Below are 72,089 nucleotides of genomic sequence, written 5' to 3' on the forward strand. Positions count from 1 at the left end.
TTGTGATGCGCCCCTTCATGCAATGAGTTGGTCTCTAATGTTTCAGGTCCAGTTGTGAGCACCACTTCATACTAGTTGGTTTGAGATGTTTCAGATCCAGTTGTGATCACCACTTGATATTAGTTGGTCTCAAATGTTTCAGGTCCAGCTGTGAGCACCACTTGATATTAGTTGGTCTCTAATGTTTCAGGTCCAGTTGTGAGCACCACTTCATATAATGAGTTGGTCTCTCATGTTTCAGGTCCAGTTGTGAGCACCACTTCATATTAGTTGGTCTCTAATGTTTCAGCTCCAGTTGTCAGTGCCACTTCATATTATTTGGTCTCTAATGTTTCAGGCCAAATTGTCAGCATCACTTCATAATAGTTGGCCTCTAATGTTTCAGATCCAGTTGTGAGCACCACTTCATATAAAGAGTTGGTCTCTAGTGTTTGAGGTCCAGTTGTGAGCACCACTTCATATAATGAGTTGGTCTCTAATGTTTCAGGTCCAGCTGTGAGCACCACTTGATATTAGTTGGCCTCTAATGTTTCAGGTCCAGTTGTGAGCACCACTTCATATAATGAGTTGGTCTCTCATGTTTCAGGTCCAGTTGTGAGCACCACTTCATATTAGTTGGTCTCTAATGTTTCAGCTCCAGTTGTCAGCGCCACTTCATATTATTTGGTCTCTAATGTTTCAGGCCAAATTGTCAGCATCACTTAATAATAGTTGGCCTCTAATGTTTCAGATCCAGTTGTGAGCACCACTTCATATAAAGAGTTGGTCTCTAGTGTTTCAGCTCCAGTTGTGATGCTCCACTTCTTATAATGAGTTGGTCTCTTATGTTTCAGCTCCAGTTGTGATGGGCCACTTCATATAATGAGTTAGTCCATTATGTTTCAGGTTCAGTTGTGGGCACCACTTCATATAGTTGGTCTCTATTGTTTAGGTTGCAGTTGTGACGCGTCACTTTATATAATGAGTTGTTCTCACATGTTTCAGCTCCAGTTGTGAGCACCACTTGATATTAGTTGGTCTCTAATGTTTCAGGTCCAGTTGTGAGCACCAGTTCATATCAGTTGGTCTCCAATGTTTCAGCTGCCGTTGTGATTCGCCACTTCCTTCTAGTATGAGCTGATTTTTTACGATTCATATCCAGTTGAGACGCATCACATATACGAAGCGGATTAGTTTTCTAGCCATTAGGATAATTTTTTCAATATTATGATGTAAACACGGTGCTACTTTAACTCCAAATAGCACCGTGTTTACATCATAATATTGAAAATATGATCTGGATGGCTAGAAAACTAATCTGCTTCGTATACTTTAACTCCAAGTCCCGTGAAGATTCCGGGGTAGAATAGGTCTTCAGCAACCCATGCCTGCCGTAAAAGGTGACTATGCTTGTCGTAAAAGGCGACTAACGGGATTGGGTGGTCAGGCTCGCTGACTTGGTTGATACATGTCATCGATCCAAATTGCGTGGATCGATGCTGGATTGTCTGGTCCAGACTCGATTATTTACAGACCCCCGTAATATATAGCTGGAATATTGCTGAATGTGGCATTAAACGACAAAGAAACCAACCAACCAACTTTAACTCCAAATAGTTTCTATAGTCACAGTGACTTTTACTGAATGTAAATATGTCCTTCTACAATATTGTAGGTTAAACCTAGACGACCAAGGTGCCTGGACATGGGTTACACATTGCAACTGTCCGTGGTCATGTGGGCTCCATTCTGAGAAAGCCATGCTATGCTGGACTTTCCCTGTGAAGAATGTGGTCAGTAGATATAGGGGTGTATTTTGCTGGTCCGAATGTTCCGAGTAGTAGGGAAAGTATAACCTTCCGCATTCATGGTGAAGTGTAAGAATGAGTTGCGGGTGCTGTCCACGCCCAATGATACCCCAGTTACCGTAGAAAGGCAGTTGTAGTGTCAGCTGAGGTCGTCTGGAAGTCTTATCTCTAGAGCACATATACTGATAGATATTTAAAAGCTCTCAGCTTCAGGTTCAAATGAACAGATACATTGACTCTGTTTGGCCATTATTTAGCACAATAGTCAATGCAAAGATTTCGTGTTATGGACCTCTGTGGTGCTTACCCATTCTGGCAAGTTACTTTTGTAGAGTTTTATAACGATTTACCTATCACTACCAAAGGATCATTTCGAAAACAAAATCAAGACTATAGTCTATACTGAAATGTACCACCACCAGTTAAGATGATTTAGTCTTTCAATGTTTCAGAACCGTTTGAGAAGCGCCCACTTCCTGGTATAATGAGCTGGTCTCTAGTGTTGTAACTCCAGTTGTGATGCGCCCCTTCATGCAATGAGTTGGTCTCTAATGTTTCAGGTCCAGTTGTGAGCACCACTTCATACTAGTTGGTTTGTGATGTTTCAGATCCAGTTGTGATCACCACTTGATATTAGTTGGTCTCAAATGTTTCAGGTCCAGCTGTGAGCACCACTTGATATTAGTTGGTCTCTAATGTTTCAGGTCCAGTTGTGAGCACCACTTCATATAATGAGTTGGTCTCTCATGTTTCAGGTCCAGTTGTGAGCACCACTTCATATTAGTTGGTCTCTAATGTTTCAGCTCCAGTTGTCAGCGCCACTTCATATTATTTGGTCTCTAATGTTTCAGGCCAAATTGTCAGCATCACTTCATAATAGTTGGCCTCTAATGTTTCAGATCCAGTTGTGAGCACCACTTCATATAAAGAGTTGGTCTCTAGTGTTTGAGGTCCAGTTGTGAGCACCACTTCATATAATGAGTTGGTCTCTAATGTTTCAGCTCCAGTTGTGATGCTCCACTTCTTATAATGAGTTGGTCTCTTATGTTTCAGCTCCAGTTGTGATGGGCCACTTCATATAATGAGTTAGTCCCTTATGTTTCAGGTTCAGTTGTGGGCACCACTTCATATAGTTGGTCTTTATTGTTTAGGTTGTAGTTGTGACGCGTCACTTTATATAATGAGTTGTTCTCACATGTTTCAGCTCCAGTTGTGAGCACCACTTGATATTAGTTGGTCTCTAATGTTTCAGGTCCAGTTGTGAGCACCAGTTCATATCAGTTGGTCTCCAATGTTTCAGCTGCCATTGTGATTCGCCACTTCCTTCTAGTATGAGCTGATTTTTTACGATTCATATCCAGTTGAGACGCATCACATATACGAAGCGGATTAGTTTTCTAGCCATTAGGATAATTTTTTCAATATTATGATGTAAACACGGTGCTACTTTAACTCCAAATAGCACCGTGTTTACATCATAATATTGAAAATATGATCTGGATGGCTAGAAAACTAATCTGCTTCGTATACTTTAACTCCAAGTCCCGTGAAGATTCCGGGGTAGAATAGGTCTTCAGCAACCCATGCCTGCCGTAAAAGGTGACTATGCTTGCCATAAAAGGCGAATAGCGGGATCGGGTGGTCAGGCTCACTGACTTGGTTGATACATGTCATCGATCCAAATTGCGTGGATCGATGCTCATGATATCAATCACTGGATTGTCTGGTCCAGACTCGATTATTTACAGACCGCCGTCATATAGCTGGAATATTGCTGAATGTGGCGTTAAACAACAAACCAACCAACCAACCAACTTTAACTCCAAATAGTTTCTATAGTCACAGTGACTTTTACTGAATGTAAATATGTCCTTCTACAATATTGTAGGTTATACCTAGACGACCAAGGTGCTTGGACATGGGTTACACATTGCAACTGTCCGTGGTCATGTGGGCTCCATTCTGAGAAAGCCATGCTATGCTGGACTTTCTCTGTGAAGAATGTGGTCAGTAGATATAGGGGTGTATTTTGCTGGTCCGAATGTTCCGAGTAGTAGGGAAAGTATAACCTTCCGCATTCATGGTGAAGTGTTAGAATGAGTTGCGGGTGCTGTCCACGCCCAATGATACCCCAGTTACCGTAGAAAGGCAGTTGTAGTGTCAGCTGAGGTCGTCTGGAAGTCTTATCTCTAGAGCACATATACTGATAGATATTTAAAAGCTCTCAGCTTCAGGTTCAAATGAACAGATACATTGACTCTGTTTGGCCATTATTTAGCACAATAGTCAATGCAAAGATTTCGTGTTATAGACCTCTGTGGTGCTTACCCATTCCGGCAAGTAACTTTTGTAGAGTTTTATAACGATTTACCTATCACTACCAAAGGATCATTTCGAAAAGAAAATCAAGACTATAGTCTATACTGAAATGTACCACCACCAGTTAAGATGATTTAGTCTTTCAATGTTTCAGAACCGTTTGAGAAGCGCCCACTTCCTGGTATAATGAGCTGGTCTCTAGTGTTGTAGCTCCAGTTGTGATGCGCCCCTTCATGCAATGAGTTGGTCTCTAATGTTTCAGGTCCAGTTGTGAGCACCACTTCATACTAGTTGGTTTGTGATGTTTCAGATCTAGTTGTGATCACCACTTCATATTAGTTGGTCTCAAATGTTTCAGGTCCAGCTGTGAGCACCACTTGATATTAGTTGGTCTCTAATGTTTCAGGTCCAGTTGTGAGCACCACTTCATATTAGTTGGTCTCTAATGTTTCAGCTCCAGTTGTCAGCGCCACTTCATATTATTTGGTCTCTAATGTTTCAGGCCAAATTGTCAGCATCACTTCATAATAGTTGGCCTCTAATGTTTCAGGTCCAGTTGTGAGCACCACTTCATATAATGAGTTGGTCTCTAATGTTTCAGGTCCAGTTGTGAGCACCACTTCATATAATGAGTTGGTCTCTAATGTTTCAGCTCCAGTTGTGATGCTCCACTTCTTATAATGAGTTGGTCTCTTATGTTTCAGCTCCAGTTGTCAGCGCCACTTCATATTATTTGGTCTCTAATGTTTCAGGCCAAATTGTCAGCATCACTTCATAATAGTTTGCCTCTAATGTTTCAGATCCAGTTGTGAGCACCACTTCATATAATGAGTTAGTCCCTTATGTTTCAGGTTCAGTTGTGGGCACCACTTCATATAGTTGGTCTCTATTGTTTAGGTTGCAGTTGTGACGCTTCACTTCATATAATGAGTTTTTCTCACATGTTTCAGCTCCAGTTGTGAGCACCACTTGATATTAGTTGGTCTCTAATGTTTCAGGTCCAGTTGTGAGCACCAGTTCATATCAGTTGGTCTCCAATGTTTCAGCTGCAGTTGTGACTCGCCACTTCCTTCTAGTATGAGCTGATTTTTTATGATTCATATCCAGTTGAGACGCATCACATATATGAAGCCGATTAGTTTTCTAGCCATTAGGATAATTTTTTCAATATTATGATGTAAACACGTTGCTACTTTAACTCCAAATAGCACCGTGTTTACATCATAATATTGAAAATATGATCTGGATGGCTAGAAAACTAATCTGCTTCGTATACTTTAACTCCAAGTCCCGTGAAGATTCCGGGGTAGAATAGGTCTTCAGCAACCCATGCCTGCCGTAAAAGGTGACTATGCTTGTCGTAAAAGGCGACTAACGGGATCGGGTGGTCAGGCTCGCTGACTTGGTTGATACATGTCATCAATCCAAATTGCGTGGATCGATGCTCATGATATCAATCACTGGATTGTCTGGTCCAGACTCGATTATTTACAGACCGCCGTCATATAGCTGGAATATTGCTGAATGTGGCGTTAAAGGGCAAGTTCACACGGAAATGAACCTATTTTTCTTGTACTTTTTCCACATTAAAAGTGTTAACATAGAAGTGTCATAGAGAAAAATATAAAAATATCACAATTAATTAACATATTTTTCGCATTAAAACGATTTATATTTTTCACATTTACCAAGTGTTCTATTTCCACAACAAAAACACCATGGCTTATGCCCCTTGCAATATGACGTCATTGGTGCCAATTGATAACCATTATGACGTCATCATGCTTTGTTAGAGCCGCTTCACGTGGTGTAGGTCCAGGTGTGTGATTCTAGCGTCTCAGATGCCAGCCAGCATAGTGTTATCCTGAGTCACCACTGCGCCGGAGTGTGTCGTAGGCCATGTTGTTTTACCGCAAACTGGTACTTGATATCTTTTGCGTTGAGAATAGACAGGGACCCAGTTGAATTGGCACCAATTACGTCATAATCTAAGGGGGATAACTCAGGCCTGTTTAGCTCGAAAAACGAAGGCCTCATAACGGCATATCATTTTCACACTATTGTGAGCTTCCTACGTTCACTGTGAAAAAAATGAGTGTATATTTTCAAACACAGATACTAATTAATTCTAAAATTTCGTTTTGTTTAGAAAAAGAAAGAAAGTGATTTTTGCGTGTACACTTCCCCTTTAAACAACAAAGAAACCAACCAACCAACTTTAACTCCAAATAGTTTCTATAGTCACAGTGACTTTTACTGAATGTAAATATGTCCTACAATATTGTAGGTTATACCTAGACGACCAAGGTGCCTGGACATGGGTTACACATTGCAACTGTCCGTGGTCATGTGGGCTCCATTCTGAGAAAGCCATGCTATGCTGGACTTTCCCTGTGAAGAATGTGGTCAGTAGATATAGGGGTGTATTTTGCTGGTCCGAATGTTCCGAGTAGTAGGGAAAGTATAACCTTCCGCATTCATGGTGAAGTGTAAAAATGAGTTGCGGGTGCTGTCCACGCCCAATGATACCCCAGTTACCGTAGAAAGGCAGTTGTAGTGTCAGCTGAGGTCGTCTGGAAGTCTTATCTCTAGAGCACATATACTGATAGATATTTAAAAGCTCTCAGCTTCAGGTTCAAATGAACAGATACATTGACTCTGTTTGGCCATTATTAAGCACGATAGTCAATGCAAATATTTCGTGTTATGGACCTCTGTGGTGCTTACCCATTCCGGCAAGTAACTTTTGTAGAGTTTTATAACGATTTACCTATCACTACCAAAGGATCATTTCGAAAAGGAAATCAAGACTATGGTCTGTACTGAAATGTACCACCACCAGTTAAGATGATTTAGTCTTTCAATGTTTCAGAACCGTTTGAGAAGCGCCCACTTCCTGGTATAATGAGCTGGTCTCTAGTGTTGTAGCTCCAGTTGTGATGCGCCCCTTCATGCAATGAGTTGGTCTCTAATGTTTCAGGTCCAGTTGTGAGCACCACTTCATACTAGTTGGTCTGTGATGTTTCAGATCCAGTTGTGATCACCACTTCATATTAGTTGGTCTGAAATGTTTCAGGTCCAGCTGTGAGCACCACTTGATATTAGTTGGTCTCTAATGTTTCAGGTCCAGTTGTAAGCACCACTTCATATAATGAGTTGGTCTCTAATATTTCAGCTCCAGTTGTCAGCGCCACTTCATATTATTTGGTCTCTAATGTTTCAGGCCAAATTGTCAGCATCACTTCATAATAGTTGGCCTCTAATGTTTCAGATCCAGTTGTGAGCACCACTTCATATAATGAGTTGGTCTCTAATGTTTCAGGTCCAGTTGTGAGCACCACTTCATATAATGAGTTGGTCTCTAATGTTTCAGCTCCAGTTGTGATGCTCCACTTCTTATAATGAGTTGGTCTCTTATGTTTCAGCTCCAGTTGTCAGCGCCACTTCATACTATTTGGTCTCTAATGTTTCAGGCCAAATTGTCAGCATCACTTCATAATAGTTGGCCTCTAATGTTTCAGATCCAGTTGTGAGCACCACTTCATATAATGAGTTAGTCCCTTATGTTTCAGGTTCAGTTGTGGGCACCACTTCATATAGTTGGTCTCTATTGTTTAGGTTGCAGTTGTGACGCGTCACTTCATATAATGAGTTGTTGTCACATGTTTCAGCTCCAGTTGTGAGCACCAGTTCATATCAGTTGGTCTCCAATGTTTCAGCTGCAGTTGTGACTCGCCACTTCCTTCAAGTATGAGCTGATTTTTTACGATTCATATCCAGTTGAGACGCATCACATAAACGAAGCCGATTAGTTTTCTAGCCATCCAGATCATTTTTACAATATTATGATGTAAACACAGTGCTACTTTAACTCCAAATAGCACCGTGTTTACATCATAATATTGAAAATATGATCTGGATGGCTAGAAAACTAATCTGCTTCGTATACTTTAACTCCAAGTCCCGTGAAGATTCCGGGGTAGAATAGGTCTTCAGCAACCCATGCTTGCCTTAAAAGGTGACTATGCTTGTCGTAAAAGGCGACTAACGGGATCGGGTGGTCAGGCTCGTTGACTTGGTTGATACATGTCACCGATCCAAACTGCGTGGATCGATGCTCATGATATCAATCACCGGATTGTCTGGTCCAGACTCGATTATTTACAGACCGCCGTCATATAGCTGGAATATTGCTGAATGTGGCGTTAAACAACAAAGAAACCAACCAACCAACTTCAACTCCAAATAGTTTCTATAGTCACAGTGACTTTGACTGAATGTAAATATGTCCTTCTACAATATTGTAGGTTATACCTAGACGACCAAGGTGCCTGGATATGGGTTACACATTGCAACTGCCCGTGGTCATGTGGGCTCCATTCTGAGAAAGCCATGCTATGCTGGACTTTCCCTGTGAAGAATGTGGTCAGTAGATATAGGGGTGTATTTTGCTGGTCCGAATGTTCCGAGTAGTAGGGAAAGTATAACCTTCCGCATTCATGGTGAAGTGTAAGAATGAGTTGCGGGTGCTGTCCACGCCCAATGATACCCCAGTTACCGTAGAAAGGCAGTTGTAGTGTCAGCTGAGGTCGTCTGGAAGTCTTATCTCTAGAGCACATATACTGATAGATATTTAAAAGCTCTCAGCTTCAGGTTCAAATGAACAGATACATTGACTGTTTGGCCATTATTTAGCACAATAGTCAATTCAAAGATTTCGTGTTATCGACCTCTGTGGTGCTTACCCATTCCGGCAAGTAACTTTTGTAGAGTTTTATAACGATTTACCTATCACTACCAAAGGATCATTTCGAAAAGAAAATCAAGACTATAGTCTATACTGAAATGTACCACCACAAGTTAAGATGATTTAGTCTTTCAATGTTTCAGAACCGTTTGAGAAGCGCCCACTTCCTGATATAATGAGCTGGTCTCTAGTGTTGTAGCTCCAGTTGTGATGCGCCCCTTCATGCAATGAGTTGGTCTCTAATGTTTCAGGTCCAGTTGTGAGCACCACTTCATACTAGTTGGTCTGTGATGTTTCAGATCCAGTTGTGATCACCACTTCATATTAGTTGGTCTGAAATGTTTCAGGTCCAGCTGTGAGCACCACTTGATATTAGTTGGTCTCTAATGTTTCAGGTCCAGTTGTGAGCACCACTTCATATAATGAGTTGGTCTCTCATGTTTCAGCTCCAGTTGTGAGCACCACTTCATATTAGTTGGTCTCTAATGTTTCAGCTCCAGTTGTCAGCGCCACTTCATATTAGTTGGTCTCTAATGTTTCAGGCCAAATTGTCAGCATCACTTCATAATAGTTGGCCTCTAATGTTTCAGATCCAGTTGTGAGCACCACTTCATATAATGAGTTGGTCTCTAATGTTTCAGGTCCAGTTGTGAGCACCACTTCATATAATGAGTTGGTCTCTAATGTTTCAGCTCCAGTTGGGATGCTCCACTTCTTATAATGAGTTGGTCTCTTATGTTTCAGCTCCAGTTGTGATGCGCCACTTCATAAATGAGTTAGTCCCTTATGTTTCAGGTTCAGTTGTGGGCACCACTTCATATAGTTGGTCTCTATTGTTTAGGTTGCAGTTGTGATGCGTCACTTCATATAATGAGTTGTTCTCACATGTTTCAGCTCCAGTTGTGAGCACCACTTGATATTAGTTGGTCTCTAATGTTTCAGGTCCAGTTGCCAGCGCCAGTTCATATCAGTTGGTCTCCAATGTTTCAGCTGCAGTTGTGACTCGCCACTTCCTTCTAGTATGAGCTGATTTTTTACGATTCATATCCAGTGGAGACGCATCACATATACGAAGCCGATTAGTTTTCTAGCCATTAGGATCATTTTTTCAATATTATGATGTAAACACAGTGCTACTTTAACTCCAAATAGCACCGTGTTTACATCATAATATTGAAAATATGATCTGGATGGCTAGAAAACTAATCTGCTTTGTATACTTTAACTCCAAGTCCCGTGAAGATTCCGGGGTAGAATAGGTCTTCAGCAACCCATGCTTGCCGTAAATGGTGACTATGCTTGTCGTAAAAGGCGACTAACGGGATCGGGTGGTCAGGCTCGCTGACTTGGTTGATACATGTCATTGATCCAAATTGCGTGGATCGATGCTCATGATATCAATCACTGGATTGTCTGGTCCAGACTCGATTATTTACAGACCGCCGTCATATAGCTGGAATATTGCTGAATGTGGCGTTAAACAACAAAGAAACCAACAAACCAACTTTAACTCCAAATAGTTTCTATAGTCACGGTGACTTTTACTGAATGTAAATATGTCCTTCTACAATATTGTAGGTTATACCTAGACGACCAAGGTGCTTGGACATGGGTTACACATTGCAACTGTCCGTGGTCATGTGGGCTCCATTCTGAGAAAGCCATGCTATGCTGGACTTTCCCTGTGAAGAATGTGGTCAGTAGATATAGGGGTGTATTTTGCTGGTCCGAATGTTCCGAGTAGTAGGGAAAGTATAACCTTCCGCATTCATGGTGAAGTGTAAGAATGAGTTGCGGGTGCTGTCCACACCCAATGATACCCCAGTTACCGTAGAAAGGCAGTTGTAGTGTCAGCTGAGGTCGTCTGGAAGTCTTATCTCTAGAGCACATATACTGATAGATATTTAAAAGCTCTCAGCTTCAGGTTCAAATGAACAGATACATTGACTCTGTTTGGCCATTATTTAGCACAATAGTCAATGCAAAGATTTCGTGTTATGGACCTCTGTGGTGCTTACCCATTCCGGCAAGTAACTTTTGTAGAGTTTTATAACGATTTACCTATCACTACCAAAGGATCATTTCGAAAACAAAATCAAGACTATAGTCTATACTGAAATGTACCACCACCAGTTAAGATGATTTAGTCTTTCAATGTTTCAGAACCGTTTGAGAAGCGCCCACTTCCTGGTATAATGAGCTGGTCTCTAGTGTTGTAGCTCCAGTTGTGATGTGCCCCTTCATGCAATGAGTTGGTCTCTAATGTTTCAGGTCCAGTTGTGAGCACCACTTCATATTAGTTGGTCTCAAATGTTTCAGGCCAAATTGTCAGCATCACTTCATAATAGTTGGCCTCTAATGTTTCAGATCCAGTTGTGAGCACAACTTCATATAACGAGTTGATCTCTAATGTTTCAGCTCCAGTTGTGAGCACCACTTCATATAATGACTTGGTCTCTTATGTTTCAGCTCCAGTTGTGATGCTCCACTTCTTATAATGAGTTGGTCTCTTATGTTTCAGCTCCAGTTGTGATGCGCCACTTCATATAAATCTTTAGACCCTTATGTTTCAGGTTCAGTTGTGGGACTTCATATAGTTGGTCTCTATTGTTAAGGTTGCAGTTTTGACACGTCACTTCATATAATGAGTTGTTCTCACATGTTTCAGCTCCAGTTGTGAGCACCACTTGATATTAGTTGGTCTCTAATGTTTCAGGTCCTCTTGTGAACACCAGTTCATATCAGTTGGTCTACAATGTTTCAGCTGCAGTTGTGACTCGCCACTTCCTTCTAGTATGAGCTGATTTTTTACGATTCATATTCAGTGGGGACACATCACATATACGAAGCCGATTAGTTTTCTAGCCATTAGGCTCATTTTTTCAATATTATGATGTAAACACGGTGCTACTCTAACTCCAAATAGCACCGTGTTTACATCATAATATTGAAAATATGATCTGGATGGCTAGAAAACTAATCTGCTTCGTATACTTTAACTCCAAGTCCCGTGAAGATTCCGGGGTAGAATAGGTCTTCAGCAACCCATGCTTGCCATAAAAGGTGACTATGCTTGTCGTAAAAGGCGACTAACGGGATCGGGTGGTCAGGCTCGCTGACTTGGTTGATACATGTCATCGATCCAAATTGCGTGGATCGATGCTCATGATATCAATCACTGGATTGTCTGGTCCACACTCGATTATTTACAGACCGCCGTCATATAGCTGGAATATTGCTGAATGTGGCGTTAAACAACAAACAAACCAACCAACCAACTTTAACTCCAAATAGTTTCTATAGTCACAGTGACTTTTACTGAATGTAAATATGTCCTTCTACAATATTGTAGGTTATACCTAGACGACCAAGGTGCCTGGACATGGGTTACACATTGCAACTGTCCGTGGTCATGTGGGCTCCATTCTGAGAAAGCCATGCTATGCTGGACTTTCCCTGTGAAGAATGTGGTCAGTAGATATAGGGGTGTATTTTGCTGGTCCGAATGTTCCGAGTAGTAGGGAAAGTATAACCTTCCGCATTCATGGTGAAGTGTAAGAATGAGTTGCGGGTGCTGTCCACGCCCAATGATATCCCAGTTACCGTAGAAAGGCAGTTGTAGTGTCAGCTGAGGTCGTCTGGAAGTCTTATCTCTAGAGCACATATACTGATAGATATTTAAAAGCTCTCAGCTTCAGGTTCAAATGAACAGATACATTGACTCTGTTTGGCCATAATTTAGCACAATAGTCAATGCAAATATTTCGTGTTATGGACCTCTGTTGTGCTTATCCATTCTGGCAAGTAACTTTTGTAGAGTTTTATAACGATTAACCTATTACTACCAAAAGGATCATTTCGAAAAGAAAATCAAGACTATAGTCTATACTGAAATGTACCACCACCAGTTAAGATGATTTAGTCTTTCAATGTTTCAGAACCGTTTGAGAAGCGCCCACTTCCTGGTATAATGAGCTGGTCTCTAGAGTTGTAGCTCCAGTTGTGATGCGCCCCTTCATGCATTGAGTTGGTCTCTAATGTTTCAGGTCCAGTTGTGAGCACCACTTCATACTAGTTGGTCTGTGATGTTTCAGATCCAGTTGTGATCACCACTTCATATTAGTTGGTCTCAAATGTTTTAGGTCCAGCTGTGAGCACCACTTGATATTAGTTGGTCTCTAATGTTTCAGGTCCAGTTGTGAGCACCACTTCATATAATGAGTTGGTCTCTCATGTTTCAGCTCCAGTTGTGAGCACCACTTCATATTAGTTGGTCTCTAATGTTTCAGCTCCAGTTGTCAGCGCCATTTCATATTAGTTGGTCTCTAATGTTTCAGGCCAAATTGTCAGCATCACTTCATAATAGTTGGTCTCTAATGTTTCAGATCCAGTTGTGAGCACCACTTCATATAATGAGTTGGTCTCTAATGATTCAGCTCCAGTTGTGATGCTCCACTTCTTATAATGAGTTGGTCTCTTATGTTTCAGCTCCAGTTGTGATGCTCCACTTCATATAATGAGTTAGTCCCTTTTGTTTCAGGTTCAGCTGTGGGCACCACTTCATATAGTTGGTCTCTATTGTTTAGGTTGCAGTTGTGACGCTTCACTTCATATAATGAGTTGTTCTCACATGTTTCAGCTCCAGTTTTGAGCACCACTTGATATTAGTTGGTCTCTAATGTTTCAAGTCCAGTTGTGAGCACCAGTTCATATCAGTTGGTCTCCAATGTTTCAGCTGCAGTTGTGACTCGCCACTTCCTTCTAGTATGAGCTGATTTTTTACGATTCATATCCAGTTGAGACACATCACATATACGAAGTCGATTAGTTTTTTAGCCATTAGGATCATTTTTTCAATATTATGATGTAAACACGGTGCTACTTTAACTCCAAATAGCACCGTGTTTACATCATAATATTGAAAATATGATCTGGATGGCTAGAAAACTAATCTGCTTCGTATACTTTAACTCCAAGTCCCGTGAAGGTTCCGGGGTAGAATAAGTTTTCAGCAACCCATGCTTGCCGTAAAAGGTGACTATGCTTGTCGTAAAAGGCGACCAACGGGATCGGGTGGTCAGACTCGCTGACCTGGTTGATACATGTCATCGATCCAAATTGCGTGGATCGATGCTCATGATATCAATCACTGGATTGTCTGGTCCAGACTCGATTATTTACAGACCGCCGTCATATAGCTGGAATATTGCTGAATGTGGCGTTAAACAACAAACCAACCAACCAACCAACTTTAACTCCAAATAGTTTCTATAGTCACAGTGACTTTTACTGAATGTAAATATGTCCTCTACAATATTGTAGGTTATACCTAGACGACCAAGGTGCCTGGACATGGGTTACACATTGCAACTGTCCGTGGTCATGTGGGCTCCATTCTGAGAAAGCCATGCTATGCTGGACTTTCCCTGTGAAGAATGTGGTCAGTAGATATAGGGGTGTATTTTGCTGGTCCGAATGTTCCGAGTAGTAGGGAAAGTATAACCTTCCGCATTCATGGTGAAGTGTAAGAATGAGTTGCGGGTGCTGTCCACGCCCAATGATACCCCAGTTACCGTAGAAAGGCAGTTGTAGTGTCAGCTGAGGTCGTCTGGAAGTCTTATCTCTAGAGCACATATACTGATAGATATTTAAAAGCTCTCAGCTTCAGGTTCAAATGAACAGATACATTGACTCTGTTAGGCCTTTTTTTAGCACAATAGTCTATGCAAAGATTTCGTGTTATGGACCTCTGTGGTGCTTACCCATTCCGGCAAGTAACTTTTGTAGAGTTTTATAACGATTTACCTATCACTACCAAAGGATCATTTCGAAAAGAAAATCAAGACTATAGTCTATACTGAAATGTACCACGACCAGTTAAGATGATTTAGTCTTTCAATGTTTCAGAACCGTTTGAGAAGCGCCCACTTCCTGGTATAATGAGCTGGTCTCTAGCGTTGTAGCTCCAGTTGTGATGCGCCCCTTCATGCAATGAGTTGGTCTCTAATGTTTCAGGTCCAGTTGTGAGCACCACTTCATACTAGTTAGTCTGTGATGTTTCAGATCCAGTTGTGATCACCACTTCATATTAGTTGGTCTGAAATGTTTCAGGTCCAGCTGTGAGGATCACTTGATATTAGTTGGTCTCTAATGTTTCAGGTCCAGTTGTGAGCACCACTTCATATAATGAGTTGGTCTCTCATGTTTCAGGTCCAGTTGTGAGCACCACTTCATATTAGTTGGTCTCTAATGTTTCAGCTCCAGTTGTCAGCGCCACTTGATATTATTTGGTCTCTAATGTTTCAGGCCAAATTGTCAGCATCACTTCATAATAGTTGGCCTCTAATGTTTCAGATCCAGTTGTGAGCACCACTTCATATAATGAGTTGGTCTCTAATGTTTCAGATCCAGTTGTGAGCACCACTTCATATAATGAGTTGGTCTCTAATGTTTCAGCTCCAGTTGTGATGCTCCACTTCTTATAATGAGTTGGTCTCTTATGTTTCAGCTCCAGTTGTGATGCGCCACTTCATATAATGAGTTAGTCCCTAATGTTTCAGGTTCAGTTGTGGGCACCACTTCATAAAGTTGGTCTCTATTGTTTAGGTTGCAGTTGTGACGCGTCACTTCATATAATGAGTTGTTCTCACATGTTTCAGCTCCAGTTGTGAGAACCACTTGATATTAGTTGGTCTCTAATGTTTCAGGTCCAGTTGTGAGCACTTCTTCATATTAGTTTGTCTCTAATGTGTCAGGTCCAGTTGTGAGCACCACTTCATATTAGTTTGTCTCTAATGTTTCAGCTCCAGTTGTGAGCGCCACTTCATATAAGTTGGTCTCTAATGTTTCAGGTCCAGTTGTGAGCACACTTCATATTAGTTGGTCTCTAATGTTTCAGCTCCAGTTGTGAGCGCCACTTCATATTAGTTTGTCTCTAATGTTTCAGGTCCAGTTGTGAGCACCACTTTATATAATGAGTTGGTCTCTCATGTTTCAGCTCCAGTTGTAAGCACCACTACATATTAGTTGGTTTCTGATGTTTCAGGTCCAGTCGTGATGCGCTACTTGAGATTAGTTGGGTCTCTAATGTTTTGGTCCAGTTGTGACGCAGCACTTGAGATAATGAGTTGGTCTCTAATGTTTCAGCTCAAGTTGTGATGCGCCATTTCACATAATGAGTTGGCCTCATATGTTTCAGCTCCAGTTGTGAGCTCCACTTCATATAATGGGTTGGTCTCAAATGTTTCAGCTCCAGTTGTGATGCGTCACTTCATGTAGTTAGTTGGCCTCTAATATTTGAGCTCCAGTTGTGACGCTTCACTTCATATAATGAGTTGTTCTCACATGTTTCAGCTCCAGTTTTGAGCACCACTTGATATTAGTTGGTCTCTAATGTTTCAAGTCCAGTTGTGAGCACCAGTTCATATCAGTTGGTCTCCAATGTTTCAGCTGCAGTTGTGACTCGCCACTTCCTTCTAGTATGAGCTGATTTTTTACGATTCATATCCAGTTGAGACACATCACATATACGAAGTCGATTAGTTTTTTAGCCATTAGGATCATTTTTTCAATATTATGATGTAAACACGGTGCTACTTTAACTCCAAATAGCACCGTGTTTACATCATAATATTGAAAATATGATCTGGATGGCTAGAAAACTAATCTGCTTCGTATACTTTAACTCCAAGTCCCGTGAAGGTTCCGGGGTAGAATAAGTTTTCAGCAACCCATGCTTGCCGTAAAAGGTGACTATGCTTGTCGTAAAAGGCGACCAACGGGATCGGGTGGTCAGACTCGCTGACCTGGTTGATACATGTCATCGATCCAAATTGCGTGGATCGATGCTCATGATATCAATCACTGGATTGTCTGGTCCAGACTCGATTATTTACAGACCGCCGTCATATAGCTGGAATATTGCTGAATGTGGCGTTAAACAACAAACCAACCAACCAACCAACTTTAACTCCAAATAGTTTCTATAGTCACAGTGACTTTTACTGAATGTAAATATGTCCTCTACAATATTGTAGGTTATACCTAGACGACCAAGGTGCCTGGACATGGGTTACACATTGCAACTGTCCGTGGTCATGTGGGCTCCATTCTGAGAAAGCCATGCTATGCTGGACTTTCCCTGTGAAGAATGTGGTCAGTAGATATAGGGGTGTATTTTGCTGGTCCGAATGTTCCGAGTAGTAGGGAAAGTATAACCTTCCGCATTCATGGTGAAGTGTAAGAATGAGTTGCGGGTGCTGTCCACGCCCAATGATACCCCAGTTACCGTAGAAAGGCAGTTGTAGTGTCAGCTGAGGTCGTCTGGAAGTCTTATCTCTAGAGCACATATACTGATAGATATTTAAAAGCTCTCAGCTTCAGGTTCAAATGAACAGATACATTGACTCTGTTAGGCCTTTTTTTAGCACAATAGTCTATGCAAAGATTTCGTGTTATGGACCTCTGTGGTGCTTACCCATTCCGGCAAGTAACTTTTGTAGAGTTTTATAACGATTTACCTATCACTACCAAAGGATCATTTCGAAAAGAAAATCAAGACTATAGTCTATACTGAAATGTACCACGACCAGTTAAGATGATTTAGTCTTTCAATGTTTCAGAACCGTTTGAGAAGCGCCCACTTCCTGGTATAATGAGCTGGTCTCTAGCGTTGTAGCTCCAGTTGTGATGCGCCCCTTCATGCAATGAGTTGGTCTCTAATGTTTCAGGTCCAGTTGTGAGCACCACTTCATACTAGTTAGTCTGTGATGTTTCAGATCCAGTTGTGATCACCACTTCATATTAGTTGGTCTGAAATGTTTCAGGTCCAGCTGTGAGGATCACTTGATATTAGTTGGTCTCTAATGTTTCAGGTCCAGTTGTGAGCACCACTTCATATAATGAGTTGGTCTCTCATGTTTCAGGTCCAGTTGTGAGCACCACTTCATATTAGTTGGTCTCTAATGTTTCAGCTCCAGTTGTCAGCGCCACTTCATATTATTTGGTCTCTAATGTTTCAGGCCAAATTGTCAGCATCACTTCATAATAGTTGGCCTCTAATGTTTCAGATCCAGTTGTGAGCACCACTTCATATAATGAGTTGGTCTCTAATGTTTCAGATCCAGTTGTGAGCACCACTTCATATAATGAGTTGGTCTCTAATGTTTCAGCTCCAGTTGTGATGCTCCACTTCTTATAATGAGTTGGTCTCTTATGTTTCAGCTCCAGTTGTGATGCGCCACTTCATATAATGAGTTAGTCCCTAATGTTTCAGGTTCAGTTGTGGGCACCACTTCATAAAGTTGGTCTCTATTGTTTAGGTTGCAGTTGTGACGCGTCACTTCATATAATGAGTTGTTCTCACATGTTTCAGCTCCAGTTGTGAGAACCACTTGATATTAGTTGGTCTCTAATGTTTCAGGTCCAGTTGTGAGCACTTCTTCATATTAGTTTGTCTCTAATGTGTCAGGTCCAGTTGTGAGCACCACTTCATATTAGTTTGTCTCTAATGTTTCAGCTCCAGTTGTGAGCGCCACTTCATATAAGTTGGTCTCTAATGTTTCAGGTCCAGTTGTGAGCACACTTCATATTAGTTGGTCTCTAATGTTTCAGCTCCAGTTGTGAGCGCCACTTCATATTAGTTTGTCTCTAATGTTTCAGGTCCAGTTGTGAGCACCACTTTATATAATGAGTTGGTCTCTCATGTTTCAGCTCCAGTTGTAAGCACCACTACATATTAGTTGGTTTCTGATGTTTCAGGTCCAGTCGTGATGCGCTACTTGAGATTAGTTGGGTCTCTAATGTTTTGGTCCAGTTGTGACGCAGCACTTGAGATAATGAGTTGGTCTCTAATGTTTCAGCTCAAGTTGTGATGCGCCATTTCACATAATGAGTTGGCCTCATATGTTTCAGCTCCAGTTGTGAGCTCCACTTCATATAATGGGTTGGTCTCAAATGTTTCAGCTCCAGTTGTGATGCGTCACTTCATGTAGTTAGTTGGCCTCTAATATTTGAGCTCCAGTTGTGATGCGTCACTTCATATAGTGAGTTGATCTCTAATGTTTGAGGTCCAGTTGTGATGCGTCACTTCATATAATGAGTTGGTTTGATATGTTTCAGATCCAGTTGTGACGCGCCACTTCCTACTAATATTAGCTGTTTTTAATGATTTATGTCCAGTTGAGACGCATCACATCATATTATTTTTCCAGACAGAATGTTTTTTTCAACATTATGGTGTAAATTCGGCGCTACTTTAACTCCACATAGTTTCTATAGTCACGGTGACATTGACTGAATGAAAGCATGTCCTTCTACCATTGTAGGTTATACACATGTACCTAGACGACCAAGGTTTCTTGACATGGGTTACACATTGCAAATGTCCGTGGTCACGTGGGCTCCATTCTGAGAAAGCCATGCTGTGCTGGACTTTCCCTGTTATGAATGTGGTCAGTAGATATAGGGGTGTATTTTGCTGGTCCGAATGTTCCGAATAGTGGAGAAAAGCAGTTGTAGTGTCATGTAATGAGTTGGCCTCATATGTTTCAGCTCCAGTTGTGAGCTCCACTTCATATAATGGGTTGGTCTCAAATGTTTCAGCTCCAGTTGTGATGCGTCACTTCATGTAGTTAGTTGGCCTCTAATATTTGAGCTCCAGTTGTGATGCGTCACTTCATATAGTGAGTTGATCTCTAATGTTTGAGGTCCAGTTGTGATGCGTCACTTCATATAATGAGTTGGTTTGATATGTTTCAGATCCAGTTGTGACGCGCCACTTCCTACTAATATTAGCTGTTTTTAATGATTTATGTCCAGTTGCGTCACTTCATATAGTGAGTTGGCCTCTAATGTTTGAGCTCCAGTTGTGATGCGTCACTTCATGTAATGAGTTGATCTCTAATGTTTGAGTTGTGATGCGTCACTTCATGTAATGAGTTGATCTCTAATGTTTGAGCTCCGGTTGTGGCGCGCCACTTCATATGGGTCTGTAATGTTTCCGCTCCAGTTGTGACGAGCCACTTCGTATGAGTTGGTCTCTTATGTTTCAGTTCCTGTTGTGATGCGTCGCTTCATATAATGAGTTGCTCTATAATAAGGATAGAATTGCTATACATCCATGGGCTAATCATGGGCCTTTATATTTTAGGGGGATATTCTCTCCAACTTGGTACACTCAAGAAGTCCTAGTCAAAAGGGGCTGTTGGAGAGGGGTAGGGGGAGGCTCCTATGTGCCGTGTGCCGGGAGCCACAAGTGCCAGTCAGCGTGACCCCAGCGGAGAGTTGGGTTACATTGACTGGCGGCAAGTCTCATATAGCTAGAATGCTGCTGAGTGCGGCGTTAAACAACAAACAAACAAATATTGATCAATAATCATCATTTGTCACCATGTATTTGGTGTCGTCTCTAGTCCGTCTAGCGTAAGGGCCAGCGCAGAACCATTAACTGGGATGCTGAGAACACCACAACCCATGAAAAAAAGCTTTGAAATTCCTCCAACATTTGAGAGAATTACAGCGTCGTATCCGCATCACGCATTCATGCAAGGGGCTTTTGACATTCAATCTGTACAGTTTAGTACAGTGGAATATCTGCTTTGGACTTCATTGCGTCATTGTTTTGACATCCAGGCGAAACGAACGGTTTACTTGTTGTGGGGCCGAAAGTGAGTCTGATTTTTACAGGGGCCTTCATTAGGAATATTATAACAGAGGATAACAAATGTAAATAGAAGCAAGATTCAAAGAAGTATTATTATGAATCATAGTATATTCGGCACAATTGATATCGCCTTGTTACAAATGCTGATTAGTCAAAGTCTTGTCTCGACAGATTCCACTGTGTACGGTAATATTTTATGTGCGAAGGAAATATGTCCATAATAGCAATAAGGTAGCCCATTGGCTCAATCAAGTTTTGGCACCTCTCGCCGAAACGGCCGAGTTCGATTCCTTACATCTGGCTAATGTTTCGTATGAAGCCCATTCCTTAGCGTATAACACAATACCCATGCATTTAGCGCACACACAGAACTCAAACTATGGGGTACATAATAACAAAGACATTTACTTGATAACGGAATAATAAACACATATAATATATCCATTGTAATTAAAAGGGTGTTTTGGGTACACTTGCTTCAAGTAGGTACGGCACCATCAAATATTAACACCCTCGGGGCACTGTGACACACTCAACCAAGCCACCGAGTCCGACCACTCACCCAATCCAAGTACGTCGCCTCTTACGATAAGCGGGGCGGTCGGGTAGCTTAGTGGTTAAAGCGTTCGCTCGTCACGCCGAACACCCGGGTTCGATTCCCGACATGGGTACAATGTGTGAAGCTCATTTCTGGTGTCCCCCGCCGTGATATTGCTGGAATATTGCTATAAGCGGCGTAAAATCAAACTCACTCACTCACTCACTCTTACGACAAGCACATGTTACTTCAGGCAACGCCTACTTCGGACTCCCCGGGATCGGGTGGTCAGGCTCGCTGACTTGGTTGATGCATGTCATGTGATGTCCCACTTCATATAATGAGTTGGTCTAATATGTTTCATCTCAAACAAACAAAACAAACATAATTCGGACTCCCCATAGGGTGACATCAATATCTAAGGCCATTGAAACATTTTTGTTTGTTTTTCAACGCCGCACTCAGCAATATTCCAGCTTATACCAGAAATACCAAGTCCAGGATATTTGGTCATATCTAAGCCATACTCCGAACACACTGAGGACATAATAGAGAACATTGTAATGTAAGGTATAAAAGCTTGAACCTTATTTTGTCTTCGCCTAAAACAAAAGAACCAAGGGTTATGTTAGGTCAATGACATATGTTTATCGTTAGATAATAAATTTGTTTGTTTATTTGTTTGTTTGTTGTTTAACGCCGCACTCAGCAATATTCCAGCTATATGACGGCGGTCTGTAAATAATCGAGTCTGCACCAGACAATTCTGTGATTGACATCATGAGTATCGATCCACGCAATTTGGGATCGATTTAGAATCTCAATGTCGTGTATGAATAGGCAGACACCTACACGATCCACAACGTAGTCCAATTGAGTTTAACAGAATAATACTTCAAACACGTAAAACGTTGACACATATTAATTTAATACCTTACAACCGCCCACCTTTAGAATCCAGGCGTCCGTTACACAAAGTTATCGTAGCGCTATGGTTATCGTAACTCACATACTTTAACAGAAACTTACGACTGTCGCTGCGCTACAGTGCGATCGCCTTGTGGAACGGGACCTGCACCACAAAGTTTACAACACGTCACAATACCCGATGACGTAATTAGTGGAATTGTGTTGCAAGATCCATCGGCGAAACAATGCCATGCGACGTTAGCCTAGCAACAAGGTTGCTGGGGGTCATTGAGAGTGCATAACCTCTCTCGGTGATCTATCATCTCCAAACACAATGTCGTTGAATAAGACAAGCGATGCTGAGAGCTTTCAATTGTCGTTAGTGGAACTTGTTCCCGCAGTACATAAGCACGCGCTTTGGTATAACACAATGTGTAATACAGCTGTATGTTTATAAACAGGTGATCTCTTCACGGGCAAGTAATAAATCGCTGCATTGAAATTGCATCACAATGCTTTGCAGACACTGTGACGTCATTGGTTACCATGATGTCACAATCAAATGACATCACTAATGGCTCTGCTACTAAAGCTGTGAGCAGTACTTTTTACACTGAGACACGGCTTAAATATTACTGTCTACAAACTGAAAAAGTTGGAAAAATGATGTTGGATGATATATAAAATCTCACCCTCGTGTCTTTGGATATCAAATATATCAACTCCTGCTGATATATTTAATATCAAAAGACACTCGGGTAAGATTCTCTATATCAACAAACTCCTGTCTTCCACTATACTAGGCTGTGTCCACTCCACAAGTGTGTTTGACAAGTTCTCCTAAAATCCCACATGCACATGTTCCCCATCAGTCACACTTGTCTCAAATAACACACGATGTTCATTTAAATTGTTGTCCGGATTAAACCGTAACGCCGGTTCTCTTTATTCGTCACCACTCGCCCCTTTCCGTAACCTGAAAGAAGCTATTCGGCTTGTCCCGGAATAACACGAGTTGGACACGAATGCGGTTCTCTTGTCATTCCTGGTTTCGGCTGTCTCATATCTCGGGTCATTCATTCCGACACTGTGACAGCAATCGTTCATTTCAAAGTTTACCTACTTTTCGTAACTTTCCTCTAACAAACATGACTTCTGTACATTCCATCCATGTTGTTCTTTTAGGTTTTGGCATTTTTGTCGAATGACACATAAAAAAATTTGACAGGTTTTCCGAGTTTCCTCTTCTCAATGTGAAATGCATGCCTATGCTGATGCACGACGGCGGCTTGTCTGTCAGTGACGAGATCTTGTCAAAACAAGCCTTGATTAAAAAACCCAATGAACCTTTTTAAAAATGTGTCTTCTATTATCAATGCTAGATAGTTTACGCTTTGTAAATCAGACAGAAATATAACTGCAATAATGTGATCTTTAAAAAGGTTTTTAACAGAGCCGTATTTTTCACGCGTAACAACACGTTAAAATTGGAGTGAGTGGACAGTGTTGACGCATAACAGCTGATTCTTGATCGGCGATAGTTTTTTTCCCTTTGAAACACGTCTTTAATATAATTATGGGTAATAAATAGAATAACCCACTCGGTACGAGTGATAACGGAAAATATGTCACTCGTTTTAAGTTCCTCGCTAAGGCAACATTTATTTCACCTCGTGGGTGATTCTATAACTATTTCATTTCTCCATAGGGTCGGTGAGGTAGCCCAGTGGTTAAAACGTTTGCTCGTCACGCTGAAGACCCGGGTTCGATTCCCTGACATGGACACAATGTGTGAAGCCCTTTTCTTGTGTCCCCCGACGCGATATTGCTGGAATATTGCTAAAAGCGGCGTAGAACCATACACACTCCTCCATAAACGTCAAATATGATCATGTCATAGAATTTCATCTATAAGTTCTTAGCTGACAGGTGCAGGCAGCCAAACTTGTCATGGCGTATTTCACCACACGAAATGTTTGTGTTCAGTTTTCCTTCAATTGCGTCTGTCATTTTCTTGTTGTTTCTTGATTGTTCAAATGTAGCAGCAATCGCAGGACGAACAGGTAGTTTCCGGGCGACATCGCATCAAGGAAGTAGCTGTTGCGGTTCATCTCCCTGTGTAATTGTTCTTCTACTTGCGAATTTATTGTGCCTTTCATTTCGAGAACAAACGTTATACGCCTTAGCAGTTCCTGTTCCGATTTTGTATTCCCTTCATAAAATCTATCAAACAAACAGAACGTTTCCTTTGAGGGTAGCACGTCAGTGTCGGAGTCCAGAGCATTGACTGGAGCTACTGTTAGTCATTCTTTCATGTAAGGAATACTCTTAGAAAATATCCCTTCATTAGCTTTCTGTGTTTTCAGCAGTTGTTTCGGCCAAGCGTTCCTCGTGGGGAGAGAACATGTTCTTCCGCTGCTTGTTTCCATGGCGTGACATCATAGGGGGTAGTCACTTATGATGACTGGCGGTTGTCTTGACATAGATCGATGTGGTCTCTCACGCTTTCAGGCCTCAGTTTGTTTGTTTGTTTGTTTGTTGTTTAACGCCGCACTCAGCAATAGTCCAGCTATATGACGTCTGAGTCTGAACCAGACAATCCAGTGATTAATATCATGAGCATCGATCCACGCAATTGGGATCGATGTCATGCATCAAACCAAGTCAGCGAGCCTGACCCCCTGATCCCGTTAGTCGCCTCTTACGACAAGCATAGTCACCTTTCACGGCAAGCATGGGTTGCTGAAGACCTATTCTACCCCGGATCTTCACGGATCCGCGCTAAATTTAACACGATGCGCGTTCGGTTCCAAATTCAATTTAGCGCGGTTAAATCTACAGGTAACCTAGCTAGCTCTACATTGAAAACACAGTATGTTTATCTCCGAAATATGCATGGTACAGACCACCTTCCATCATTAATAAATACACCCTTCACCAGGTGTTATAGATATTTAGATTTCCTAACAACAAATATTTTGTATGACCCAGTTGGTACTATGCACAATGTTGAATTGATTAAATTTACTTTTTTTTAACTTTTCATCTGGGTAACAGGAGGGTCAAAACCTCCAGAAAGGTATGCATTTTGTGTTTATGTGAGGTGAGGTGAGGTGAGGTGAGGTGAGGTGAGGTGAAATGGGGTTTAACGTCACGTCCAAGATTATTGCACTTATATAGCGACGTGCATGCACGTGTATGTGTGTGTGTGGCTGCTTGTACTAGTCCGGACTGATGCCGATTTATATTGCTAGCTCACTGAGATACCATGCCGCAGTTTAACATGAATACCCTACTCAGACACAGTATACTGACTCCGAGCCGACCAGTCCTTGTTTTAGCCCCTTAATGCTGAGCGCCAGACAGGGTAACAACAAGTACAATCTTTTAACGTCTTTTTGTATGACGCGGCCCGGGATCGAACCCTGGACCTTCCGCTCTCCGGGCGGACGCACTACTACAAGACCACGGAGGCGGTCTTGTGTTTATGTGGATACTCACAGTCTACAACTGAAACAAATTCAACAATATTACATTAGCAAATGCTTGACTTACATATAATTTGTTACTATTTATAAAATGATATATTGTAAATGCTCTCAAAGTGTTGTTTTTTTCTAAATTATAAATTCAATATTTGAAGTTTCTGCTCAGTATTAGGAACATGGTCTTTTTCTATTGTTTTGATATTTGATATATTGTGTTATAAATCATCAAATGTTAAATCACATTTTGCATATTTTGTTTTTGCAAAGTTTAAAACAAAAGTTTTATTATTTCCTAATTATTTTCCTAATTAATACTCTATGTTGGCAGAACAGGAATTCAGACATTTTCTGAGAATGACTCAGGTATGTTCTGTCGATGAGACAAAATTGCGATTTAGCAAAACGTGTTCTCATTTAGATGAAACAAATCGCTCAAACACATTCTTCTACACACCGACAAAAGGACTCGCTATGCAGTGTCGGCGCTAAAACGCAGTGAAAAGAGCTGCAAAAGACGGAAGTGTGTGATAATCCGTCATTCATATTTTCGATCAAATTCGTGCTTAATATTTCGTGAAAGGTGAGTTGTTTATTGCATTTTCTAAATTCTCTGTTTGGTAATTAGTTCTATTCACCCTGTTTAGTCTAGGGTCCTAGTCTAGTTTGAAAGTGAGAACGACAGTCGAGACGAAACTTTGTCGATGTCTTGAAAAGTGTCGTCTCTGCCCAAAGTTGACAAGCTTTGAAACTGATCTCATTTTTGGTGTCTGTTGAAACCTGTAGATTACAAAGTAGTAATGTTGAAAGATAGTTTTGTTTGTCGAAAAAAACGTCATTGACGTCCATGAAGGAGTAAGAGTAAGACTTACGAAATACAGAAAATCATTCATCGGCATGTATAGACTATGATTCATTGCTTGGCTAGGCCGATATATAGTGTGTACAAAGAAACGGGTCAAGTGATCTCGGGGCATTTTTGCCTGTGAAAGTGATTGGCCAGGTGTCAGAAATGTAGATCATACGATAAAGGTTATTTACATTCCGGAGATCAGTGATCGCTGTCATCACAGTATTGACAATTCTTTTAGTGACATTTGTCTGACCTCAGGACCACGTAACTAATGGGCCCTAGTAATAATCCGTAATAACAAACCAACTCGGAGACTTCGTCCTCGCCTACAATTTTTTTGCGATTTTGTTTATTATTATTATTAGTTACATGGTCCTGTGGTCTGACTCTGAGATGATTCAATATTTGGAAGGATGAGGATAAGTTGCTTTCTCACAAAATCTATTTGATTCCTCATATGGGTAGAAAATCTAGTTATTTTATATACCGTATTTGAAGTAATAAGTGCCTCGCTCTAATCAGCGCCCACAGCGATATTTGCTAATATATTGGCTAGTGAACAATCCAATTATCACCCCTTCTGATTGAACAATGTACACAAGACTTATTTATTCGTGTATAATATGCACTCGTGTGTTATATGCACCCTTAATTATGGGCTATTAAATTCTGGAAAATATATCTGTCGTGTATCTGTCGTGATACATGTTGTCACAGTCAGCAATATTCTATATACCGTATTTGACGTACTAAGCACCTAGGGCGCTTTCAAAATTAGAAATAGGGGGCTCTTATTGGAATATTATTTTAGTGAAAAAAATAGAGTTGAAAGATAAATATCGTGATATATGAAATATGCTGACAGCCTGAAATGTTTATGTACGACAGACATATTTTTCCAGAATTTAATTGCCCATAATTAAGGGTGCATATAACACACGAGTGTGTATTATACGCGAATAAATAAGTCTTGTGTACATTGATTAATTGGAAGGGGTGCTAATTGGGATTGTTCACTGGCCAATATATTAGCAAATATCTTATTAGAGCGGGGTGCTTATTACGTCAAATACGGTATTCTAATAATCAGGTCAGGACCAGACAAACCAGTTGTTGACATTGTTGGAAATGTTCCATCCTGTCAGTTCACGATGACACACATTCATACAGATCACGGAGCCTGACAGCCCAATCCATTTTACTAGAGTCTTATGACAAGCATGCAGGTTAATGCTGACGAATTCTAGTAATAATCAGTGGCAGACGTAATGTGTACGCGGGACGGCTCTGCCGTCTCTTGTACGCAAGACGGGTGCGGTCCGCAGTACTCAGTGAAGCACTTGATACTAATTAATTCAATCACCGTGGCTGTGCTGTCACCCACGATCTCCGCGAAAGTAATTAAAGCGCTATGTAAAATCATCCACGGCCGAGAGGGACCACAATCCACCCAAGGTCGTGACTGGCGGGTCGCGTGTGCATCGAGGCATCCGCCTTCCTATTTTCACATACCCTATTTTTGAACAGTTAAAACATGTCAACATGTTATTCTGGACTGGATACACTTGAAAGTGTACACGTCGAAGCTGATAATGATGATGATAATTTATGATTGGGTCGTGTGTACATTGTTTTGAAACATAATATCATATGTTAGTAAGACACAAAGTTGAATTTTATTACATTGCACTTGGTGCATGTTGACATAAATATTAGCAAGCATTTTTCAAAAATAGGTTGCGCTTGTGTATGTTTTATGTAACTAAATCAGGCCTTGAATGTACTATTGTTTAAACCATTTTGTAACAGTTTTTGATTCAAACAGAGAATTAGCCAATGACTATTAAGCATGTTTGATGGTGTTCTTGATGTTTGACTGAAAACACATCTGGTCAACCTCCCTGCAGTTCATAATCATCATTTATGGATTTATTGATCAGCTTTTTCAGTTATTGATAAATATTTTGGGCAGATACTGGGGCTGCTTATAGAGTGTTATAAAACCTTCATCCCGAGTGGTAATTTTATATGGCTCTGTCTATAATTTATTTTTTACATCCATGTCAGAGTGTTGATATCTGATTGGTTCATGTGATCTTGATAAAATACTATGTATCTCGCCTTGGAGGGAAAAATATTTCTGAGTGGGACAATAAATCCTTATACCCCGCCACGAAGAAGACAGGTTTTATGTCACGAGTTGTCACATGTACCCCCTGTGATACTGCTACAACTTGGAAGAACTGTCCTGGATCATATAGACATGAAAAATGATACCGTTATAGGAAGCATTGTTTGAAATAGTTTTAAAACCAACAAAACAGTCGGGCAGGTGACCCATAACTGTTGCCTGCCCATCTTCAAGGGATAATTCTTGTGCTTTTAGCCCCTAAATTTTAAAAAAGATCCACATTTTTAAATCCCACTGGGCATTTTACATTGTGTTGTATGGGCTTGTTTTTGAAATTTTCATATAAAGGACCCATGTCAGAAAATTCCTAGAGTGAACCCTAATCTTCAAAGTAACCAATTGCATGTAGCCCGACAGACAAGTTACCACCCACAGGCAGGCAGGCAGGCATTTTTTTTTCAGACACTGAATGGACGTATATTAAGATATGGAAGACCAGACAAGGAATGAAGGACACTTATAAACAGGATTATTTTCTGTTTGAATATATTCTTTTAAACATTTGCTGTTTGGAAAGCCCATTCACCCTTCATGTGAGGATCTTGTCAATCTGTGTTCAGCAAGGTTCCCGCTGGCTATTGAAACTTGAAACTGTCATTCCTTGTGGACTGGCAACTCTAAAAATTACCAGTCCCCCCAAATGTTTGCCAGTCCCAACTTTCAACAAATGTTCAGTGCAAAGATGTCATCTCTGAAGTAACTTAGTTAGATCTATACGTCATTCACACAAACTTCAGTTAAATTTTATTTATGTTTTTTAATATTTCGAGATGAAGTCGTTACAAATGGATATTTATCCTAGAAATAGACAAGGGGAAACTCTGATGGCAACAGACAAGCTGACTTTGTTCGAAAAATGTACTTATATGAATATCACCAATGTCTTGTTCAACAACAAAGATTTATAAGGGACTTTATTTGCTGGTCCACAGGGACTGGCAGTCACATGAATTTCCGGTCCATGCCTAATTTTACCGGTAAAAAACTGGTAATTACCGGTAAACGGGAACGCTGGTTCAGTTATGTCGAAGTGATGATCAATCATGATTTAGTCAGCTGCACCCCAGACTAACACTTAGTCAATGAAAACATGTCTTTAAAATATATAAAACATTTTCTTTGAAAGAACCTTTTCTCTTCTGCTGTGGAATCAAGCAAACTAGACTTGGTTAGTTTGATCTAGACTCGCGTAGGCTTTAAGTAAAAAAAGATTCTTAAAAAATATAATTTTCATAGTCATGGTGCAGGACTAGCTGCAGCCCTGCATCTGCTGCTGGTGTGACTAGGTAGGGAGGAGAAAAGACGCTGCCTGATGATACAGCTGGGGGCACGGGTGACCCAGTCGTCTAAGGCACCGCGATTCCCTGTGTAGAGTTGCATCCCTTGGGCACGCCAGAAACCTATGATTGTGGGTTCGAATCCCGGTTCGCCCCGATGATGTTTCTAGGTTTGTCAGCACCATACCCGTGCTCGTGGGTTTCACCGAAGTGGTAAACGTCTGAGACCTGCATCACTTTGGTCTTTCCTCCCACATTAAGCTGACACGCCGTGATATAACTGGAAATCTGTTAAAGCGGCGTTAAACCCCCCTCACTCACTCACTCACTCACTGAGGATGCAGCTTGAAATATGTCTCATCAGGTGAGTCAGGAAACCATGGCAACCGTTGACTGACACTGGGAGACAAGGGGAGGCCCTCAGCAGTTGTTCTACTCCCTACAGAGTGTGGAGCTTTTGTCCTGCTGTGTCGTCATTCACCTCACCCAGGCCTCATGTGGTCCCTATGCATGTAGTAGGTAGGGAGTCAGGTATTTTCAGAAAGTCACTAAACCTGGTCATGATGTACAAATTTTGAAAGTCCTTGCATAATCATGATAATAGTGCCAATTAGAGCTGTTACGATTCACTCGCGTATTCCGTGAATCGAACCGTATCCATTGATGAATTGAAATAGTATTTGTTGCCACTAGAATCGAATATTTATGAATATGCTATTATGTATATTTACATAGCCTGTACCTAAAAATATCTATAACAAAATATTATATGCATAGATTTCTTTCAATGACAACACTCTAATAATATTTGATTTGACAGTATAGTGGTCACTGGTCATTGTGCATTTGAGCAGATACTAGTACCTGGATAAGTGCAGTGTATAAATGTTTAATATATTTATAATTAACAAACCATGTCAAATAATTTATGTTCTTAATGTTTCACTCAGTGTAACAAATAATACATCAACTGCTGACCTGTTACTGTGCTCATGAATTAATATTCATATTCGTTACCCTATATTCGTGATATGAATCATATTCGCCTCATAGTGTATTCGTTGCAGCCCTAGTGCCAACAGCACAGTCTATTCATCACAAAGCCACAGTTCAGTGTTCCAAATACCTGCCTGCCCGACCGTCCAAGACGGGTTGATTTCAACTCGGGCTGCCAGATTTTCAAATCCCCCTGCCCGACGGTCGGGTTGTATTTCATAGGTGAAAATATTCTAAATATTTCCCGATGATAAGCATTAATTCAGATGTAAAGATGAATGATAAAATGTAACCAAAAAGAAACCCCGTTAGCTTTTAGACAACCTAACATTTAGCGATGCGCTTATGCTACAAGCAATCAGTTTTCCTATTTTTAATTAAATTATCCTGAGAAACATATGATTATAGTGGGCAGGCAGGTTTTGGTCAGGGCTGGCAAGTATTTCAGCTAGCCAGTCCTGTGGTCTGGCTGAAATTTTTGGGAGTTTCATACCCTGCACAATTGAAACTATTTCCTGGTGCCTGAAGGGCATATTTATTTTATTCTTGTGATGATCTGTATTATTCCAAAGCCAGTGATAAATGTTCTTTTTTTAAAAATAACAAACGTGTTAATTAAACATTTAAACATGCTTCAGACTTCGAAATGAAGGAAGGGATTGAGGTCTTCTCCAAATTTAATTGAATGTAGGGATTGCTTAAATCTTAAACTTTAATTCAACTTATTTAATATTAACTTGTTAAAATGTAGTGAGTGAGTATGGTTTTATGCCGCTTTTAGCAATATTCCTGCAATATCACGGCGGGGGAAACCAGAAATGGGCTTCACACATTGTACCCATGTCGGGAATCGAATCCGGGTCTTCGGCATGACAAGCGAACGCTTTAACCACTTGGCTACCCGACCGCCCCTACAATGTAGTAACTGAGGACGGCCTCACTTGGATTTAAATACTGGTATTGTAGCAGCAAGCCTTGGTGACCCCAGGAGCTAGGGCTGGGACGGGTAACTCGGGTACTTGGGTCGGGTGGGTCCTGAGTCGGACACGGATACCAACAGGACTACCCGGACCCGTGGTTGTCACGTGACATATTGTTTAATGACAAAAATGATCTAGAACTCCATGGTTACACTACAAGTCACTAATGTTTGCATTTCTTATCGACATCAACAGTGATTATATTCCAAACTAAGTGCCCATGGAAGGCAAATTGGGAAAATTGATTATTTTGTTCAAAATTGTTATTTTTTAAAAGGTTCTTTTTTTCTAAACTCTGGGGTATTTTATCATTAAGTTTGAACTTTGCATTTACTGCAATCCTGTTAAAATTGCATTGACTGCCATACTGTTACAATTGCATTCACTGTAAGCCTGTAAAAATTGCATTCACTGTTATATTGTTAAAATTTCATTCACTGTAATATTGTTAAAATTGCATTCACTGTAATATTGTTAAAATTGCATTCACTGTTATATTGTTAAAATAGCATTCACCGCCACATTGTTAAAATTGCATTCACTGCAATGTTGTTAAAAATTGCATTCACTGTAATATTGTTAAAATTGTATTCACTGTAATATTGTTAATATTACATTCAATGCAATATTGTTAAAATTGCATTCACTGCAATATTGTTAAAATTGCATTCACTGCAATATTGTTAAAATTGCATTCACTGTAATATTGTTAAAATTGCATTCACTGCAATATTGTTAAAATTGCATTCACTGCAACATTGTTAAAATTACATTCACTGTATTACGAGGGACGCATAAAACCCCATGTACCCCTTGTGATCCTGCTACAACGAATTTATCTTACTGACATATTTTGATATGACAATGTAAAAAATTTAAAAAATTCAAAATTGATAGAAAACAGCTGTTGGATAGAGCTGAGATTAACTTGTGCTATGTCGCGTGGCTTTCATTGACTCGGAAAAAGTGTGTGGCTTTTTGCTTAGAATTTGGGTATAGATTTATTCTGCCTCTCAGAAATCCACGTGCAGCCTGGTTTTTCCTAGGCGGGGTAAAAGTTTTTTTTTCTCCAGCTGAGAAATCTATTTCCCTCCTAGGCAGGATGCATCATATTTTCTCAAGATCACATGGGCCAATCAGATCTCATCATTCTGACATGGAGGTAGATAACATTAGTTGTAACTACAACAGTATGAATTGGGAAATATTTAATTCCAATTTTTTTTCTGGCATTTGCTTCAGACTTTGGGTCCCTTATCCACCATGTAAGTTCTCCAATGTTAATGTCACATCTTCTGTTACAGATGGCCGGCAAACAGCCCTACCCCCCTCCTGGAAATTACCCCCAGCCTCCTGCCCCTGGCTACCCCCAGGGACCACCCCCAGGATATCAAGCCCCACCTCCAGCCTATCAGGCTCCACCCCCAGGCTACCAGGCTCCGCCCCCAGGCTACCAGGCTCCACCCCCTTACCAGCCTCCAGGTGCAGTAAGTATATTCATATTTATGTATATTTAAGACAGATCTTGCGTTGGATTTTCCAAATTCCAAGGTTCGGATCACTCCATCCTCCCGAGGCAAACGTGTCCACTAGCCTGTATCCAGGTATCAAAGCCTGGTTTCTAACCTTGCCACATCAAGGCCATTTTTCTTGGCTCGACGCTGGCGCCACTCGGAAACAGTTTCATATTTTTCATGAAACTTTGCCTATGTATGAAACACATGCTGAACTGAGCCTTTTGATATTTTGGTATTTCTAAAAATAACTTTTTTTGTATCTTCCTTGGCAACAAACTGGACAAACTGGATGCAAATATGAGTTGCATTGGTTTCCGGAGCACAACTCGGAAACAGTTTCATATGTGTCATGAAACTTTGCCTATGTATGAAACACATGCTGAACTGAGCCTTTTGATATTTTGGTATTTCTAAAAATAACCTTTTTTGTACCTTCCTTAGATGCAAATATGTGTTGCATTGGTTTCTGAAGCATAACTCGGAAACCGTTCTATATGTTATTATGAAACTTTGCCTATATATGAAACATATGTGAACTGAGCCTTTCGATATTTTGGTATTTCTAAAAATAACTTTTTTTGTATCTTCCTTGGCAACAAACTGGACAAACTGGATGCAAATATGAGTTGCATTGGTTTCCGGAGCACAACTCGGAAACAGTTTCATATGTTTCATGAAACTTTGCCTATGTATGAAACACATGCTGAACTGAGCCTTTTGATATTTTGGTATTTCTAAAAATAACTTTTTTTGTATCTTCCTTGGCAACAAATTGGACAAACTGGATGCAAATATGAGTTGCACTGGTTTCTGAAGCATAACTCGGAAACTGTTCAATATTTTATTATGAAACTTTGCCTATGTATGAAACACATGCTGAACTGAGCCTTTTGATATTTTGGTATTTCTAAAAATAACCTTTTTTGTACCTTCCTTAGATGCAAATATGTGATGCATTGGTTTCTGAAGAATAACTCGGAAACCGTTCAATATTTTATTATGAAACTTTGCCTATGTATCAAACATAGGTGCCATTTGATGTTTTGGTATTTCTGAAAAACATTTTTCTTTGTTTCTTGTTTTACTTAACGTGTAGTGTCTGAATTTGGGACTTGCTTTCTCAGAAACGACTACAGTTACATGAATGAAACTTTCAAGCTTATCTAAGAGAGGAAATTAGTGTCATAAATATTATTTTTTCCAGAGTTACTTCCCTTGTGTTGTTACAGAGTTAAGGTCCTGACATCAAGCTTTCCAATATTAGCCTCATATTATTCACTGCTATGTGAACAAACTAATTTCGAATGTGCCAAATGTCAGGACTATGATAACGCTGTTTTTGCAGTTTCCATGGTAACAAGATATGTATTTTTGCAGACTCACCACACTGTCGTTGTGCAGCAAGTTCCCCAGAAGACCGTGGTGCAGAAACCCGCTGTGAGTTGAAGTCCGCAGTCTGTTTGTGACCTGGCGAGTACACACAACAGGCCTCAAAGTTGGGACTAAAATGGTCATCTATATGACCTAAATTTCAATTTGTCTAAGACCGCCTCCGTGGTCTAGTGGTAGAGCGTCCGCCTGGAGAGCGGAAGGTCCGGGGTTCGATCCCCGGCTACGTCATACCAAAAGACGTTAAAAGATGGTACTTGTTGTTACCCTGTCTGGCGCTCGGCATTGAGGAGCTAAAACAAGGACTGGTCAGCTCGGAGTCAGTTTACTGTGTCTGAGTGGGGTATTCATGTTAAACTGCTGCATGGTATCTCAGTGAGCTAGCACTATAAATCGGCATCAGTCCGGACTAGTACAAGCAGCCACACACACACGTGCATGCACGTCGCTTTATAAGTGCAATAATCTTGGACGTGACGTTAAACCCCATTTCACCTTACCTGTGTCTTGTGTTTGGGGGTCATATTACACCAACCATGTGGGATGCTGCTCAATATCAGTCACTGGTTTGTCTGGTCTGGAGTTGATTATTTATGGGCAGCTGTCATTTAGCTGAAATATTGCTGAGTGTGACGTTACAATCACTTGCGCCACTGCTTCAGATGGATAAATGCTGTTTCAGAGAGGCTTGTTGGGGTCGTTCATGAGATTGAGATTTTCGATTGTTGTATTGTTTCAGAGAGGCCTGTACGGGTATTTCATGAGGTCAAGATATATGACTGTTGTATTGCTTTAGAGAGGTCTGTTTGGGCATTTCATAAGGTTGATATGTACAATTGTTGGTATAGCTTAAATATTGCTGAGGGTGGCGTTATAATGGACCCTTGAATAGAATAGGTCTTGAGCAACCCATGCTTGCCGTAAAAGGCGACTGCTTGTCGTAAGAAGAGACTAATGGGATCGGGTGGTCAGGCTCGCTGACTTGGTTGAAGCATGTCAGCGATCCCAATTGCATGGATCGATGCTCATGATATCAATCACTGGATTGTCTGGTCCAGACTCTTTTATCTACAGACCGCCGTCATTAAGCTGGAATATTGCTGAGTGTGGCGTAATAACAACAAAAAAAAAAAACAGCTTGCGCCACTCTTTCAAATGGATCAATGCTGTTTCAGAGAGGCTTGTTGGGGTTGTTCATGGGGTTGAGATGTACGACTGTTGTGTTGTTTCAGAGAGGCCTGTTCGGGTCGTTCATGAAGGAGGTCGACCTCCTGGCCAAGCAGGCAGGACGGGAGATTGACTACTGTTCTGGCAAGGTCAACCAAGCAGTGGACCAGACGGCAACCAATCCTGTGCTGGTCAGTGTTGCTATGGAAACCTAATCAGGGCTCGACAAATATAATAATTCAACACCTGAACTTATAGTTTACGTGAGCGTATGTCGTGGGTCATTATCCACTGAATGCAGACATAGCACTATGTATGTGCTGATAAGAGTGTATTAGACGTTGTTTTTATAGCTACACTCAAGTTCCGTTAATCCGACATTGTTGGTTGCATATGATTATGTCGGATTAACGAGTATGTCGGATAAACAAAATTAAGAAGTACAAACGTCCGTGATCGAAAACTGGACTACTACCCGATAGAATGATACAACCACTTAGGAAAATGAAAAATGAAATATTCATATTACTGTGTTACATTGTCAGCGGAATATGTTTGCTAATCATGCAACCTCTAAAGTTTAACACAAAACTACTGTTACGGACTGTATGACTGATTCAAAATTGACTGATTTTTAAAGTATAGTCTGGAATGGAAGTCGCTAATTTGAAACTAGTACTGCAATGCTTAAGAAAGCTGCTTTCTTAGTGGCTAATGTTGACTTCCTGTTTGTAATTTCAACAATCCTCGGACCCAAATGTTATGAACCAGGAAAGTGGAAATAAATATTTGCCTTTTGAATTATTGTATAGTGACGCAGAGCGAGATAATAATGCTTTGTTGCCATGGTTGCCTAAGGACAGTGGTTCTGTGACCTGTGTTTGGTAAAAACTCCAAGCTGTGTGGCTTTGTTGTAGGGTTGGGACGGGTAAACGGGGTATTCGGGTCGGGTGGGTACTGAGAAGGACCCGGGTACCCACAGGACTACCCGGACCCGTGGTTAGTCACGTGATATATTGTTTCATGACAATAATTCACTATAACTACATGGTTACACGACAATTTTAAGTCTCTAATGTTCGCATTTCCTTATTACTATGAACTCATTCCTTCTGACATATATGTTTGAACAAAGCTAAAACTTCAGTCAAATTCAGTGTATGCATGACCACATTGTTTGATACGTGTATGTAAATACATTTTGCTCGGGCTACTGTCAAACTATTCCCATTTTGTACCTATCTCTTGACACCAACAGTGGGTACCTGGGTAGTAAACTTGGACTAGTCCCAGCCCTACTTTGTTGCCATGGGAACACATAAAATCTTTCACAAATATGGGAAGTAGATAATTAAAAATAGAAATTCCCATCATGCTGACCTTATGTTCTTTCAAAAAAGTATTGAACGTCTTATTGTATTTGTGTTTTGATTTCTACTGCCGACCAAGTGAGAGAGTAAGTTGGGTTTTTAACGCCGCTTTTAACAGTATTCCAGTTATATCACGGTGTGTCAGCTTAATGTGGGAGGAAAGCCCGAAGTGATCGGTGAAACCCACCAGCACGGGTATGGTGCTAGAAACCATACCTAAAAACCTAGAAACCTAATGGGGGCGAACCGGGATTCGAACCCACAATCATAGGTTTCTGGCGTGCCCAAGGGACGCAACTCTGCAGAGCGAATCACTGCGCCTTAGACAACTGGGCCACCTGTGCCCCCTGCAGGCCAAGGGTTTGAGAAAAAGAAATCTGTTAACGTATTACAATAAAATGAGTTCCTTATATTTGTTCCAGAACTACTTCCAGACAGGGAATGTGGTGCAGCTCATATCGCGCGTGAGCGGACGAAGTCTGCAGATAGTGGCGACCCCTGCTGGACAGCTGGTCGTGGACGGATGTGGTCCCACTGACCACCAGCAACACAGTAAGTTTTTTTGTTTAATGCCACACTCAGCAATATTACAACTATATGACGGCGGGCTGTAAATAATCAAGGGTGTCACCCTTGCACTCAACCTAACACCAGGTGTCACCCTCGTACTCAACCTAACACCCATCTTCCCGAGGCAAGTGAGTTAACTGACTATAAAAGTCCAGTTTCCACCCTTGCCGAACTAGGCTGGTATTATGGAGTTACATTTACAACGAGTCTCTGCATAGTCCAATCAAAATCGCGCACCAAAATCGAAATCCGGTTCGTAAAGTGTCATGCAGATTTCGGTCGACTGCAGGATGTAAGACTCGTTTTATCACAATATAGATCTTGATTATCGATCAGATCGTCTTGACTGGGCGCCAGTTAGCAAAAACCAACAGTTACGGACTTTGTTATGTCTGACCTGGCCATGTCTTTATGTCTTCAGCTCTGTGGACTGTCGTAAACGAGGGAAATAACCAAGTGCGTCTCCACAACAACAACAACTACTTGACCATCGTCAACAACAATACAACACTTGTCACCATGGTAACCTTCTTAGCTATGACATACATTTTATTCATGCAGAATTTCAGTGTGCACATCAGTTTATATAGTTATAAATCCTTATAAACCTCCAGTGATGCTGTTTTATAAACCTACTGGCTGTTTTTGAAATTGTGGTAACACCTCATAGGAGGTATTACAATGATTGTAACACCTCGCAGGAGGGCTTACAACGATTGTAACACCTCGCAGGAGGGCTTACAACGATTGTAACATCTCGCAGGAGGGCTTACAACGATTGTAACATCTCGCAGGAGGGCTTACAATGATTGTAACACCTCGCAGGAGGGCTTACAACGATTGTAGCATCTCGCAGGAGGGCTTACAACGATTGTAGCATCTCGCAGGAGGGCTTACAACGATTGTAACACCTCGCAGGAGGGCTTACAACGATTGTAACATCTCGCAGGAGGGCTTACAATGATTGTAGCATCTCGCAGGAACAGGTTGTACAATGAATGAGCGTCAGTCAAAGCAAAACGTGTAATAGTCTCAGCCTACTAGACACACATGCAGATTTCATGCCATTGCGAGACGCACCTGCAGATTTTGCATAGACAACGTTTTTAATTAAATAACTGTAATAAAAACTCTCAAATGTATAACCTGTATCGGAAATGAAATATCACCTGCAGTCGTGAACTCGGTTCAATGAAACTGGTGACCTCAGCACGTGGGTTTCGCAACGGTGTGAAATCTGCACGTGCGTCTCGCAATGGCACGAAATCTGCACGTGCGTCTCGTAGGCTGTTCGTAGTTTTTGTTCTATCAAGGGTTTACAATGATTGTAAGCCCTCCTACGAGGTGTTAGCACAATTTAAAAAACTCCATATCGAGTTACACAGCCAGTAGGTTTATAAATATTTTAAAATCCCTGGGACGCGTTTTATCCTACCCATAAAACGCGGAAACCTACTGAAGTCAGTTGTTGAATATTGCAGCCCCCCGGCAGTGTCCATGGGGTGGAGACAAAGCTCCAGCTGGGCGTCGCCCAAACCCAGTTTGTCATCATGCAGTCTGTGAAGGACCCTCTCTGTCATGTGGGAGTACTCCCTACAGGGTTGATGAAGCCTGCCAGAGCTACTGGCAGAGAAAACAGTGCACAGTTTGGAGTTCGACTTGTCGTAAGTGCTGTATCACTGAGTTGCGAGTTTGGACTTGATGACTAATGTATCTTATGCATGTTCTTCTGGAGATGAACATATGTTTTATGTTTGTGTCACATATTTTTTGAAGATTTGAAACCTCCAGCTGATAAATATTCAGTAATTTTCATGAATGAAAGAGGGGAACAGGTATCACAGTCATCTAAGAGTTTTCCCCCTTAGATATGTCTGGATCCTATGATTGTGGGATCAAATCCTGGATCCGCCCTGATTTTGATCCTTTAGTCAGCAGTGAGGATTTTTGTATGTCCCAAGTTTGTGTTGTATGTGTAATCACCAAGTAAAGACCCGTGAATATCTGGGTTGGAGTTGGTCTTAAGAAACCCATGCTTGCCGTAAAAGGCGACTATGCTTATTGTAAGGGTCGACTAATGGGATCGGGTGGTCAGCCTCGCTGACTGGGTTGATGCATGTCATCGTATCCCAATTGCGTAGATCGATGTTCATGATGTCAATGACTGTCTGGTCCAGATTCGATTGTTTTCAGACTGCCATCATATAGCTGAAATATCGCTGCATGCGGCATTTACACTTGTCACTTCAAAGTTCAAAGGGGCGACGGGTAGCCTAGTGATTAAAGAGTTCGCTTGTCACGCCGAAGACCCGGGTTTGATTCCCCACATGGGTACATTGTGTGAAGCCTATTTCTGGTGTCCCCCCGCCGTGATATTGCTGGAATATTGCTGAAAGCGGCGTAAAACCATACTCACTCACTCACTCCAATGTTAGGTGTGGTGGGGTGGCCCTGTGGTTAAAATGTTAGCTCATCATGGTACAGGCCTGGGTTTGATTTCCTCACTAATTTATATGCAAATGCTTACCGGTACTTCCGGCTCTCTTCTCACGGATGTTGATTGTTTTACCGTGTCAGCTGGCTTGACATTCTGGATCGAGGCAAGGGTCTTTTCGACTTTATTTGCAGAAAATATTCAACTTTATTCAAGGAAAACAGATACAAATCATGTTTTTGTATGGAAATAGTTATTGGAACAGTTATTTAGGACGAAATGCGAAGTTTTATTGTCAAATGCTGGGCTAGCTATCGAACGCCAGTTGACATCGCCAGTGGAAGCTGAAAGTAAAACACCTAGAAAAAAACGTGAGATCTTCGACTCCGTGTATAAGACGACCCCCCTTCTTAACCCCCTCATTCTAGGTACGAAAAACTTGCCTTATACACAGCGATATACGGTATATTATATCCTGCTTTGATATTCGTGACAATATACCATACTGCCTCACTCCACCTATCATGTGACCTCTGAATCTTGTTTCAGTACACTCCATACGGGCAACAAGTGACAACAGTCAAGAAATAGTTGTCTCCCTTTGAAGAAGGATATTTTGGAGTTATCTCCCATGTACAGCAATATGGAAAAGAGAGTAGAAGCTTGAACAGGAATACTCCAGAATATTTGACTGTAGAATATCTCGTATAATGAGATATCTTTCTGAAATAAGAAGTTACTTCTTATGTGATATTGACAATCGGTGTATAGTTTTTTGCAAAGTTTTAGCTTAATATACGGGCAAGTGTACCATGTTTTTGTAAAGAAGTCAGATTTTGTACCATCATATTGTAACAATCAAACCATATTTCTGGGGTGAAATCATGGATTTCTTAATTTAAGTCTCTCATTTCTCAGCTTTTTATCAACAAAGATGTTTATTTGATACCACTATAAAATTCATAGATTTTACATGAACTTATGAAACAATTTGAAATGTCTACCATATTTACTCTATTAACAAATGGGCTCGCTTTTTAACACCCTACACACCAGAAGCTTGTCAGGGGCGCTTATAAAGAATACTTGAAGTTAGTCAGGGAGTGCTTGATGGAGCAGGATGTTTAGTACAGCGTATACGGTATGTCAGAGACCTGTTTTATTTGCCATACATACAAATTCAAACAAAAATAAAAAAAAACTTGAAATATTTGAACGTTTTTTTCTGAAAATAAGGAGCCTTCCAGTGGTCCTTGAATCTAAATGTTGTTGTTTGAACACCAGGGGATCGCAGCGCTACGACTACCGTAACTCCTATACTTTAACATAGACTTACGACCGTCTTAGTGCTACAATCTCTTTGTGAAATGGGCCCCTGGTCTTTATGCAGAGTATGTGTCGAAGATCTGATTTTATTTCTCAGCCAAAACAAATTTCATGGAAAATGTTTATGTACTCATGCCTGGTCAAAGCAGCTTTAAACCCAACTCACTCACTCACTCACTCTTTGACATCAGACTTCAAGTAAATAAGTCACTGACATCAGTCGTTAGTATACCAATCTCATTATAATCAGATCTTAGTACTCGCTATCGCTAATCAAAGATCCAAGGACATCCTGTTATGGGTCACATCAGAACGACCTCCACCCCTGCAAAGTTGTTGACAAATATTTCCTATGTTGTACATATGATAGCATATCGGATTGTTATACTGTTGACTTGAAATTTACCGTATTCAACGTAATAAGCGCCCAGGGCGCTCTCGAAATAAGAAATAGAGGGCTCTTATTAGAAAATTATTTTGGTGAAAAAAACAGAGTTGAAAGATCGTAAATTTCGTGGTTTATGCGGACTGCCTGAAATGTTGATATATTTTTCCAGAACTTAATTGCCCATAATTAAGGGTGCATATAACACATGAGTGCGTATTATACATGAATAAATAAGTTTTGTGTACATTAGGGGTGCTAGTTGAGATTGTTCACTTGCCAATATATTAGCTGTGGGCACTTACTAGAGCGGGGCGCTTATTATGTCGAATACGGTAGGTGTTACTCATTTATTTTCCAGGTTTGTGTGTTTGATAGCCGGTATGTTTCCTCCTTATTTATGGTTGATTACTTTTCATTTTGAAGAATGTTATGTTAGAGATGAGAAAATGGAGGTGTTAGGGACCGACCTTTTGATACCTGGTTGATGCATCCCAGTTGTGTATATCGATGCTCATGATGTCAGTCACTGGATTGTCTAGGTCAGACTCGATTATATTCAGGGGGTGGTGATATTATCGAAACGAAATCAATTAACCCAGAAGTTCTTGAAAAATGAATCATGCTTTTGACTGTTGAAAAAAAACAACGTTGCAAGGAGTTTTTCTGACGAAAATATTCAGGCACATAGTTATAATTAATTGCAGCTGTCCCTGAAAAAATATCTGCTCTCCAGACAAAATCAATGGCCTCCTCTGAATATCAAATGGTCTCTCCCTTACTTCCGGATTCCATGTTAACTTGCTGATGCACTACATGTATAATATCAGACACTGATATTAAAAGCCTCACCTCGTCTCCAAGCAGTGCAATACCTGGGTGGGTGGTCCAGTCGTCTGAGGCGCTGCTATTCTCTGTGCAAAGTTGCGTCCCTAGGGCACGCCAGAAACCTATGATTGTGGGTTCGAATCCCGGTTCGCCCGATTATGTTTCTAGGTTCGTCAGCACCATACCCGTGCTCGTGGGTTTCACCGAAGTGGTAAACATCTGAGACCTGCATCACTTTGTCTGAGACCTGCATCACTTCGGGCTTTCCTCCAAAATTAAGCTGACACGCGGTGATATAACTGGAATACTGTTAAAAGCGGCGTTAAACCCAACTCACTCACTCACTCACATGTATAAATTATTGCAAACCAGTTTTGGAAGGATGATCTGCCATCTATGCTGAAGGCTTTTTCCAGTTTTGGACATGGTGATAATGAAACTATTTTTTGTTCTTATTTTACACATTTTCAAGGTCAGTGTGTCAAGATGCAGTATAAAACATAACTATTAATATTGTCAGGATTGATTTTAAGTGGACACAAGAGAAAAATACGCCCCAAATGTGCAATAATTACGAAAATCTTCATTTGCTATGAAGAATAGGAAATATGACACCGGGTAATTTAGGGCAATCACATTTATATCAATCAGTGGATTGTCTGGTCCTGACTGGATTATTTTCAGACCGCTGTCATATAGCTGTTAAACAACAAACAAACAAAAAAACAACAACATTGCTCCGATCAATGATATTAGCCAATCCCTGCTCACTGAATTCAATTTTTTTTACCCAAACAGAATACATACACATTCACATCAACAGCCACAAGGATGTTTAAACCAAGTCATTTTTCAGTTTTTAAGCATTTCTATATTCGGACAAAAGTGAAATGTTTTGCACCCTGTTTCAAATATCGTAAATGGATGGTGACTGGGTCTAAAAACCACCCATTTTATTTTTTAGACGTCTTAGGGACCTACCATTTAATGTTCTGGAGGGCTGGGATTATTGTTTTGAGACAGGATATTTTTCCAGTCAGCGTGTCAAAACCATCTTCCCGAGGCAAGGGGCAGGGGCATGGGCGGCCCAGTCGTCTAAGGCGCCACGATTTGCTGTGCAGAGTTGCGTCCCTTGGGCACGCCAGAAACCTATGATTGTGGGTTCTAATCCCGGTTCGCCCCGATTATGTTTCTAGGTTTGTCAGCACCATACCCGTGCACGTGGGTTTCACCGAAGTGGTAAACATCTGAGACCTGCATCACTTTGGGCTTTCCTCCCACATTAAGCTGACACGCAGTGATATAACTGGAATACTGTTAAAAGCGGGGTTAAACCAACCTCACTCACTCACTCACTCCTGAGGCAAGGGAGTTACCTGACTGTAGAAGTCCAGTTTCCACCCTTGCTGAACTATACTGGAATTCCGTAGTTACATTTCGGCTGGACTAACGAGTCTGTGCATAGTCCAATCAAGATTGTGCAGCGAACTAGACAGCCGACATGGATTTCAGTGTTCAGATTTCGATCGTTGGCAGGATATGCAAAGCATGTGTACTGTCAACTGTGCATTGACATTTTCCAAATCTGTTCATGTTTTTAGTCGAGGGACTCAAATTATTTAATGCACTTCGTGGTAAGACCCGTTTTATTACAATATGGATCTTGATTATCGATCAGATCGTCTTGAGTGGGCGCTGCCATTTTGTTTGAAGCAAATGCAAGTGATATGAGAGGTGGAATCCGACTGGTCAATAGGAGGGATATAGAAGGGACCTAACTAGTAAAAGACACACACACACACACACGCAAACACACACACACACACGTCGCTTCATAAGTGCAATAATATTGACCGTGATGTTAAACCTCAATTCTCCTGACATTTTCCCATACTATAGCATGCAGCCATTCACAGGAATTTGTTGTTGAAAACGTTTGTTAACCTAATGTTATGGTATGAAGTCGAACTCGAGGTTATGTTAACCTCATGTTACGGTATGTAGTCGAACTGGAGGATATGTTAACCTCATGTTACGGTATGTAGTCGAACTGGAGGATATGTTAACCTCATGTTACTGTATGTAGTCGAACTGGAGGATATGTTAACCTCATGTTACGGTATGTAGTCGAACTCGAGGATATGTTAACCTAATGTTACGGTATGAAGTCAAACTGGAGGATATGTTAACCTCATGTTACGGTATGAAGTCGAACTCGAGGATATGTTAACCTCATGTTACGGTATGTAGTCGAACTGGAGGATATGTTAACCTAATGTTACGGTATGAAGTCGAACTGGAGGATATGTTAACCTCATGTTACGGTATGAAGTCGAACTCGAGGATATGTTAACCTAATGTTACGGTATGTAGTCGAACTCGAGGATATGTTAAACTAATGTTACGGTATGAAGTCGAACTCGAGGATATGTTGTTATTATTCAGCCATTGTTTTAACTGCACTCTTTACATCTTTCATGAATATCTTGTGATTGACCCAGTGAATCAGTGCCTTGCATACATTACCTGTTTCTGTGAAATTTCAATGAAAAGAATTGGAAATAATTTTACTTTTCTATCTCTATGGATGTCGTTTTGTTTAAAGGAAAATAAAAATCTTCTGAAAGTCATCAAAGTTTTGTGTTAACTAAGGACACTGTTGAGTGAGCAAAAGCCCATATTTGGTCATATATCAATATTCATGCGCAACCAGATTTTGCAACCGGTTTCAGTTTGGTCTGTCAACCATATAAAGTCCACTCGTTTCGTAAAAATGGTCTCTAACGAGAATTTGTAGTATTCTCTATTTATACCGGAATACTGTTCAAGGTGGAGTATGTGTATAGAGAATACTACACACATTCTCGTTAGATACTATTTTTACGAAACGAGTGGACTTTATATGGTATCTGACCGAGCGAAAGCGAGGTCAGATAACATTGAAAGTTCACGAGTTTCGTAAAAACGGTATCTAACGAGAATGAGTGTGGTATTTTATTTATTACCCACGTTAAATATGTATGTAAGTGTAAATACATAACAACTTTTGTTCGTTAACAGACCAAACTGAAACCGGTTGCCAAATCTGGTTGCGTGTGAATATTGATATATGGGGTGCAGGCTAAAACGGCATCTCAGCAAAACGTCACCGATTTCTCTGGCGAAAACGGCACCGCATTTGTCGAACACGGGTGCAAATATTTGTACAAGTATCACTTGTCCCCAACTTGATTCAAATAAAACTGTTTTCTATATAAAAAAAAATCAAGGGGGGCAACTGCCATAAAAATATACTTGATATATTTCATACCTTGTTGTCTTCATATATATAGGGGGCGGTCGGGTAGCCTAGTGGTTAAAGCGTTCGCTCGTCACACCGAAGACCCGGGTTCGATTCCCGACATGGGTACAATGTGTGAAGCCCATTTCTGGTGTCCCCCACCGTGATATTGCTGGAATATTGCTAAAAGCGGCGTAAAACCATACTCACTCACTCACTCACTCATATATATAGTAATTAATAATTAAATTGTCATTGTTTGAATCGTTCAAAGCGCAACAACGACCACATGCATATTGCAAAAGTAAGAATGGTAACACCACATTACAATAGGATCAATGCACGTTCATGGTGGGGTGGTTTTGACTGGTAGCAACTGTTTTACCTGTGACGTCGGGCCACGTCTCACTGAAGCTCAACGGAACAACCTCGTAGGTCGATTGGAAACAGGAGACTTGCAGTCAGTTGTAGCCAGGATATTGAAATGTGTGCCAAGACACCATCAATTCCTCTGGTATCGATACGAAAAGCATGGCACGTCAATTGACTGACCCAGGTCGAGCCGTCCCCGTGTTACAATGGCTTCCAAGGTCCGCTTCATACGGCTACGTTATTTGCAATTCTCAAATTGCGAAAGATATCTGACCAGACAGCGTCGAAACGCCTTCGTAACGCAGGTCTTAGAGCTCGTCGGCTTCCAAGGTCCGCTTCATACGGCTACGTTATTTGCAATTCTCAAATTGCGAAAGATATCTGACCAGACAGCGTCGAAACGCCTTCGTAACGCAGGTCTTAGAGCTCGTCGGCTTGTCAGACAAAAGTGTTGTTTTGACGTCAACTGAGCCGCAAGCAGTATCTGCCCCAAACAGCGATGGAACATTTGGGTAAGCGATTTATGCCGCACTGAGAATATGGGTAAGCTAGGGTGCACCGACATCGGCGGATCGACAGATTTGGCTTTGGCAGCAAAATAATGTAGGCCAATTTCTCTCACACTGGTAGAATATACCTAGTGCCACGCAACTGAACGACCCAACGCTATTGTGATGAAACTCTTCAGCCGCATGTTGTTTCCATCAAGTTATCCTTCAACACGACAATGCTAGACTGCATACAACATGTGTAACTGTTGATCTAACTTCTATGAAATCAAAAGGCAGGATAAGTATTCTCATCATTCAGGAAATAAAACATGAAAGAGAAAGAGTTTGAAAGAAAAACAGCCCGCTCACTTTTGAGAATTTATTTTACGCTGTTCCCCATAGTACATCGTGCTTTTTGAAGATATCTACTTGTACTTTAGGGAACCAAAATATTGTATTTACCGCGAGATCCCACTTTGATCTTGTCACTTCCGACAACGAATCGTTAAAGACAAATCCTGTATATAAACGGACATACACATTATTTTAACAGACGCGTTGTACATGAATAGCGAGTGAGTGAGTATGGTTTTACGCCGCTTTTAGCAATATTCAAGCAATATCATGGCGAGGGACACCAGAAATGGGCTTCATACATTGTACCCATGTCGGGAATCGAACCCGGGTTTTCGGCGTGACGAGCGAACGCTTTAACCACTAGGCTACCAGACCGCCCCACATGAATACAAAAGAAGGCGTCAAAATCGTTATATTTACAACCTCGATCAACTTCTATTCCCTCTTATCAAAAAAGATTCCATACATATATCTTACATAATACACAAAACGTGGATTGATCATTTATTGTTAACAATTAATTATAACCAAGCAATGATTATTTTCGACGTTTTTCCATAGGGCTTGGGGGCAGAATAGGTTCCAGATTTGGGCACAGCATCATTGTTGCCCTACTAACTAGTTAATATCAATTAGACGTAGCAATTAATGCTATTTGGTTGATATCTAATATACATGTGCACTTGCTGCACATGATTTGGTGATTATGTGAGACTGATACCTTACATAACATGTTATTTTAACTACAGCCCTATCAAGTTAGTGAGCACATATTGGTGGCACATATTCACATACACGGCTACAATTACATTGTCGAGTAGTAGTAGTAGTAGTAGTAGTAGTAGTAGTAGTAGTAGTAGTTAGTGAGCTAAAGTTTCATTTCATTCCTTTATATTAATGTGTATTCATAGCAAACAGACAGGCACTATATTCGTAGATAGGTCATGATGCCCACAGTACAATTCACACTTACGACTAATGAATAAACCGTCTAAGAACAAAGGAAATGTTGTCTTTGTAATGGTCAAAATGTTTATTTCTATTTTCTATCAATTATGATAGCTTAACTTGTTAAGGAGGTATGAAATCTGGTTTCTAGAATTTCCACAAATTATGTATTACACATAACAATAGCAGTATACAATATTAAATAATTGTTATGTTTAGGATGTTTATTTAATTTCCTGGGTTTGAATGTTATGTTTCCTTTTTTGATCATGTGCCAATTTTACATCATCCTTAATCAGAAGGGAGATAAGCACAGATTGATGTGGTCATGTCACCATGTGCTTTAAGCAGCATGCATGCGGAAGTCATGCTAGGAGCCAATTGGGTCTAAAGTAATGGTAAGGCACATTTAGTCACTCATTTGAAAATTCATAAATAGGAATTTGTTTATAAATGCATCTTCTTAATTTCTACCACACACAGTAACTTAATTCTTCATAATTGAGGGTTTGTGGCTGATTTAGACTTGGCTCATGGAAATACACCCTAGACTTCAACTTTGTTCGTAAATATTCTCATGGCCTAAAGTTATGAAAGGTATATGAAATATTAAGCTTCCTGTTTATTTAGTGCAGTTAAGGCATTGTTTCTGTACATTTTATTGGACTATTATGTACTTAGTGCAATTTCCAGGTTTGTGTTGTAATTTACCTTATTGTTAAAAGTTCATGTCTTTGTGAAGTAAACAAGCCCAACCTAGTATTACTGCTGTATTATGAAGTTAATGTGTAAATTAAGAAATTCAAAAGCCATATACTCAATGAAATCCTTTCTATACATGAGACACAAGAATAAGAAAAGAATAAAGAATCAAGATTATTGTTTGGAACTTCATGTTGTAATCAACATTCTTCTTTTATCCATTTAGTGCCCACTAAAATGGTTGTGTTGTCTCTAATAACATTGTCTTATTTACCATTCCTTAGAATGAGAAAGTGATATGACAAGACCTATCCTCTCACTTGGATAAGTTACAGTCTCTGGTCCAACGAACCATGACCAGAGTTTTTAAAACTTTAGTTCTTTGTTCTTACATGTATGTTATGAAAGAACACTATTTATCAACAATACTTGTTTTGGTGTCAGATGTGGATCTATGCCACCATTTTAATTATTCGAATACTTTTTGTGGTTTTTTTCCGTAAAATATACAGAGTTTATGTAATTTTATAACCAGGTAAAGATGAAATATCATTTGTTTCAGCATCTTGTGGCTGCTTAACCTGTTGAACAGCGAATACAACTCCACCCTCACAGTTCCTATGATCATCTCTCCACTCGTTACTCCAGAGAGCAATGTCCTATCGAAGCCAACCACCTTTCAATAAACTATTGCTGACTTTTTGAGTGAGTGAGTATGGTTTTACGCCGCTTTTAGCAATATTCCAGCAATATCACGGCGGGGGACACCAGAAACGGGCTTGTACCCATGTCGGGAATCGAACCCGGGTCTTCGGCGTGACGAGCGAACGCTTTAACCACAAGCCTACCCGACCGCCCCCTGTCTTTTTGAACAGAGCGTGTGCCACTGTATGGGATACCCAGACCACGATTAACTCCATGCAGACGCCAATCTATATGTGTTGAAATAGCAAATTCACCACACATATGTTCATATGCCCGCTGATTGTATTGATTATTTGATGGATTCCATCCTGTGGTAATGGTTGGTTATATTTGCAAGGATACGTCTAATCTGATAGTATATATGAAAAAGAAACTCACGTTCTCTCTCTCTCTCTCTCTCTCTCTCTCTCTCTCACACACACACACACACACACACACACACACACACACACACACACACACACACACAGACACACAGACACAGACACACACACACACACAGACACACACACACATACATACATACACACACACACAGACACACACACACATACATACATACACACACACATACATACATACATACATACATACATACATACATACACACACACACACATACATACATACATACATACATACATACATACATACATACATACACACACACATACATACATACATACATACATACATACATACATACATACATACATACATACACACACACACACACACACACATACATACATACATACATACATACATACATACACACACACACACACACATACATACACACACACATACATACATACATACATACATACATACATACATACATACATACATACATACACACACACACACACACATACATACATACATACATACATACATACATACACACACACACACACATACATACATACATACATACATACATACATACATACATACATACATACATACATACATACATCATAGTTGTTTTAGGGATATTGCGATCAGATCATCGCTGTGCCTGAGATTTTGGTATAGTCTGTTAAGGTATTAGAAAACCAAGATGCATTCGCGCATTTACTCTAAAGATATTTCTATCATGTTTCCCGTTCAAGTAATTAGTGCTTACAGGAGTTCAATACACAATCTCAGTTTTGTAACTATTTGGATCTGACGGTACCAGTATAATATAATAAGAGTTTTTAAACCGATTCAACATATTGTTGATGTGAAATCCGTCATTATCAATAAATAGGACAACCTGAATAGGTTATTACAGACAGGTGTTCCAAAGTCCCAATGGCCGTGGATACTCGTTATGTGTTTTATGTCAAGTTCATGTCGCCATTTATGTCAATTAGGCAGGCACATTCTTGGTATCAATAATCGTGTATATGCTCAAACAGTTTTTTGTTTTCACATTGTCAATTCAAATTGAAGGAACATTATCACGGCCCCAAACGCGAACGTTCACTTCTGTAGACACATTCTGGTTCCACTAGACGGTTACTGTAAAATAATTTGGTTTATCAGGGTTGTGTTTAGACTAACATTTAGTCTCTGTAATCTTATATTACACAATATCCTTCTTGACTCTAAAAATATATATAAAAAAAAATCCCTATGCTGATTTCAGAATAGAGCTAGCTTGAGCTGGCTAGACTTGCTTTTGTATGAATTTCTAGATTATTATTTTTTCATAAAATAAATATATTCCACGGTCATGGTGCAGGACTAGGTTGTGTTATGTACTCCAAGTTGTGGGGAAAACTGATGACACATATGGCTGATATAATAAAAGCTTTCTGATCCTTTGTTTCTCGTTGTACTAATGACTATAATTCACTGATTGTGGCCAAATGGTAACAGTAGCCTCTGTCCCGCTCAGAGACCAATATCAACACATGGAGGTCAGGAAGTTATGTAACCGTCAAGGCAATGAGGGACATGTGGTGGAAGGAATAGCCTAGCTGTGGACTTACTGACCTCATGATCAGTCTGACCAGAATAATTGGAGCGCCATTTTATCTCATTTTGCTGTTGTTGCATTAGGTGTTTAAGAGGTCGACTTCTGCCTAGGCAATTTCGGCTGACCTGTCCCTCTTTGGGACTCCTGTGTGTGAGTAGGGTTCACATATCTATTGTGAGTTCGGTGTTCACATAATTTCTGTTTTTGCATTGATATGATTTCTATTTTCATATATTGATATGATTTCATTTTATCCTTGGCTGCTCTGTTTATATACGTTCGAGCAGCTGTCCATCTCTCAGAAATAGAGTTAGTTTGGCCTTCGCTATTGCATCTCTTGGCTTTAGGAGATTTATTACAGATAGCGGATCTAACTGCAATTCTTGTTTTAACCTAGCCCGGTCTGGGGCATGGTCTTGACATTCTAGTAACACATGGTCAATGGTTTCAGCCTGATTGCAAGATGAACATCATCTTGTTGTTAACATTCTGTTTAAATATGTTTGTCCTATGAAGGAGGACGACTACGTCACTATAATTTACAAGCTTCGGGTAATCGGGCCACAATTGATAGATCTCATGTGTTAACAATATAGACCACACAAGCAGACAGTCCTTGGTCAAAGAATAACACCCGCTGTCCCTGTAAAGACCTTGACGTGCAACTTGTGTGCAGATGTTTCTACCACTACATATTCGTGTAACACGCATTTAAGAAACAAAATCATATCTGGAAGATTATTTCAGTATGAACTGCATGTCACCATGATACATGTCAACTTATGAAAAATCGTCAAATTATATGTGCGCATACAGTTAAACTGAACCAATTTGAAATAATACCACAGATATTGTTTAGGTTTTAAGTCTATGTTGTAGTTATGAATGTAGGACACTGAAATATAAATAATCAGTCAGGCGTTGTGAAGGGTAAAATAATTGGGAACAAGAGCTATTTTACTAGATTTTGTTTCCAAGATAATTAATATGATACATCACAGATATTGTCATAAGGAAAAAAACAACATTTTAGCCAAATATAGGAAGAGTAATCAATGTCAGCATCTGTGCTGTCGTTGTTTATGTAAGTTGTTACAGTGGATTTGTATCACAGCATGAACTCAACAGATCATTATTATATCCCAGTATTTTTTTAGAGTTATTCAATCTGGTGTTCCTTTTTAAAACTTACAAGGTTCTTGTAAACTCACGCACACAAACAAACACACATACACGCGCGCACATACACACCACAATTTGAACATAGCACAGCACCATTGGTAGATCCCGATTGCAATATTAACTAAATCCATATATTAAGTGAGCACAGGTCATTCACCCGAAATTCCCATAGACGACTACAATCACATTGCGGAGAAGTGTTAGTTTGATAAGTTTGATATAATTCCTTTTATATTGATGCATATTCGTATCAGACAGACATGTATTTTATCCGTAGAAAGCCAGTCAAGCCACCGTACAATTCACAGTTACAATTATTTTATAAACTACCTCGGAACAAAATGAAATGCTTCATCCTTTATCCTTTCAAAATTGAGTAGCCCCCATGACGTAACTATTTTAAAAATAGTTCTCTTGTCTCTGTCCAATAATTAAATTGTCTTATTTATCATTACTTAAATTGAGACAATGTTATCACAAGGCCCATCTGCTTACTGGGATAGATTACAGCCTCGGATGAAACAAACCATGACCGGTATTTTCAAAATTGTGGTTCTTAGTTTGCATGGCCTAAGGCAGTGGCGTGGGGGAAATTCGAAGCCTGTAATAAAAGAATATGATATATCAATAATACGTGTCTTGGAGTCAGATATGGATCTATGACAACTTTTTATTGCATTATCGTATGGTAATATAAGGCATTATTCTTTGCATATCGAAACCAGAATGATTTTGTTGCTATATTAGTATAAAAAATAATTTAAATGTAATGAAGACGTATTTAATCACAAATCTCTTGGTGTTTATACATATAAGATAACTAACATAGGAAATGCTAAATGTGTCATATATACAATTGTAAAATCATGATTAAAGTAAGCATCAGTTTTAAAAAATTGAAATACTATACATTCGAGCATAAAAAGTTTAGTATCTTCAAATGGATCTCCACATGGACAAGACGGATCGGGGAAGATTTGCCATTAGTATCGCCGTACCTTATTTCACAATTGCAAGTTGTCTGTTAAGATACTTAAATTATATGAACTATATGATCGTTTATGATGTTGTGTCATAGACTACATGAACACACAACAAATGTTAAGTAATTATATGAAGGTGATTTCATAAACATCATTTTATCCACAGCTTATTCTGTTCAGTTAGTTTAATTCCAACGGAAATGTTCATGCATCAATGTTTTATGAAGTTATGTACAAACGTAGATTTGTACCCTTGGTAAATGCATATAGCAGTACATCTTCCGTATTTTCAAACAGACAACACGATTACTTGTTACACTGAAGCAGATGATTGTGTAGTGCTGAGGCCATGCCCATGAGTTCGGCCGTGAATATGGATTGGTTGTTTGGGAGTCGGTAAGATTGGGTGTTTTTGGTTGGTTGTGCGATGTGGACTCCGAAACCTGTGTGTTTTGAGATCGGGTCTGAGGATCCGTCTGTGTATATGTGACACCAATTCGGCCAATTTTCGTGTATGTATGCTAGTGTGGTGGTTTTAGCGATGTTAGGATCGGTCTGTTTATTTAGTATATCGGCTAGTGTTGTGTCTATTTTTGGTATTTTAAGTTTTGGAGTGAAGATATTGGATGATTTATTGTTTTGTTTAAGATTATTTATTTTGTGTTCATTTAGGTAATTGGTTATTCTTTGGGAAATTGGAGTAAGTAGTGGATTTTTCCGGGCTTGGTTTCTAGGGCTAATATTGTTTTTTATTAAGTTTTCGATTGGAGAGTTTGATTGGGACGCGGCCCAGAAGTTTAGGGTAAGTTATTCCCTACGTAGTTTAAGTGGCATTTCTCCTGTTAAGGCCTGGAGTGAGGTGGAGGAGGTGCCATGTTGAGTTCGTGTGATTAGTTTTAGGGCCTGATACTGGATTGAGTCTAGTTTTTTAATCAGAGATTTGTTTAGGGTGTCGTAAATGGCACTGCCATAGTCTAGTTTGGATCTAATTAGTGATATATAGAGATTGGTCTGTATGAATTAGCCTGGTAAGCTGGTTTATTGGGTTTGGGGATTGGTTTGACCAGGGCTTGTTTCCAAGGTGATGGGACCTGTCCGTTTAGATATATGAGGTTATAGAGTTTTAGAAGAGTTTAGAGAAGTGTGGGTGGTAGTTGTTTAATTATCTGGTAGGAAGTAAGGTCTAAGCCTGGGGCTGTGCCCTTTTCCCTATTTTGTAGAACGTGGAGTAGTTCTTCCATTGTGAAATGGAGATTAATTTCTAGGTGATTATCTTTTGGCTCTTTGGTAAATTTGGTTTCTGATTTTAGTTGTTCCTGGAATTTTTGGTTGAAGTTGCTGTTGCTACTGACGGCCGAGAAGTGATTTGCTAGGTTATTAGCTTTTTGAGTGGGGTTTGTTGAATTGTTTATGTTGGGAGTTTTTTTAATGACATTTAATGCCCCTAATGGCGTGGATTTTGCGCCAAACTGTTCTGGCGTCTGTATGATGGTTAATTTATTCGCAAAAATTCTTCCAATCTCTAGTTTTAACTGTTTTAACTAAGCTTTGTACTTTGTGATTTAGTTCATGTGCTATCTTTAGGTGTTTGAAGTCACGTTTGGCTTTATTGAATGCAGATTTGCGTTTACGTCTAGTTTGTTCTATCTCCTTGTTCCACCAAGGAACCGAGGGTTTGTCTATGTTGGTTGTTTTGAAAGGAATGGAGTTTTTAGCTGCGTTTATTATATAGTCAGTGAGGTTTTTACAGTAGATTTCGGGGTCGTTACTTTCTATAGGTCAGCTGAAATTTGTCCCAGTCGGCTTTGTAGTGGAATTTAGGTTCCTGGTTTTGGGTTGGTGTTTGGATGTTTACGTCTCCTACAGTTATATTTATGGGGAAGTGGTCACTACCTAGTGGTACTCCGTGTACTTCCCATTGAATACTTTGGGCTAAATCTGGGGTAACACACAATAAACCCACTCTGATTGAAACAGCTGGTTTGACGGCCGCATCACCGCGGAAGCTAATATTCATAGAATAGTACTATTTTCAGTCATTGTCGGTAGGCATATTTAAATAACTATATCTACAGTTACAGGTTACAGAATGCACAGATGCGGTTACTACAATATTCAAAGGATGTGTGGCAATACATTTCGTGCAGAAAAACACGACAGAAATCTACAAAGGGAATGTATTTACGTTTTGGAGACAACAGAGAGCTTGAAATTTGGCGCTTTTCTATATACGACTGTGACGTCATATGTTTTGCGTCACATTGAGCGATATGACGTCATAATGGTGACGCGCGATGCAGAGCGAAAGCCTTGCAAAGCTTGCTTTGTTTTCTTTAGGGATGCCCACCTCATGTTAGTTGCCGTGCTTATATGCTTTCAATGCCTGTCATATGTTCGAGTGAAGTATTACGGTTTAAACAAACTGCTTGAGTATATACAGCACCATATTTGTTCGGTCATTCCGTAATTCAGATCGATAACCCACTCAAAACACTGAACTCAACCCATGCCGCTTCACTCAGTATATTTGCTTACACCAAAGAGTTCGCGTTTTATTTAGTCATGGTAGAATGGAGATAAACATACTGTGTTTTCAATGTAGAGCTAGGTTACCTGTAGATTTAACCGCGCTAAATTTAACATTTGAAACCTCACGCTGCGCGTTCGGTTCCAAATTCAATTTAGCGGGATTAAATCTGCAGGTAACCTAGCTCTACATTGAAAACACAGTATGTTAATCTCCTAAGTATTAGGTCATTTTGTTCTATCCATTCTGAGATGAGTTTTCCGTGTTTATCTATTTTATCTTCTATACCCCAGGTAGGGTGGTGGGCATTAAAGTCTCCTAGGAAGATTGTAGATTTATTGCCTATTTGGAGGAGGGTGTTTAAATCCTCAGGTTTGACCTGTTTTTCTACCCAGTGGTATATATTTATGATATTAATTTTTTGGTTGTTATTTTTTAGTTGGATACCGTTTGCTTCTAGGTTTGGTGTGTTTATTTTTAGTTCTTTGTAGTTTAAGTCTGATGGTGCTTACTTACTAACTTATATTGGAGATTTTACGTGCGCTTTCCGACTGCAGCGTATTTCGCACACGGGCCCTGCCAGGCCATTTAATGTGTTTCCGAAAAGGGGAAAAAGTTGTTTGGCAATCCAGTAGGGGTGTTTTAGTGGTTGCTTATATAGAATTTTGGAAATTTTGAGATTTGGAAAAAATGCCAAGAGGGTTTGGGGGGCGAACTAAGGGACCTGTGTATGGAAGTTTGTTAGTTTTATTATATGCTTTGGTTTTGGTAGTTTATTGGGGTTTTAAATGCGATTTATTAGTCCTGTTTTGATTAAGTATACGCCTAAGGCTTTGAATTTTTCTATTCTATTTTGTGGGTTTAGGATTGCTTCTAGAGTAAGAGCCTTATTTAGATTTAGGGTGGTTTGTAGTGTAGTTCGGTGTGTTAGGTAGTGGGTGCAGTGTATGAGTGCGTGTTCTGGGGTTTCTTGTTGTTTGCAATGTGGGCAGGTTCCTCTTATTATTTTGAGGTGGTTATTTAGGTTGGTATGTCCTGTTTGGAGTTTAGTGATTACTCTGTCGAATTTTTTGGACGGATGTAGAATTTTTGGTTTGGTTAGGTTTTTTTGAGAACCTTTTTGATTTGGCTATTTCAATTTTGATATAGGTTATGCCATTTTTTGGTGAATTTTTGTTTGTTGACACTTTTAATTTCTGATTTGGAGATGGGTAGGTTTAAGCTTATTTCTGGGATTTTAAGGGATAGTTTAGCTGCTTTATCGGCGTTTTCATTGCCGTATATTCCTACGGTGGCGGGGATCCAAATGAATACTATTTGTTTGCCTGCCTTAGTTAAATCGTTTGAGCTTTTTAGTATTTGATTTATTAGTCCAGGGCGGTTTTTGGTGTTTTTATTTTGGAGGGCTTGTAGTCCACTGAGCGAGTCGGTAAGTATTAGGATTTTTTGTTGTTTTTTAGATTGTTGATTATGAAGGGCTGAGGCAATGCCCATTAGTTCGGCCGTGAATATTGATTGATTGTTTCGGAGTCGGGAGGATTGTGTGGCTTTAGTTGGTTGTGTGATGTGGACTCCGAAACCTGTGTGTTTGGAGATCGGATCTGAGGATCCGTCTGTGTAAATGTGACACCAATTTGGCCAATTTTCATGTATGTATGCTAGTGTGGTGGTTTTTGCTGTTTGGGTCGGTTTGTTTATTTATTGTGCTAGCTAGTGTTATGTATATTTTGGGTGTTTTAAGTTTTGGGGTGAAGATATTTGATTTTTTACAGTTTTGTTTAAGATTGTTTATTTAATGTTCATTTAAGTAATTAGTTATTCTTTGGGATATTGGAGTAAGTAGAGGGTGTTTTCGAGCTAGGGCTTGGTTTTGGGGGCTGATATGTTTGTTTATTAGGCTTTGGATTAGGGGGGTGGATTGAGACGCGGCCCAGAAATTTAGGGTTAATTGTTCCCTACGTAGATTTAGTGGCATTTCTCCTGTTAAGGCCTGGAGTGAAGTGTAGGAGGTGCCATGTTGAGTGCGTGTTATTAGTTTTAGAGCCTGATATTGAATTGAATCTAGTTTTTTGCTCAGGGATTGGTTTAGGGTGTCGTATATGGCACATCCGTAGTCTATTTTAGATCTAATTAGTGATATATAGAGTGAGAGGAGGGTGTCTTTGGAGGCCCCCCAGTTTGAGCCAGTTAGGCATCTTAGCGTATTTAGATCTTTGCTACATTTAGTTATTAGATTATTTATGTGAGTGTCCCAGGAGAGATGTTCATCGAAAATTAGTCCTAAGAATTTGGTTTGTTTTAGGAATTGGATTGGTTTGTTGTTTAGCTGGAGTTTTGGGCAGGCGGGTTTCATGTTTTTGTGTTTAAATACTATTCCTGTAGTTTTTTCCGAGTTAAGGGAGAAGCCCCATTTGTCAGCCCATTGCTGTATTTTGTTTAGAGATTTTTGAAGTAGGTTTTGGGCCATTTTAATGCTTTTTGTGCGGATCCAGAGGGCTCCATCATCCGCGAATTTAGATGTGTTTATTTTAGGGGATAGGCCCCCCAAATAGATCATTTATCATTATATTGAAGAGTGTGGGGCTGAGGACACTGCCCTGGGGAGTGCCATTTTCTAGGGGACATTGGTCCGATAGCGTTTGGTCTATACCCACGGTTATTTTACGATTGTTTAGGAAGTCCTGGATGTAGTTTATTATTTGACCTTTGAGTCCTATTTTTTTGTAGTTTTTGTATTAGCCCGTCGTGCAATACCATGTCGAAAGCTTTGGAGAAGTCTAAGAAGATGCCTGTAGTATATTGTTTGCTGAGTTGTCCTGTTTTAATGTCCTGCTCTAAACGGACGAGGTTATCTAAGGTTGAGCGGCCAGGAGTGAAACCACTTTGATCTGGGTTTATGATGTTATTTTGAGTTAGGTAATGTTGTAGTCTGTTTTTAGCCATAGATTCCATTACTTTACATAAGTTTGAAGTTAAGGAAATTGGTCTATAGGAGTTAGCCTGATTAGCTGGTTTATTAGGTTTAGGGATTGGTATGACTTAGGCCTGTTTCCAGGGAGTAGGTACTTGTCCGTTTTGATAGATGAGATTGTATAGTTTAAGTAGTGCCTGGAGTAGTTTAGGGGGGAGTTTTTTAATGATTTGGTAGGAAGTTAGGTCCAATCCTGGGGCTGTGCCCTTTTTCCTGTTTTGGATGACGTAGAGTAGCTCCTCCATTGTGTAAGGGTGGTTTATTTCTAGGTTGTCATTATTTGGTTCTTTGGTGGATTTGTTTTCTGTTTTAAGTTTATCTTGAAATTTATGGCTAAAGTTGTTGTTACTGCTTACAGCCGAAAAGTGGTTGGCGAGGTTATTTGCCTTTTGGGCGGGGTTTGTTGAATTATTAATGTTAGGTGTTTTTTTTATGATGTTTTAAGCCTCTAATGGCGTGGATTTTGCGCCAGACCGTTCTGGCGTCTGTACGGTCATTTATTTCTTCACAGAATTTTTTCCAGTTTCTGGTTTTAGATATTTTGACTAGACTTTGAACTTGGTGGTTTAGTTCGTGAGCTATTTTTAGATGTTTATAGTCGCGTTTGGCTTTATTGAAGGCTGATTTACGTTTACGTCTAGTTTGTTCTATTTCCTTGTTCCACCATGGTACTGTAGGTTTGCCTGTTTTAGTTGTTTTAAAAGGGATGGAGGTTTTGGCTGCTTTTATTATGTAATCTGTTAGGGTTTTACAGTAGATTTCTGGATCATTATTTTCTTATTCGTTTAAATTAGCCTGATTGCAGATCACTTGAAATTGGTCCCAGTTAGCTTGGTTATAACGGAATTTTGGTTCTTGATTTTCTGTTTGTATTGGTACGTTTGTATTTCCTATGGTTATGTTTATTGGGAAGTGATCACTACCTAGTGGGACATCCTGTACTTCCCATTGAGTACTTTGGGCTAGATCTGCGGTGCATATAGTTAGGTCGATAGCCGACATTTTTTGGTTAATCTTATCGTACCTCGTGGGTTGGTTGTTATTTAGGAGTACTAGGTCGTTTGTTTCTATCCATTCGGATATTAGTTTGCCATGATTATCTATTTTATCATTTATGCTCCAGGTAGGATGGTGAGTGTTAAAGTCTCCTAGGAATATAGTGGATTTGTTGCTTATTTGGAGTAGCTTATTTAGATCCTCAGGTTGGACTTTTTGTTCTACCCAGTGGTATATATTAATGATGTTTATCTTTTTGTTATTTAATGTGATTTGAATGCCGTTAGCTTCTAGGTTTGGCGTGTCTATCTTTATTTCTTCGTAGTTTATATCTTCCCTGATGTATATAATCAGTCCTCCTGCGGCTCTACCTATTTTTGGTTTAGCTCTATTTTTTGGAGAATTAAGTTTCCTGAATACAAGCAATATGTGGGCCCTTATCTCGTTTAAATTTAGCTTTTAGTTCATGGCCGTGGGAGGTGAGACCGTTGGCATTCCACTGAAAAATATTTAGTCCTTCCATTATTGGGGTCGGGTGTTTGGTAATGTTGGTTTTAGTTTTAGTTTACTTGGTGATTTCTTTTAGGTGGAGGTTAAAGAGGAAGAAGGGGAGATTGGTTAAGTTTAGATTGAATGCTACTTTGTGGAAGGATTTCATGCTAGCGTTTGGTGAGTTTTGACTTTGCATGTAAGCTAGGAGTAAAGTGAGACTATTTAGGTTTTTGAAGGTAGTTTCATTTGCTTTGGTTGGAGTAGCTTCGATTGTTTCTTCTGTTGTGGAGTACTCTTCTTCATCAGTTAAGTTAGATTTAGCTGTTTGGGTTTCCATAGGGGTGGCTTGCGGTGTGGAGGGTTGTGTTTTAGGCTTGCGTGGTGGGCGTAGCTGTGGATTTAGTGTTTGTGTTTTTTTTGGTGCTTGCTTGTTGGTGAATATTGTTGCCTTGTGGGCTGTAGAGTGTTTGGGTGAGGGTCGTGTTGTGGTGGTCGTTTTGTGGTTTGTTTTGCATGCGGGTGTTGATGTTGTTGCTATGTGAGGTATGGGAGAGTTGGTGGGTGGTTGTGTGGCTGCATGTGTGTGTGAGGTGGGTGCGGTTTCTATGTCGTCGCCCCAGACAGAGCTTGCGGTTATGGGTGTGGTGTTTGTTTGAGGGGTGGTGTTTGGGTGCGGTGTAGGGAGAAGTGGTTTTGATGCGGGTGATGCAAATTTTCGTGTTTGGATTTTGGCCGTTTCTATGTTAATGTGTTTGTTGGCCTGCTGGGTGAGGGTGTGTCTGTGTGGGCATTGGTTTGAAAGTGAGGTGTGTTTGATGGATTTGCAGTAGATGCACCAGGGTGAGCATGTGCCTGTGCATTCTGTTTGTGCGCATTTTTAACATTGAGTTTTTTGAAATGTGCATTGGGAGGCTGTGTGATTATATTTGAGGCAGTTGGAACATTGTTTGACCTGTTTTATATAGGGTTTGACTTCTAAGTTTTTGAAGTTGATGATAACAATTGAGGTTGGGACCGTTTTTCCATTTCTAGTTGAGGTGATTCTGCGGGTACTTGTGATTTGAGGTTGAGGGTTTAGGTCTTGGTTTATGTTTGCTTCTAGGGAGTAAAGTTCTAAATCTTCAGTTGTTTCTCTTGGATTGACTCTAATTACGCCTCGTGTGTACTGCTGCCAGTTTGGTTTTTGTTTGATTACGGTAACATGGAATATTTGAGTTAATTTATTGGCTGCCATGAAGGATTCTTGGTTAGGGAAAATAATTTGGCATCCTTTGTTGGCTTTTTTAATGTTGCTGTAGTTTATCTTTTCTCGTTAATTTGGAGTCCTAATTTGTCTATTGAAAGTTGGTGTGTGAGTGTGCGAATGCATCAATCCACCCGTGTTGTATCTTACTTACTTACTTACTTACTTTGGAGATTTAACGTGCGCTTTCCGACTGATGCGTATTTCGCACACGGGCCCGGCCAGGCCATTTAATGTGTTTCCGAAAGGGGTGAAGGTGGTCTGTGCAACACTAAGAGGGGGCTTTAGGGGTTGCTTATACATTTGTATATAATTTGGGAATTTTGAGATTTGGAATAGATGCCGATGGGGTTGGGGAGGAGAACTAAGGGAGCTGGGTATGGTGGATGTTTGTTTGTTTATGTGATTTTGATTTGGTAGGTTATTATCTTTTTAGATGCGTTTTATTAGTTCCGTTTTGATTAAGAATACGCCTAAGGCCTTGAAGTTTTCTAGTTTATTTTGTGGGTTTAGTATTGCTTCTAAAGTGAGAGCCTTGTTTAGATTGAGGGTGGTTTGGAATGCGGCTCGATGTGTGAGGTAGTGTGTGCAGTGGATGAGTGCGTGTTCTGGGGTTTCTAGTTGTTTGCAGTGTTGTATCTACTTACATGTTCATTGATGCCAAAGGACACCAACATCACAGGACTAAGTAAATAGTTGGTTGATTGTTGTTTCGTGAATACACATATTGCGTAACACATTCCCAGAGCACAAGCCGAAATGGGCTGTCCCTTTGTGACAGGTGTTAATTAGAGAATGTATTGCCACCACATTATGTCCCGGCACTTTTATGACATATTATGAACCTTGTCAGTCCATGGGTCTGTAACAACTTTATAACATCAAAGTTACATAACTGTTACGTAATTCGTATAAAATCAAAAATTGACTTATAGGTTATAACCTATTATTGCGCTTTTGAGGATAAAAGTGAACTTTTGTTTTGGGATGAAAGTACAAAAAAATACTCTTAAAAAGACATGATTAAAGAATTTCAGAATCAACTGTATTTATGCACGACTTCACACAAACTGAAAAAGTATACATATGTTTATATAACTATATTTACATGCATGGCACAAAGATTATCATGAAATAATAATGTTGGTCATGCTTGTTAATTTCTACATTTCGTTGTTATTGGTATTCTGAGGATGTTGTAATTATACACGTGTTCTGGTCTTCTTTGACTAGAATACATGAACTGGTTGAGTGACCTTCTGCAAATATATACAATAGTTTGTTGGCTCGACATGCTAAGCTTCATAGTTTCAGTTATAATGTAAAAATAGTAGTGATTTTGAATTATTTTAAAACCTTTTTATAAATTTATGTATTTGACATGAGAGGGGTGGCGACACACATATATAAACATGCTGTATTTTATAATAATGATTGTACAATTTGGATTGCATTAAACCTGTTTCATTAAACAAATATAGGATTTGATGTTGTCATAGCGTGAATCAATTTATTTAATATTCACTTAATGACTTTGTTGTGTACTAGTCTTGTAAGTATATTTTATTTCTTCCAACTGTTCTATTGCGAACACATATAGAGTCAGCGCTCATGATTGTCATATCTGTTGCACGAATGAATGAACTTATCATCATTAAAAAACTTTCCTGAGCTCACTGTGTGTTCTGAAGTCAAATCTCTGTAAGGCATCCTGCACGGATTCGTTCAAATGTACGATAGAAAAATGTTCGACTGCATTTTTGTAAAAGAACCTAGACTCAATCCAGTATCAGGCCCTAAAACTAATCACACGAACTCAACATGGCACCTCCTCCACCTCACTCCAGGCCTTAACAGGAGAAATGCCACTTACACTACGTAGGGAACAACTTACCCTAAACTTCTGGGCCGCGTCCCAATCAAACCCTCCAATCGAAAACTTAATAAAAAACAATATTATCCCTAGAAACCAAGCCCTAGGCCAGAAAAGTCCACTACTTACTCCAATTTCCCAAAGAATAACCAATTACCTCAATGAACACAAAATAAATAATCTTAAACAAAACAATATCTTCACTCCAAAACTTTAAATACCAAAAACAGACACAACACTAGCCGATACACTAAATAAATTATTATTTGAGGAATGTGATAAACATAACTTTCATATTTATTTACAGTAGGATTAGACCATTCAAATGACATACAGTCCTAAAGATGGTTTACAAGCTGATAATTTCCTTGATAAATGTTGGCGTCAGCTATCAACATGGAGTCTCTCGGCTGGTTGTGTTTTGAAATTTATATTGCAAGAGTATGTCTCCCTGCTTCAGCTCAAATGTTTGGGTCTACAGTGTTTGTCCTCTGTGCCCACAAGTTTTGAAAGATGCTGGCCCTTAAGGCTCGCTGTTTACTCTGCTGAGTTTCAGACACTGCTATTAAAAGCCTCACCTGGACTCCAAGCAGTGTAATACCTGTCAAATGTAAAACTATAGTCTTTACGAACGGGTGGTCCAGTCGTCTAAGGCGCCGCGATTCGCTGTGCCGAGTTGCGTCCCTTGGGCACGCCAGAAACCTATGGCTGTGGGTTCGAATCCCGGTTCGCCCCGATGATGTTTCTAGGTTTGTCAGCACCATACCCGTGCTCGTGGGTTTCACCCACGTGGTAAACGTCGAAGACCAGCATCACTTTAGGCTTTCCTCCCACATTAAGCTGACACGCTTAGATATTACTGGAATAATGTTAAAAGCGTCACTAAACCCAACTTACTCACTCACTCATTTCAACCAGAGACCAAATGTTCATTCCACAGGGACCACCACCGGCAGTCCTACTGACAGAAGCGCGCTAAAAATGTCTCCGAAGAGCCGTCTCTGAACGTGTGGCTGGGAAAGTAGTCGCGGAAATAAAAAGAAACAGATTTGTTTTTAGTTGGTTTTGTTTTGATTGTTGTTTGACGCCGCACTAAGCAATATTTCAGCTATATGACGGTCGCCGGAGCATCAATCCACGTAATTTGGCTAAGATGACATGCATCAACTATGTCAGCGAGTCTGATCACCCGATCCCGTTAGTCGCCTCTTTCAACAAGCATAGTCGCTTTCTACAGCAAGCATGGGTTGGTGAAAACCTCTTCTACCCCAGATCTTCAAGGGCCAGTTGATAGGTGATTACAATACGATACAAATGTAATGATGATAATGAGTGAGTGAGTATGGTTTTACGCCGCTTTTAGCAATATCCCAGCAAATATCAACGCGGGGGGACACCAGAAATGAGCCTCATATTTTGTTCCCATGTCGGGAATCAGACTCGAGTCTTCTGCGTGGCGAGCGAACACTTTAACCCCACCGCCGCCAAATGATGATAATGCGATGTAGATTCTTGTGATTGTGACACAGTCGATGAGGTAGATCAGTGTCAACTTGATTCTTTTATAACAGATAGTTCAATACATAATGCAAACTTTCATTTAAAAAAATGGCAAAGCCGCACGGCATAGGCAATCTCATTAAAATCAGTTCCAAGCTCTCGCTGCCGCTGAACAAAGATCTGAGGACATCCTATTATGGGTCACGTCAGAACGACCTTTCGCGAACTTTGACCGAGAACTGAAATGACTAACGGGAAGTCGACATCAGCCGATAAGAAAGCAGCTTCCTCGAGCTTTAGGGCACTCGTTTCAACCAGGCGACTTCCATTTCAGACTACACTTGCGAAATATGTTGACACAGTTCTCGATTAAAGTTTGTCAGCCAATCAGGTGGCTCGCTCGATTCTGCCCGCGTTTGAAATCTACTTCCGCTCGGGGTTGGACACATTTTCCCAACTCGCGAAATAAACTGTCGATATTTCGGTAAGTTAGGGACATTAATCGAATGAAGATGGCTTGTACATGTGTAGAAATGTGTTATCGATCAATCTACGGCCAGAAATGCGCTTGTCAATAAGCGTAATATAAAAAAAATCGCCTTGGATATCGAATGTAAACAAACCGGCAAGATGGCGAGTGACGCTCCTTTTCTCTACTTACATATTGGGGATATATATTTTTATTTACTGATCAATAACGAGTTCCTGTGTGTGCAACGCCACTTCCGTACAAATGTTTATCCCACGGAAGCGAGATATAGACGATGATTTTGACGGAATCAGTCGTATGGGCTGCAACTGTCGTTCGGAATACCCCGTGTTAACGTTTTCGAGGTTGCATGATTCGAAAACACATTCCGACTGTCACTTTCGTGATCTTGTAAGCGACATTTTGATTGGTCGGATGAAAGGTCGTTCTGACGTGACTCGTAATGGGATGTCCTCAGATCTATGTTTAGCGATAATGAGAACTAAGATCTGATTTTAAAGAGATTGCAGGTATAGACAATGGTAGGTAACTGAAATGTTAAAAGTCTTTTTAAAAGACATTATTTTGTTTGAATATTTCAGTCTGGTATTTTTCTGACCTGACTAGAGCTGTTTACGAAAAAGGCGAGTGTGGTAATCCAGATAACTACAATGGTATCGATATACATCTCGCTTCTCAGCGTCTTAGGTAAAGTCAACACTATTATACTGTGTAAACGACTAACGCAAATATTAGGAATAAAACACTAGAAACTGAAGCAGGGTTTAGACAGGTAGTTATTCAACTACATACAACATATTTACATTATATTCTATGGTACTGAAATGTGGAGCAAACACAAATTCAAACTGTATGTGGCTTTGGCAGATTTTGAGATTTTTGATTTAGTAAATCGGGAGAAGTGATGCCGCCTTTCTAAACTTATGGTTTGTTTGTTTTGCTGTTTAACGCCGCACTCCGCAATGCTCCAGCTGTATGACGGCGGTCTGTAAATAATCGAGTCTGGACCAGACAATCCTGTGATTGACATCATGAGCATCGATCTACGCAATTGGGATGCGATGACATGCATTGTAAACCTATAGAAAGTGTGTTCTGTGTTGTGATTGGCTAATTTGGGTCACATGACCAAATGTGAAAGGGTGAAAATATGATTTGAATTCCCTGAAGCAAGCGACCGAATCACTGTGTAGGAAATAGAGATTACTACACGAGTGTCTGTCAGATACCATTGATCTTACAACGAGTTGTTTCAAAACGTATCTAACTCGCTTCGCTCGTTAGATATAATCTGTAACAACGAGTTGTAAGATCAATGGTATCTGACAGCCACGAGTGCAGTAATCTGTTTCTTTCACACTTTAGGATTATTGACAACACTAAAACAAAGATATATCCATGTATGTGACAGTCCTCATTCACCTCGAGAAGCTGCAGCTCAGATTTTGTAAATCCAGCAAAACAACACACAACTGGGCAAGCCAACAAAACTAGGGCCCTATCCACTTTTCTACACAGTACTGATGAAAATAATGAATTTCTATCACCATGCATGTACATAGTCATCCGGTTCGTAAACAACATGGATTTCAACATGCAGTTTTCGGTTGACTGAAGATTTCCAAAGCATGTGTTCTGCCAACTGGGGGTGTTCTTAATCAAGGTGGGTTGATGCACTTTGCGAGGTAAGGCCTTTTTTATTACAAATATAGATCTTGTTACATGATCTTACCAAAACAGGCAAAAATACTGCTCCCCCATACACATACAATAAAAGCCGCCATGAAATTGGAGTGTGTCAGGATGTCCCAGGGTGTTCTGAACCCATTTCCAACAATTTTCGAATCCTTATAGGGTTTGCTTGTGCCAACGCCGTCAAAAGCTAGTTACCGCTTGCAGGACATCGCCGCTACGAAATTGGCGTGTGCCTTGACTGGAGCATCCTTGGGTGTTCTTGACCCATTTCCTACCTCGTCCATGTACTCAAATGGTCTGCTTTTACCAATGCTGTCAAAGGTAAGATACCGTACCGATTGGCAATTGGTAAATGAACAATCAAGTCAGCAATCCCGTTTGTCCGAATGTGATTCTGTGCCTGAGCCATGTGGGTTGTGTGGGTCAAGCAGTTGGGTAAACCCTGTTTGTTTATTGTAACCTGATTCTGTGGCTAGTTCCAGGAGGAGTTTCTTGAGGGTGGGATGTGTCATACAAATTACTGGATAACACTTGTACTGATTCTGTGAGATTCTAACAGATAGGCACTTTTCCTGGACTTAAATAACCCCGTGTTCAGTGACGGTAACGGGTTTGGATTATACCTCACCCAGAGACCTTAACCTGGGGATTGAGCGATCATCGCGAGCAGTTCTCTGACCCCATCGCGCACATGTCGTTTCATTAATGTCAGGTCGAGGACTTGCTTATTTGTGTGAGGGTGGAGGGGTTGATGGATGGTTAAGGATTGCTTTCTCGCTATGCTTTGTTTCGTGTTGACTTTAGAAGTGTGGCTAATACTATACAATAACCATTCAAATGGATCTGCCCTTTAGAAACGTTCTGCAACAGACAATCATAAGGATATAGATCCGTTACTTGCAGGAGCTGACTTGGAGAATGCAGCAATGTGATAAAACATTGTATGTAATTTGTATAGTTGCTTATATGTATAATTTCAAATCATATTTTGTACATTATTTATGAGCACGCACACGCACGCACACACGCACGCACGCACGCACGCACGCACACACACACACACACACAGTCGGGTAGCCTAATGGTGAAAGCGTTGGATTCCCGACATGGGTACATTTCTGGTGTCACCCGTTTGATATTGCTGGAATATTGCTAAAAGTGGCGAAAAATCAAACTCACTCACTCACTCATTGCGTTATTCAATGTAACCAAACTGTCTCCGAAAAAGCTTGCATGTATAGCACGGCAAATGTTTACAATCAGTTAACTCCCTTGCCTCGGGAAGATGATTTCAGCACGTAAGTACACATTCCGCGAGGTCAAGTATGCAAATGTTGTAGGCCGAGTATCTTATATTGAGAGAAATATTCAATAATTGAATTTGACATTACATCTTTTTACTATTTTTTTCCTGACTTGAAGTTATAAGTTAAAACATAACCATGCGGGATACTATGTAGTATTCTGTTACACTGGCATCTGACTATCCGTCCAACAATTAGGAGATAAACATACTGTGTTTTCAATGTAGAGCCAGGTTACCTGTAGATTTAAGCACGCAAATTGAATTTGGAACCAAAAGCGACCTTAAAATATATATCATTAGATATTCCCCATGCACACACAGGCAAAGGAAAGAGGTTTTCTCTTTACTTGATGAACTGCACCACACCCGACCAAATAACCACGTGTTCATACAAAATATACTCTGCAAAAAAGAAACGCAAAAGTTGTAAAAGTGTTGCCATTACAAAATTAATGCCACAAAATGTCATGCCTAAATGGATTGGGATTGATTTGTGTGGAAAGAATGAGGTAGTGCAGAAATGTGGTGAAAAGATGAAAAACCGCAAAAACACAACCACGCGAGAGCCTGGCACCGAAACACACAAACATGACATGCACACGCACGTGCAACATCACTTTAGGCTATAAAAAAGTTTGCATGCCATCACAATCCTACAGCAAGTGAACAGTAAAAGCATGCCACGACTGGTGGAAGCCCAACGCAACAACACCATTGCGACGTCAATGGTGTTAAGGTCACAGAATATGGCCACAACTGCGATGGAGACATTTTATGCTTTGCCGTGCGGATGGTAGACGTCGTGTTTATAGGCGTTGCGGGGAACGTTATGCACGAAACTGCACACATGTAATAGTGTGACGACGTGGACAGCCATCCCCTACGCTGGTAGAAAAGACTTGGTGCAAGTTCTGTGGAATTTAACGGCACAACTTTACACGGATGAGATTCTTCAGCCACACGTCCTTCTCATTATCCAACAAACGAACATCATTTTCCAACAAGACAATGCCCGACCTCACACGGCAAGACTTTTTCAGGAATCACAACTTCCAGGTTCTGCCATGTACATCCAGGTCTCCAGATCTCAATCGAACCAAATCAAACATTTATGGGATGCACTGGATCAACGAATGCGAGCACGTCAGCAACATCCACAGAACCTCCGACAGTTGGCACAGACACCGATGGTGGGAGAACATTTCCCAGGCTACAAATTCGGGATCTGATTTCTTCCATAGGCCGGTGATTGCAGTCAATTTTGGACTGTAGTGGTGGCCATACAAGAGGAGAACAGATGACCTTCACCTTGAAGATCTACTGTTCCCTTGGTTAATGACATTGATGTGTAATTATATTGAATAATCGATTACCAACTGTTGATTATTTTCATGATATATAAAATATGCATCTAAAATAAATTTTGCGTCTCTTCATCTTTGCAGAGTACATAAAGTGAAAAGTATAGCATGCCTCCCCTCACATTGTTATAAACATTAAAGGAATACCTAATATTTATTGTAGCCAAAGGGGAATAAATACAAACAAAAACATTTCCATAATCATATCAAATTTCATCTTCCAGAGGCAAGAGGGTTAACTGACTATAACAAGTCCAGCTTCCACCCTTGCCGAACAAGGCTGGAATTTTAGAGTTAAACTATAGCTGGACTAACGATTCTATGCACAGTCCATTCAAAACGAAGTTAATGTTCAGTTCGTAAACTGCAGATTTCGGTCTATTGCAAGATTTACAACACATGTATACTATAAACTTGGAGTAAAATGACATTTTCCAAATCTTTTCATGTTTGGTGCTAAAATAATTTGTTGCACTTTGCGAGGTAAGACCCGTTTTATTACAATATAGATCTTGATTATCGATCAGCTTGTCTTGATTGGCCGCCGTCAATTTGTTTGAAGCAAATAAAAGTCATATCATTGGTCATTTGAAGGGACATAACTCGTAATAGGCACTAGTGGAGCTACAATCGACCCACGAAATTCCAGCCTTGCATGCAAGGGTGGAAACTGGACTTTTATAGTCAGTTAACTCCCTTCCCCCGGGAAGATGATTTCAGCACGGAAGTACACATTCAGCGTGGTCATGTATGCAAATGTGGTACGCCCAGTATCTTCATACAAGTTCATTGTACGATTCCGACTATATATCAAGCATGTGTTAATGAATCACTATGATATTGAGATGATGCCTGGTGCTCGCGAAAAGGTGATCATCTTCTGCCCCACCAGTGGCATCCATCACAAACAATCGCAAAGGCAAGTCATCTGAAAAACAACGCGGGAACATATGGTACAAGTCAACACAGGGAACTGCTTCAGACATTAATTTGAAGGCATGTGAGACAGGATTTCTTCTTTCATGGTCCCTGTTGATTCACAGACAGGGTTGTTGTGGAAATCAGCAACGTTGGTGCCTCAGATGTTGTAGGGAATGTTCTTATAAAAGTGTTCGAACACAATTCAAAGTTACTTGCAGAGTTGGCACCCTTGTTACTCACATCCTGACCACTTCAACAACTTGAGGCGGTTCCTGTTTGTGTTTAGAGAGTACCTTCTTAACAAACATCACTAGAATTAGGAAGGTGATGGAAAACAAGATGCTCTCAGCAAACAAAACATAACTGTACCACATAGGTGAAAACAGATCCATGGTGACGCCAATAATCTGAGGGTTTGCAAGTCCGCCGAGACTCAAGGCAACATATATGACACCCATCAGCTTCCCTGAGAGTTGGACAAGCTCCTTTTCTGTCCAGGTGAGACTTGCGGGGAACACCACTGAGATTGCCAGTCCTATACCAACAATGCTGATCCAGATACCAGTACCAAATCCATAGGTGGCTGACAGGAGGAGACCGAGCTGAGAGGCGCAGAGGACGACGCAGCAGATGGTGAAGAACTGGGCATGTGTGACGAAACTGATGAGGACAATGCCAAACCCCCTCCCAGCTGTGTAGGATGCCCAGAAAGCGGAGGACAGGCGTCCACCATATTTCTTGGTCCAATTCATCTGCTTCACGACAAACACAGCCAGGAAAGATGGGGAGGTGTCTTCCACCTCATCCAGGAAGAAGTAGAAGAGGGCAAAGAGTGCCAGTGTGATAATGAGAAGTCGTCGAGGGAGAGTTCTTTTTTTCCTCACTGGACCTTCTTCTTCATCATGGTCCTTGGCGTCCTTCTGTGCGTCCTTCTGTGCGTCCTTCCGTCGAATGTTACTTGTACCCTTGTTCTTTTCATGGAAGTATTTGAT

The 72,089-nt window shown here is 40.3% G+C and overlaps 2 protein-coding genes and 1 long non-coding RNA gene across 4 annotated transcripts in view; 2 read left to right on the top strand and 1 right to left on the bottom strand.

Moving 5' to 3' along the window:
- The first annotated feature begins 25,911 nt into the window (after window positions 1-25,911).
- On the top strand, window positions 25,912-41,620 carry LOC124117180 (MHC class II regulatory factor RFX1-like). Its single transcript, XM_046478934.2, has 8 exons — window positions 25,912-26,030; window positions 33,049-33,231; window positions 34,639-34,698; window positions 35,883-36,008; window positions 37,610-37,739; window positions 38,179-38,279; window positions 39,239-39,421; window positions 40,741-41,620. Exons 2-8 carry the CDS (start codon window positions 33,049-33,051, stop codon window positions 40,780-40,782), a joined length of 825 nt encoding a protein of 274 aa, XP_046334890.1. The 5' UTR covers window positions 25,912-26,030; the 3' UTR covers window positions 40,783-41,620.
- Window positions 41,621-42,115: 495 nt separating this feature from the next.
- LOC125381559 lies at window positions 42,116-45,360 on the top strand. Its single transcript, XR_007221901.1, has 2 exons — window positions 42,116-44,704; window positions 44,746-45,360. It is a non-coding gene; the product is annotated as an uncharacterized LOC125381559 (long non-coding RNA).
- A 24,957-nt stretch (window positions 45,361-70,317) lies between these two features.
- Window positions 70,318-72,089, bottom strand: part of LOC124117183 (sodium-dependent glucose transporter 1A-like) — a 22,486-nt gene continuing 20,714 nt past the window's right edge. For both annotated transcript variants that reach the window (XM_046478944.2, XM_046478943.2), the window contains exon 4: window positions 70,318-72,089. This exon is cut by the window's right edge and continues 296 nt beyond it. In XM_046478944.2, the coding sequence (XP_046334900.2) occupies window positions 71,334-72,089 (756 nt within the window). In that variant the 3' untranslated portion in view covers window positions 70,318-71,333.

This window comes from Haliotis rufescens, unplaced genomic scaffold (genome assembly GCF_023055435.1).
Source record: "Haliotis rufescens isolate VD_foot unplaced genomic scaffold, xgHalRufe1.0.p SCAF_18, whole genome shotgun sequence".
Classification (NCBI taxonomy): Eukaryota; Metazoa; Mollusca; class Gastropoda; order Lepetellida; family Haliotidae; genus Haliotis; species Haliotis rufescens.

Bases quoted from the DNA above. Each gene is read 5' to 3' on its own strand.
- LOC124117180 (XM_046478934.2), top strand. From the start codon at position 33,049: ATGGCCGGCAAACAGCCCTACCCCCCTCCTGGAAATTACCCCCAGCCT. The intron at 34,699-35,882 runs GTGAGTTGAAGT...GTGTTGTTTCAG, and splicing joins CCGTGGTGCAGAAACCCGCT to AGAGGCCTGTTCGGGTCGTT. The intron at 38,280-39,238 runs GTAACCTTCTTA...TGAATATTGCAG, and splicing joins ATACAACACTTGTCACCATG to CCCCCCGGCAGTGTCCATGG.